A 70,294-nucleotide genomic window follows, 5' to 3' on the forward strand; every position below is an offset into this window, starting at 1 on the left:
AGCTCCTGTCCCTTTCTTTTGTCCAGCTGCTGGGACTGTTCTCTGAGCCTTCAAGTAACCCAGAGCCAGGGGAGGAGCACTGCCCTTCAGCAGCAGCTCTTTGTACTTTTCCTCTCTCTACAAGGGATGCCAAATCTGGAGCCACTGGCCCCAGGCAGCCATGAGTTAGATGGACTGCATTCCTCCTCCCAGATCAAAAGCTCTGCCTGCAAGAGAACCCCCAGATCCACCCAAACAGGCCATTCCCCACTGCCCAGCATCCCCGCCGCAGCCCCACCCCATCCAGAGTCCGGTCAGCCTGGATAAACCAGAGGTGGGTTGTCTCACCTTACTCTGATACGTCCAGTATAAGTAATAGCCCTTGGGATCCACACGGAGGATAACGGGGGAGGCCACTGCAGTTTCCTGCAGAGATAAGAGGTCAGCGGTCTGCTCCGAGACCTCAGGCCAAGCATCCTTGGCCCAGGCCAAGGGCTTCAGCACTCATTCATCCAGGAATCTGAAGCATCCACCTTTGAGCATCCCCGCTCTTCACTCTTTGTCTTCTAGAGTGAAGAGCAGGGAGGGCTGGAGGACGAGAGATGGCATTCCTGAAGGAAATGAGGTCTCTAAGCCTCCAGTCGAGATTTTTTTCTCTAGACCCCAAACAAGGTCTTGCCTCCCATCTCACCATGTTGTCAAGGCTCCTGGCTCCACCAAAGGGGTAGAAGAGAATGCTAGGGTCTGAGTTTCCCTGCTATCCCAACACCTCAGCACAGTGACAGCCCAAGCTCCTGAGCCCAGGGCCAAGGCCCTGCGCCATACAGCTGCTACCTAACTCTTCCCACGCCCCGTCCTCCCTCCACGAAGCCTCCATCTGAAACACCCAGCTACCCCCAATCACCAAGAACCTTCCCACGTCCAAGCCGAAGGACATGAACCTCTTCCACCTAAATACCTTCAACGGCCGGTCCACACCTCACACCTTGGGAAAAGCCTTCCCTGAAGCTACTGTAACAGTCGGAATGTTCACAGACCTAGAAGCACATCTGGGGAACCCTGGGGAGCTCATGGGTTGAGGGCAGTCAGCCTGATCTAGACCGGAAGCTCAGCGCTGAGCGTTCAAGCCTGGGGTTTGCTGGATGATCAAATGGGTGAATGAATGAAGGAGCTCGCCTTCTGAATTCCTGTCCCACACACAGAACACACAGGCTGCTTTTATTTGAGTGGTCTTTGTATGTATATATAAAACACAATATTCAAACTAAAGTTGCCTGAAGCCGGGCATGGTGGCGCACGCGTGTCATCCCAGCATCTGGAAGGCTGAGACAAGAGGATCATGGTTCGCGGACAGCCTCAGCTACTACTTAGCGAGGCCCTTTGCAACTCGGTGAGACCCTGTTTCAAAATAAAGAATAGAAAATAGGGCTGGGGATGTAGCTTGGAGGTAGAATGCTCCTGGGTTCCCATCCCCAGTACTACCAAAAAAGAAAATAAAAATTAAAGTTTCCATCAAGGCATGATAGTTGCTGCAGACCAAATCACACTAAACTCAGAATTTACAGAGGAAATGATCAAAGAAATGTTCTCAGGTCAGAGGCATTTATTGTGTGAAGAAGCCAGTTTTGGAAAGAACAGTGTTGCGAACCCTCTTCCCTTCACTCCACAAGGAGGGTCGCGGTGTCTAGGGAGAGGTTTCAGCAGCTGTGAGCCCTGCACCTGTGGGCATGAGGGACTGGGGCTGGCCTCGCCTGGGAGATCCAGTAGGCATCCCATGTGCTGTCTACACGACAGAGCAGAGATGCGGTGTGCTGCATGAGCCGCGGCCGTGAGTGCACGCCTATCTCTAGTCTAGAGAGTGTCCTTGGGGAGAGGGGAAAAAGGGCCCAAATCACAGCAGCTGAAGCAATAATTGCCAGTGACCACCTGAAATACAGATGTCAAGAGACCTCAAGTGGAAGAGCCCCCGTTCTGGAGGGAGGGTTTCCCAAGAATCATGGAAAATGGTCTGCCAGAGAAAGGATAAACTAAGCCTCTGCCAAACTCAGAAAGTCGGAGCCAGTTTATGACAGTACTTATCCGAGAAAGAACTTTGTGACCCCTTCCCCACCCACCTCCCGCCACCACCCCTGGGGCCTGGGGGAGGGGGAGAGACTCAATACACGCTCTTTCTAGAGGACCTGCCGCGCCCCTCAAAACAGTCCTGGATGGAGGAGGGCAAGATGCCGTGCTAAAGCAAGGTTGATTCTAAGTAATTTCTGAAATAGGACCTGGTTTTGTGATTATCCAGGGTGAAAGAAGTCGCTTGCTGAGTTTGCTCGATAGATAGGAGGAGAGGGCCTCCCTCTGACAAGGCGTCATGGGGGGCTGTGGGATACTAACCAGGTCAGGATCTGATTCCATCTGTGTGCTGTGTTATTCAGTGTGACACAACGTATACACCCCTGTCATCTACACAGGTCTGAAAGCCACCCGAGAGCAGAACCCGTCACACGGGCGTGCGTGCCTCGTGACTAGGCTTAGGGTGGCCGGCTCATGCAAGCCGGGCCCAGGGAATATGTGGCGGCCCACCGTGGGGAGGTGCAGGAGACGCCGAGGCCCACAAGTTGGGGGCCACATAGCATGCCCCCCACCCCCGTCTAGTGTTCCTCGGCCCACGCAGGTGATACGCTGTGCCCAGAGGAACCGAGAGAGGCCACGTCACTTTCCACTGTGAGCCACTTCCCTCGTTCCACAGGTCCCTGGGACATGCCTCGGCCACGCTATCACTGGGCCACAGCGCTCCTGGGGAAACGGAAAGTGTCTCAGCAGAGGGCCCTTCCCCATACTCAGCCAGAGTCCTCAGCCCAGCCCAGCCCTGAGGAGCCTGGCCGCAGACCCTCCCACCCGTGGGAGGGGCCAGCCCTGGGGCCCCATTTCATCTGCAGAGACTCCATTTCTCTTCCTGGGACCAACCTGGCACTCTCAAACTGGCCAGCCCAGCAGCCTCTCCTCCCTGAAGAAGGGTCTCCATATTGTTCTCCCTAACCAAGAGAACCCAGGCCTACAGCAATGTTCCCAGGGTCAGGAGGACCAGAGTCTGGGGAGCAGTTTAGGAAGTGGCACAGTGGAGGGGGGGTACAGCAGGAGGCGCCCTCCCCTCCCCTCCCCTTCCCGGCAGACAGGCTGGCTGGCGGCATGGAGAGAGGCTTGAGACCAGTGAGAGAAAGCAGAAGTCCTGTAGTTCCTTCCCAGGCCCTGGGTTCAGGGGCCTCTCAGGGCTCCCTCCACAGCAGCTCAAGGGATAGCAGAGCTTCCCGGAAACAGGGGTAAAGAGTGGGGCTCTGGACCCCCCGCTGGAGCAGGAGCAGGGTGTCTGCGGGGGGCTGGCTTACTTCTCCTGGCCCTGTGTCAGCTCTGGGCCACACTCTCCTCTCATTAATGCCAAGGTCAGTAGCAACAAGCCCTGATCTTCTAGGGCAGGATTTGGGGAGGATGGACTGACGCAAAGAAACTATCTCCCATGCGCCCCTAGGCAGCCCACCTCCTCCTCTCCCTCCTAGACACTGAGGCTCGGCCCAGCCCCCAGAGGCAGGCACCCTCACCCCAGGCTTGTTTATCCAGGGAATTGTGTCAGCTGCCTGGCCAAGCCACATGGGCGCCTGGGTCCCAGGAGACATAAACCAACACTCTGCCTACAAAGCCCTCTAGCAGCCAGGCCCTGCCGCCCCGCGCCCCAGCAGCCCAGGTCCCTGCCCTACTCACGTCATCCCATTTGATGAACCGCTCCCCTTGGCTCAGATAGGCCTTCACTGTGGGAGACTGCAGGGCAGAGTTGAGCAGGGACATGGTACCAAGAGTCCTCTTTGGAGAGCTGGGCAGAGAGGCTGGCAGGAGGAAGGAAGAAGAGCCGCCCAGAGCCGGTCTGGAAGTCTGGGTGCTCTTATACCCCAGGGGTGGCAGCGGCTGGGTGCAGGGCTCAGAGCTCGGCCAGAGGCCAATCTGTCTTGTAAATCAGCCTCCTCCCGCCCGCCCGCTGCAGCGGGGGACTGCAGTCATGTCTCCTGGCTCCCCTCCTGGAAGCCCCCGCCCTCACCCTGTGCCCCAGCACTTCCTGCTCAGGGCTTCCCTTTCTGTGGGCTCAGAACTGAGGCCGGTCATGGGGTCTGGTCGCCTTGGACCCACGGCCTCGCGGTCCCCACAGCAGTCCTCGGTCAGATTTGGCCCAGGGGATGGGACAAGAGAAACAGGGAGACCTGGAGCGGACACTGTCGGCCGGAGCGGGCCCTGTGAGGTGTTCTAATGGGGGGGGGGCTCTGCAGGGATATGTCCCCAGAAGAGGGGGTGATCACCCTGAAATGGGAGGTGGGGATGGAGACGGGGCCCAGCTGGGATTGAGTGTGCTGAGTATTTTGAATAAGCAAAGTTAGCAGAACACCCAGCTCTGCTTTCTCGATACTTCCGCCCCATGGAAATGAGAGTCAGGTGAGGCAATCGCACCCCCACATGACCGTCTCTCTAGCCCTTGCCCGGCCTGGACTGCCGCTGGCCACACCACCCCTCACAGCCTGAAGCTGCCCTCTGAGCGCTGCCCCCAGGAGCCTCCCTCTGCTCCATACCCAGGGCCCTGGGGTGAGACCAGGCAGGACGGCTCCACCGCAGGCCCACTTGGGGTGCGTGACCCTCACATTGTCCCTGTCCCAGGGAGCCCAGTGCTGGCCCAGCTCAGCCCCAGGCCACTTCCTCTTGCCTAACCCACCCCTCTTATCACCCCCTGGTCGCAGGGAGCTCTACCCAGGACTTCCTTCCCCTCTCGGGGCCTGGCTTTCTGCCCCAGGTCCCACCAGGGCCTCCGTGCCACCCCTGAGAACTGTGAGAGCCTCGGTTCTGGAACTGCCTCTGCAGGTCAGGGACAGCGCAGGAGGGTTGGGCGGAGGGAGGCACTTCAGAGAAAATTAAGAGGTAGTTAACCTTCTTGGGGCGGGTAGTGCAAAGGAGATTCCTACCACAAAAGTGATCCCAGAAAAGCAATTCTAAGACCAGAGAGATGGAGCCTGGAGTAAGGGCTAGCTGAGCCTCTCAGAAATTCCTGCAGATGACAGGGAGTCTCTCTTCTGCTCTCTCTAGCATTGGGCCCTCCTGGGGCCCCTCTGGCAGCCCCCCCCACTTCTCTTTCTCTCCCTGGGATCAGGTTCCCTCTGTTTGAATGAGTTTTGCAAAGGAAATCCCTGCCCCTTCCTAGAGCCCCTGCACCTGTCACCTGCTGCGGATCTGGCCCCAGCATCAAGTCCCTCCCTCTCATCTGCCTGGCAGCCATCAGCCCCTCTCCTCTGTGGGCCTGGAGAGCAGCCCTCCCTCTCCGTCCCCCTGCAGAGGAGGAGGGACAGCTCCTCTCCTCTTTCAAGGATTTCAGGGCTCTTCACTCTGGTCCTTTCAAGCTCAGGCCCTGAGTCCATAGAACAAAGCCTCTGCATCTTTGCCCAGTAATGGCAACTTCACTTCAGTGGGAGCCTGTCCTCTCCTGCCCACATCCTGACCTCCTGCAAAGCTAAAACTAACAATGTGGGAAGTCTGGGCAGTAAGCAGAGCCAGCTGGAAAAACCTTTATCAAAGAGGGTTTTTTTTTTTCCTTTTAAAAATACATCTGAGGCCGGGCGTTGTGGCGCATGCTTGTAATCCCCGCACTTGGGAGGCTGAGACAGGACAGCTGAAGCCAGCCTCAGCTACTTAGTGAGGCTCTCAGCAGCTTAGTGAGACCCTGTTTCCAAATAAAGTATAAAATAGGTCTGGGAGTGTAGCCCAGAGGTAGAAAGCCTCTGGGTTCCACCCCAGTACCAATAAATAAATAAATAAATAAATAAATAAATAAATAAAATAAAAATACATCTGAGTTACTTGGTGAGGTGGCGGGTGTCCCAGCTACTCAGGAGACTGAGGCCAGAGGATCCCTGGAGCTCAGGAGTTTGAGGCCAGCGTGGGCAACACAGCAAGAGCCTTCCTTACAAAGAAGCAAAACCCAAAAACTATTTTTTAAAAATGAGAATTGATAAAACAAATATGCAAATAATAGTAGGTTGATTTGAAGAAAATCCAGGAAGGCACACACGTACCGAGTTTGGGAAAACTCGCCTCCAACTCCTGGGCTGAGCTTGGGTAGAGGACACACCAGACAATGGGCCAGTCTGTTTCCCCCAGGGTGGGCAATGGAAGGGCAAGCATGCCCCCTGCTGGGAGCTTGGGAAAGCGTGGCTCCTGGGGAGGAGGGGCAGCCTCAGGGAACTCTCAGGAAAGTTGCTGGTGGTCTGTATCTCTTGTGATCCATGATTCATGGTGACACCCAGGCTGCAATTTGTTTTGTGGAGCCTGGGACCACAGTAGGTGGTGAGAACTTACATAGGTCTGCTGTCCCCCAGGGACAGGTAGGTCCCAAGGTCCTTTGCTGCACTGTCAGCGCCATGCAGGGATCCCAGGCTTTGTTTGGTTTCTTGGCCTGTTTAGTAATAGAAGTTGAACTCAGGCGTGGTGGCACATGTTTATAATCCCAGTACTTGGAGGCTGAGACAGGAGGATCTCAGGTTCAGGGCCAGCCTCGGCAATTTAGCAAGACCTCCGGTAACTTAGCAAAACCCAGTTTCAAAATAAAAAATAAAGACCAGAAGCTGGGTGTGGTGTCACATTCTTGTAATCCCTGTACTTGGAGGCTGAGACAGGAGGATCACAGGTTCATGGCCAGCCTCAGCTTCTTAGTGAGGCCCTCTGCAACTGAGTGAGACCCTGTTTCAAAATAAAAAATAAAAGATTAGGGTAAGGGTAGCTTGGAGGTAGAATGTCCCTGGGTTCAATCTCCAGTACAATAAATAAATAAATAAATAAATAAATAAATAAATAAATAAAGCCGGTGGTGGTGATACACACTTGTAATCCCAGCATTTGGGAGGCTGAGACAGGAGGACCGCAGTTCAAAGACAGCCTCAGCTACTACTTAATGAGGCCCTTTGCAACTCAGTGAAACCCTGTTTCAAAATAAAGAATAAAAAATAGGGCTGGGAGTGTAGCTTAGAGGTAAAAAGACAAAATAAATAAATAAAAATAAAGGCCAGGCATGGTAGTACATGCCTGTAATTCCAATACTTGGGAGGCTGAGACAGAAGGATCTCATGTTTGAGGACAGTCTCAGCAAGTAGTGAGACTCTCGTCAATCTAGCAAGACCCTGTTTCTAAATAAAGATATAATAGGGCTGAGGATGTAGGTTCAAGGTAGATGCCCTGAGTTCAATTCTCAGTACCAATAAATAAATAAATAAATAAGCCGTTGTGGTGCGCACTTGTAATCCCAGCATTTGGGAGGCTGAGACAGGAGGATAATGGTTTGTAGCCAGCTTCAGCTTACTTAGTGAGGACCTTTGCAACTCAGCGAGACCCTGTTTCAAAATAAAGAATAAGCCGGGCGTGATGGTGCACACTTATAATCCCCACACTTGGGAGGCGGAGACAGGAGGATCGCACAGGTTCAAAGCCAGCCTCAGCTACTTAGTGAGGCTCTCAGAAACTTAGTGAAACCCTGTTTCCAAATAAATTATAAAATAGGTCTGGGAGTATAGCCCAGACGTAGAAAGCCCCTGGGTTCCACCCCCAGTACCACCAAAATAAATAAATAAATAAATAAATTTTTAAAATAAAGAATAAAAATAGGGCCAGGGATGTAGCTCAGATGTAGAATGCCCCTGGGTTCCATCCCCAGTACTGCAAACATAAAAACATAATAAATAAATAAAGGGCTAGAAGTCTAGCTTGGAGGGAGAATGACCCTGGTTTCAATCTGACAAAGAAGGAGGAGGAGGAAGAGGAGGAGGGGGGAGGGGGAGCTGGAGGAGTTGTTGAATTCAGATCTCCAGGTGCCAGTTACCAGCTAAACAAAGGAGTCCAGTTGGGCCAGTTTCTTTCTTCCTGTCATAAGGGCCTAATGATGCGCAGCGGGACTGAGAAGCGTGAAGACTGTCGTGTGCCGTGGGTCAGGGCGGCTCGCTGTTGGGACAGGGATGGCTTACTTTTGTATCCTCTGGGGTCTGTTTCCGGCCTGGCACGCTCACTAGTCACAAGCTGATCTATCTTTTGATACTTAACCTTTCTGTGCCTTATCTTTCTCATCTGCAAAATGAGCATAAAATGCCTCGGCAGGATGTTGTAAGAATTCAGTCCTATAATAAATGCAAACCACTAGCACAGTAGTTGCACATTATTGTTATTATTTTGAGGAATTTGTGTGTGTGTGTGTGTGTGTGTGTGCAGTACTGGGGATGGAACCCAGGGGCATTTTATCTCCAAGCTACACCCCCAGCCATATTTTTTATTCTTTGTTTTTGAAACAGGGTCTCACTGAGTTGCGAAGGGCCTCACTAAGTAGCTGAGGCTGGCCGCGAACCGCGATCCTCCTGTCTTAGTCTCCACACACTGGTATTACAAGCGTGCGCCACCACGCCTGGCTGAGGAATTCTTTATAAGCAGATGCTTGCAGGAGAAATGAAGTTCTTTATTACTTCTTCCTCCGTACAATCAGCCTTCTGAATCTGTGGGTTCTGCATCTGTGGATTCAACCAACCACAGATTAAAAGCTACTGGGCAAAAATTGCATAAGGACCGAATATATGCAGGCTTGTTTTCCTTGTCATTGTTCCCTAAGCAATACCATCTAGCAACTATTTACATAGCGCTTATGTTGTATTAGGTATTATCATTAATCTAGAGATGGTTTAAAGAATACAAGAAGCTGGGTGTTGTGGCACACACTTGTAACCCCAGTATTCGGGAGGCTGAGACAGGAGGATCCAGGTTAGCGGACAGCCTCAGCTACTTAGTGAGGCCCTCTGCAGTTTAGTGAGACCCTGCTTCAAAATATAGAATAAGAAATTGGGCTGGGGATGTAACTCAGAGGTATAATGCCTCTGAGTTCAATCCCCAGCACCACGAAAGAAAGAAAGAAAGAAAGAAAGAAAGAAAGAAAGAAAGAAAGAAAGAAAGAAAGAAGAAAGGAAGGAAGGAAGGAAGGAAGGAAGGAAGGATGAATGAATGAATGAATACGGGGGAGCTGGGTGTGGTGGTGCATGCTTATAATCCCAGGATTTGGGAGCCTGAGATAGGAGAATCGCAGGTTCGCGGCCAGCCTCAGTTGCTTAGCGAGCCCCTCCGCAACTTAGTGAGACCCTGTTTCAAAATAAAAAATAGGCCAGGTGTGGTGGCTCATGCTTGTAACCCCAGCATTCGGGAGGCTGAGACAGGAGGATTGTGGTTTGAGAACAACCTCAACTACTTAGTGAAGTCCTTTGCAACTCAGTGAAACCCTGTTTCGAAATAAAGAATGGAAAATAGGGCTGGGGGTGTAGCTTGGAAGTAGAATGCCTCTGGGTTCCATCCCCAGTACCGCAAAAAAAAAAAAAAAAAAAAAAAAAAAAGGGCTGGAAGTGTAGCTCGAAGGTAGTATGCCCCTAGATTCAATCTCTGGTACTGCAAACAAACAAACAAACAAACAAATAAATAAATAATACAGGAGGATGTACTGGTTTATATGCAAATACTGCATTACTTTATACAAGGGACTTGAGTGTCACCTATGGATTTGGGCACTCATGGGAGGTCCTAGAGTCAACACCCTACAGATACCAAGGGGCAATTTTTGTTTTTTGTCTTTTTGTGGTGCTGGGATTGAACCCAGGGGTGTTCTACCTCTAAGCTACACCCCCAGCCCTTTTTATTTTTTAGTTTGAAACAGGGTCCCACCAAGTTGCTGAAGGCCTTATTAAATTGCTGAGGTTGGCCTCAAACCCTGCCATCTTCCTATCTCAGCCTCCCAAATACTGGGATTACCGGCATGTGCCAGCTAGGCAAGTTTATTTCTGTGGTACTAGAGGACAAACTCAGGGCCTCGTGCGTGCTAGACAAGTGCCCTACCACTGAGCCATGCCCCCAGCCATGGACTTCATATGTGCTGGTTTTTTCTGCAAGTGTCTTCGCTGACTTGCTCTGTGGTTTCTTCCCTCCCAGCACTTTGCATGGGTCAGGGGCTAGACTCACTCTCCAGGGAAGGCTGAGCTAGGGATGCTCCTGACTGGTCCTGAAGCCAGCTGTCCCTAAGTGTCATGAGCTGGGGCTTAGATCACCCATCAGCCAGTGCTGGTCTCCTCAGCTGCTGAAGCAGGGATGGGGTGAGGACCAGGAGCTGCTGAGCCATCATCCGGCTGTGGCTCCACATCCAGCCAACCTCTGCCATGCCGAGAGCTAGTGTGAGTGGAGGCAGGGGCAAGGCTGGGGAGCAGGTGCCGAGGTCCTGAACCCTCAGGTAGGAGAGGAGAGGCCATCGAAGGTTCTCTGAAGAAGCCCAAGAGAAAATCATTGGTTGTTCCCCCATACCAAACCCTCTGGGAACAGAGCAGAAACTACTAGGAATGTTCAAGTGGAAAAGAATCAGATCTGTGTATATTTCCCTTGAAGTAGACTTAGAGGATCAGACTTACCTGGAGGTGTGCTGGAGAGAACACTGAATCTGCCCTCAAGGAATCCAGATTGTCATTCCAGCTGGAGCTACGGTTTGCTAAGTGTTCTTGGCAGGCTGCCTGGACTCTCTGATAAGAAAAATGTTTGACCATTTCCAAGATTCCTTCTAGCTCTAAAAAATTATGTCTTTCCAACCAGAAGGCCAACCTTGTCACCTATATCTCTGGCCTGTCCTGAGCAATGAACAAGCTAGAGACGAGAGCTGTAGATGGCAGGAAAGGCACGGGGCTTAACCCAGTGTGGTACTCTTGGACACAGTCTCTTTTCTTCTCTGCCTCTGTTTATCCCTCTGTGAAATGGACCGGGTTTCATAAGTGTGATGGAAATAAAGTAGATGACGTCTTTCTCCAGGTGGGTACAACTCATTGCACTCAGGAAATGTGCTTGGTAGTGATCAATTGCTTCTGTGCTTACCCCCGTCCACCTTTTTACTTATTTTTTAACTGGGACCTGGGTGGATCTAGCCCCTGATCCACTGTGGTCCTAGAGGGGCTGTGATGGGAGGACAACCAAAGCCACAGAAGACAAGACCCTCAAGTTTGCAAACAGTAGGAAGCCAATGAGGAGCGGACCGTGCTGGGAGACAGACTCAAGACCAAAGCGTGTTAACCTGCTGGAGCAACAGCCCACATCTCACTAGGTAAAATGAAAGGACTTAACTGGGAGATCTGGGCTTGGCTCCAAGGCACCGACTGTACGAGGACAGGGGGGAAGTGGCGGCTTAGCAGAACATGTGTGAATCAAACTGAGGGTTTTCGCTGACAGCCAGCTCCATCTGAGTCAAATGACAGATCTGCCAGCAAAAGCTGACAGACTCCCGGGCTGCTGAACTGAAGTCCACTCCGAGCTCAGTGGCTCTCCGTCTTCATTTCACACCAGAATCACCTGCAAACTTCTAGTAAGGCTGCAGAGTCCTTGCGGGACCCAGACCCCTTGAATCCGGACCTGGGATGAGGGTGGAAAGAGGGGAGAGGAGGCAAGGAGTTGGGGTTTTTACAGACCTACCCCTCCCTCGGTGCCGGGCAGCCAGTGCTCTAGGACCAAGGAGGACCCTGCCCAATGGTCGCGCTCCACCTGTGACACACCTGAAATACCAGGGGATCCTGTGTAGGTCGCTTTATTGCAGAAGCACGTAAGCTGGAGGACATTTGGTGGACGGCGGTCAGTGCAGGATGCACACAGCACTCTCCTGGGCCAGCAGAGGAAATTACCGCATAGAAGATACAGGGGACCAGGAGGCCTGCCTCCAGGGCACTGAGATTTGTTCTCTGGGTCCCAAAGGTTAGAATTCGTAGATGACTGCAGGGTCAGGTTTCTCAAGGAACGTTCTGAGACAGAGGTTTGCTTGCAGGAAGTTGATGGGGGAATGCTTTCAGAGAAATTCCTCTGAGGTAGGAAAGAGTCAGGGTTGAGAACAGGCAGAAGAAGCCCATGCAGTCGCACAGAACCCCTCCACAGGGAGGTCTGGGGTTGGGATGGCCCTTTTTTTGTGTGTGGTACTAGGGGTGGAACTAAGGGTGGTACTAGGGGTGGAACCCAGAGGCTTTCTACCTCCAGGCCTCCCAGACCTATTTTATATTTTACTTGGAAACAGGGTCTCACTAAGTTGCTGAGAGCCTCACTAAGTAGCTGAGGCTGGCTTCGAAACTGTGCGATCCTCCTGTCTCAGCCTCCCAAGCATGGGGATTACAAGCGTGCGCCACCACACCCAGCTTGGGATGACCCTCTAACATTAGTCCTAATTAAGGAGAGAGAGGATATACCTTTGAACCCTGAAGTGGCCAGACAGATACCCCTAGGGAGGATCGTGAAGCTGGGCAAGGCAGCTCCCTTTGGCAGCTGGAGGCGATGCCGTCAACAGCCAGCACGCCTGGCCACGGAAGGGGGTGAGCTCTTCGTCCTAAAGCAGGATCAAGCATCTACCTCCAGTAACCTCTGCACGGTTCGGGCCTACTTGCTTCACAGAGTAAGTTTGCTCTACCTGGGAATCGCGCCTCTAGAAGGCTGGTGATCTTTCTCTGGGAAACTTACAAGAGTGAATGGGATGGACTGTATTCCCCACTACTGCAGCCAGCCTTGGTGTCGATATTCATCTCCCCTTCCCATTACCCATTCTAGATTCTCTTTACTTTCAACTAGCACCGCTGGTGCTCCGTGGCTTACATGGTGGGTCGCCAGTCACCTAATCCAGACCATGCCGCTGTGTGTCCACTCCCATCAGCATCGAGCAAGGGAGCGCCAAGAGATGCCCTGGGCGCTAGACATAGTCTTTCCAGGTCCCATTGTGTAACAGAAATCCCATCTCTTTAAAGAACTGGTGTTATGCGGGCGTGGTGGGCACGCTTGTAATCCCCGCGCTTGGGAGGCGGAGACAGGAGGATCGCGCAGGTTTGAAGCCAGCCGCGCTGGCTTAAGAGACCCTGTTTCCAAAAATAAAATAGGTCTAGGAGTGTAGCCCCGAGGTAGAAGGGCTTCCAGGAACCCCAGTACCACCAAAAGATAAATAAATAAATAACAAAACTTTTTTTTTTTTTTTTTTTTTTTTTTTTTGGTGGTACTGAGGTTCCTGGAAGCCCTTCTATCTCCGGACTACACTCCCAGACCTATTTTTACATTTTTATTTGGAAACAGGGTCTCCTAAGCCAGCGCACGCGGCTGGCTTCGAACCTGCGCGATCCTCCTGTCTCTGCCTCCCAAGCGCGGGGATTACAAGCGTGCGCCACCACGCCCGGCAATAACAAAACTTTTTTCATGCCAGGCATGGTGGTGACCCATACTTGGGAGGCTGAGACAGAAGGCTTACACGATCAAGGCCAGCACACAGTAACTTAGTGAGATCTTGTTTAAAAAAAAAAAAAAAAAAAAAAAAATATATATATATATATATATATATATATACTGCTCCCAAACCCCCCCCCCCTCTCTCTCTCTCTCTCTCTCTCTCTCTATATATATATATATATATATATATATATATATATATTCAGAGGCAGAATACCCCTAGGTTCAATTCTTCAGTAACACAAAAATTATTTTCATAATAATACTAAGGTATTATTTGCCTTTTTAGCTGTATTGACATTTGCTCTGCTGGTGCAAAAGCAAAAGCAGGTGACACTTGCGACATATTAACAAACTGAGTCTTTGGCACCAAACTGAATTAATAGTTAAAAAAAAAAAAAGGAGGAGGAGGAGGAGGAGGAGGAGGGAAAAAGTCAGTTTCATTTAAGAATATCCCAAACAAAGTAATAAACTTTGCTAAATTCTATTAAATTATAGCCCTTAAATACATTTCTTTTTAATATTTTGAGTGATTAAATTGAAAATATTCTACTACACACAGAAGTACAATGTTTCTCCTGGGAAAAACCACTGGTGTGATAGGGTTCTGAGCGGAACCAGCCACTTTTTTCATGGAACCGTTCTTGAAAGAGTAACTAACATAAATCATGGTTAAACAGACTTGATTATTTGGCAGATGTTTTCTCAGATTTGAACCAAGTGTCCCTGCCACTGTAAAAAAAAAACAGATAGTATTTATTGCCAATGATAAAATTTGAGCTTTCAAGTAAAAATCAGAATTTGAGAAAACAACCTGATCGCACTATTAAGAGCCTGAGAAGTTCCTAATACTTAAACTTTTTCTGATATTACCAAATATAATTTTTATGTTATATGATGAAGTATATCAATATTTGGGAGATGTATATAATTCAGTGAGCCAATATTTTCCAGATTACAAAAGCAAGATGTTATAAAATCATGTGTAGATAAAAAAAAATTCAAAGGGCAGACTAGATCAATGACTTTAATGTAACACAATAGAAAATTTTCACAGATATAGTAATATTATTGTTTCACATTCTCCATTTCAACTATTATTTAAGGAAATACAATTTGTTGAGTTTGGGTGAAAAATCCAAAAAGAAAAAAGAAAAAAGCGGCTTGGACTGAGGCTAAAGCGCAATAGTAGAACACTCAGCTAGTATTCATGAGGCCTCAGGCTCAATCCCCAATACTGCAGAAATAAAAATAAAGAAAAATCACCATAATTATCTGAAAAGGATATTAAAATACTCTTTTCTTTTCCAACTACATCTCTATATGAAGCCAGACTTTTTTCATATATTTTAACCAAAAGAACATATTGTCAACAGATTGAATGCAGAAGCAGATATGGTAATCCACCTGTCTTATGTAAAAGCTACATTCAAGATTGCAAAAATGTGAAATTAAACCACTCTTTTTGCTAATTTTTTATTTTTAAAAAATACACTTATTTTTAAGCCAGGCGTGGTGGCACATGCTTGTAATCCCAGTATTTGGGAGGCCAAGACAGGAGGATCACAGGTTCGCAGCCAGCCTCAGCTACTTAGTGAGACTCTCCACAACTTAGTGAGTCCCTGTTTCAAAATAAAAATACAAAATGGGGCTGGGGGTGGATTTTAAAGGTAGAATGTCCCTGGATTCAATTCCCAGTACTGCCAAAAGAAAAAAAGTAATAATAAACTGGGCGTAGTGGCAAACACTTTTAATCCCAGTACTTGGGAGGCTGAGCCAGGAGGATCACCAGTTCGCGGCCAGCCTCAGCTACTTCGTGAGATCTTCTGCAACTTAGTGAGACTCTGTTTTAGAAATAAAGAATAGGGCCGAGCGTGGTGGCGCACGCTTGTAATCCCCGTGCTTGGGAGGCTGAGACAGGAGGATCACACAGGTTCAAAGCCAGCCTCAGCTACTTAGTGAGGCTCTCAGCAATTTACTGAGACCCTGTTTCCAAATAAAAAAAATATAAAATAGGTCTGGGAGTATAGCCCGGAGGTAGAAAGCATCTGGGTTCCACCCCCAGTACCACCACCGAAAAAAAAAAAAAAAAAAAAGGCCGGGTGTGGTGGCACACACTTGTAATCCCTGCGCTTGGGACAGGAGGATCATGCAGGTTCGTAGTCAGCCTCGCTGGCTTAAGAGACCCTGTTTCCAAATAAAAAAAATATATAAAATAGGTCTGGGAGTGTAGCCCGGAGGTAGAAGGGCTTCCAGGAACCCCAGTACCACCAAAAAAAAAAAGAAAGAAAGAAAGAAAGAAAGAAAGAAAGAAAGAAAGAAAGAAAGAAAGAAAGAAAGGAAAAGAAAGAATAAAAGCCGGTGTGGTGGCACACACTTGTAATTCCAGCGCTTGGGAGGCTGAGACAGGAGGATCACACAGGTTCGAAGCCAGCCTCAGCTACTTAGTGAGGCTCTCAGCAACTTACTGAGACCCTGTTTCCAAATAAAGTATAAAACAGGTCTGGGAGTATAGCCTGGAGGTAGAAAGGCCTCTGGGCTCTACCCTCAGTACCACAAATAAATTAATAGATTAATAAAAAAAAGAAATAAAGAATAAAAAAACAGGGCTGGGGGTGTAGCTCAAAGGTAGAATGTCCCCTGGGTTCAATCCCCAGTCCAAAAAGAGAGAGAGAGAGAGAGAGAGAGAGAGAGAGAGAGAGAGAGAGAGAGAGAGACACGAAATCTAGTCTACGAACCACTGGTACAGGTTGAACGGTACCATTACTGGCTGCCCAGCGAGTGGTGGGTGTGTGTGTGTGTGTGTGTGTGTGTGTGTGTGTGTGTGTGTATTTTTGCCATATCTGGGTTTAAACCCAGGGTACTCTACCACTGAACTACATCCCTAGGCCCCTCCCCTTTAGAATTGTGAGGCAGGATCTCACTAAGTTGCCCGGGCTGGCCTGGAACTCATGATCCTCTTGCTCAGCGGCCTCCCAGTAGCTGGGATTGAAAGCATGGGGCATTGGACACTATGTTTTGTTTTGTTTCCTGTGGGGACTGAACTCAGGGCCATTCTACCTCCAAGCTATACCCCCAGACCTTTTTGTGTTTTGTTTGGAAACATGGTCTCCCTAGGTTGCTAAGAGTCTTGCTATATTTCTAAGGCTGTCCTCCAACCTGCAATCCTGTCTCCGCCTCCCATCCCTCATCCAAGCTGGATGCTATGTTTTTAACCATCTCTGTAGCTCTGCTGGTCAAGAGCCCTCACTGCTATTCTAACCTGCTGCTGATTACAATAGTCAACTGACGTCTGTCTTCCACTATTTAATGGTCCTATTATCATCCCGTTGCTATCAGGGAGCCAGTCCTGAAAGAGCCTCTTGCTGACCTCCAGAGGTCATCCAAAGCAGCTGCTCAGTGATGTTGGTACCCAGCTCGCCAGGCATCCCTCGTTGCTGGGCCTGCCTGCAGAACTCAACTGGGTTTCTGGCTGTACATAGGCTTCTTTTGTTTCGTTTTGGTTTTCTCAGTACTGAGGATGGAACCCAGGGGCGTTCTACCTCTGAGTGACATCCTCAGCCCTATTTTTTATTCTTTATTTTGTAACAGGGTCTCACTGTGTTGCAAAAGGCCTCATCAAATAGCTGAGGCTGTCTGCGAACCGCGGTCCTCCTGTCTCAGCCTCCCAGATGCTGGGAGGCGTGTGTGCGCCTCCACGCCCGCCCAGTGCTGCTCTGAGCTTTTTGAGCCTCCTATCTTCTGCCGATGTGGTATGAAATTGCACTTCACTTTGGTGGGCCATTGCCTTTCTCCTGTCTCCCAGGATCCTTAGCAGGATATTAAACCCTATGTGTCCTCTCTTGGCCTCTCCACGCCATGCTGGCTACTTTTGTAGCTCCTGCAGTAGCCTTCTTCCTTCCCAACAGGACCCTGCACTTCCCCAGCTGGGCTTTGCTGCAACTTAGCTCTGTTTATTGGTCTCATAGGTCTTTGGTACATGAGGGAAATGTCTAGAGACACTCTCAACTGCAAACCGTCAGTAGCTGACACTCTTGGTGACTAGAGGAGTGTGTCTCCATCCTGGGGGTGACTTGCGTGGTACCCCACCCACAACATCCAGTACAGAGACAGAGTTCCGCTGTGCCCATGAGGCAGAGTAGAGCAGGGGTCAAGAACCCCCAACATCCCGGAGTCAGAAAGACTTGAATTCTATGTGAACTCACCTAAGTTCCTGAACCTTTTTGAAGTTTCTCTACAAAATGAAGATAAATAGCAACTACCTGATAAGTTTCTCTAAGACCATGAGACAAGAATGCAGGTCTTGGGATAGAGCATCGTACATGCAAGGGGCATGGTTCTTGCTCCTGTTACAAGTGCTCAGAACTTCCCAAAGCCTGAAAGGCAGACAGTAAGGTACACCGTCAGATGTCATTTAGCTGGCGCTGGAGAGCGCTCCATGGGGATGCTGTGGAGGCGGCTCTCGGATCCCTGGGGACATTCACAAAAGATGGCCTTTTGGGCTCACTCTGCCCCAAGCTGCTTGGATTCTCTGATTCCTGCCTACTCTTAGTGGGGGAGAGGCACTTAGAGAGGCACATTCACTTTCAGGCCACTAGGGGGCCATTTAGTTGCCTCCAACAGGAATACGCTAATGGTTTCTTAATGGCTCAGGCACCAGGGAGATCAGGCTCAATTATATCTGAAAGCATTTTTGAGTTCCAGGGGTAAAAGACACTATGTAAATCCAGATAATAAATAGGGCTTATTGATGACAGGTTAAAGAATCTGGCACTGTTTAGTTTGGAAAAGAATAGGGTGAGAGGAACTGGATAAGGGCTTCAAGTATATTATTCTTTAGTATAGAAAAGAGTGCCATGCTGTTTTCCTATTCTGTTGGGAACCAAGAAAGAAAAAAAATTAATTGCAACAGAAATATGGAGAGGGAATACAGAGTGCATTCCAGAAAGGGGATAAAAGGAAGTTTTGTATTGGATTTATCAAGAATCTTGGAATAGTTATACGATCTGTCCTGCCAGGAAGGCCAGCGAGCAGGGGAGAGAAGAGAGGACACTTCCAGGGACAATTCACAGATTTTAACTTGAGGTCTGCAAATCTACAGGACCCCTTCAAGATCAGCTTAGGCTGAGCTGGGAGCAGGTTGGGAATGGAGTAGGTTTTTTTTTTTTTTTTCTTCTTTTTCTTTTTTTCTCATCAGCCTGCAAAAGGCAATAAACACTCCAAACCCCTGTTGTCCTTGAAATTTCTCAGAAAGTAAAAAGGCAGGCTCTTCCTTGAAATAGCATCCAGGGGGGTATTGCTAGTGGCAAACCACACCTAAGCCTCCATCGGGATGGAGACCGAGGGCCTGGAATGGAGCTCAGGTCACCAGTACACCTAGCTCTGGTAGCCCCTTGATTTCTGTGCGAGGAGTTGGCTGCACAGTAGTATGAGGAGGAAATTACAGGGAAGGATCTGGAAGGCAAAGGTTTCTGGAGGAGAAAAGGAAGAGGGAAGGGCAGAGGCGACCTTCCCAGGTCAGGCTCACACTAACCCTAACCCTTCCAGGGCCACATGGAGGTTCTGGTCCTCCCCCCCCCCCACCCGCGCGCACACACACACAAACACACACACACACACACACACACACACACACACACACACACACAATCTCCTCCCCACATCCAGCCAGTTCTGGGAACACAGGAAATAGGATTCAAGGAGGAAGGAATCAGAAGTTTTATTAAGCCTTCTAGAGAATGGGAAGGGAAGGAGAAAAAGAGCTAAGTGGGAGGGGGGGCGGGGAGCACAGGGACAGGAGTTGTCAGCACCCAGCGGGTCCGAAGTGTGTGCACAAAGCCTGTTGTCGGGCCTGGAGGGCAAATCTCATGTGGAAAGGGGATGGGGAAAGGGAAACTGCCCGGGCTCCGAGGCAGAGAGAAGATCAGAGAGTAAGAAGACACTAGGAGCTGCGCTCCACCGGCTCAGCCAGCCCTGGGTCCAAACCAAGGCCAACCCGGGGAACCTGAAGACCCAAAGGCGGGACCTAAGACCTGTTGCGACCCTGGGGGCTAAGTGGGAAGGCCAGCTCGGCCCGCGCCTCTGTCCTGGAGGCCTGGGAGGGCTGGCAAGCCGAGCGGCTGCAAGCGACGGGGAAGCGGGAGGATCCCCGCGGAGTCCGGAAGCCCGGCCCGGGGAGCGGCGCGTGCGGCTGCGGCCTCAGCGGCCCCGGGGTCCTCGGCTGCCTCTCCGGGTCGTGAGCCGGGCTCCTCCGGCGGGCCGGGCCGGGGAGACCACGTGGAGCTGGGGGAGCCGAGCACGAGCGCGGTGTCCCCTCGTGTCGCGAGGGTAAACTGAGGCCTGGGCGCCGGCGCCCGCAGCTGCCCCGCCCGTCACTTCGGAGCCCGGGCGGCGCCCGAGTTTGACAGCTTCCCGCCCCTCCGGAGCCGCGCCCCGTCCCTTTTAAAGCAGCGGCCCGGGCTCGGGGCGCGCCGCGTGGAGACGCGCGGGCGGCGGGACGCGGCCCCTTTAAGGGGCGGGGCCCTCCGCGCGTCTTAAGGCGGCGCTGGGGCGGGCCGGCCTCGGCGCGCCGCGCTTCCGGGCCCCGGCGTCGCCCTTTTAAGAGGCGGCCCGCGCGCCCTCCCGGGGCCGGCGGCCGGGCAGCGGCGGGAGCCGGCGGCGGCCACTGGAGCGCGGCGGGCGGGCGGCGGCCGGCGGCCGGCGGCGGCGGCGGCGGATGGGGCGGCGGGGCCGGGCGGCTGAGGCTGAGGCGGCGGCGGCGGCGGCGGCTGTGGCGGCGGCGGGGAAGCAGCAGGCCGGCCGGCGGCGGCGGCGCTGGCGGCGGTGAGCGCGCGGGCGGCGGAGCGAGGCGCAGGCCGCGGGCCCCCTCCGGCCGGGGCCGTGGAGCACCGGGGCAGAGGCCGGGGCCCCCCGATGAAGGAGCGCGCCGCGGCCCCGGCCGAGCGGGGCAGGCCGGCCACCTACACCGGGGACAAGAAGGCGAAGATGGCGGCCAAGACCAACAAGAAGTGGGTCCGGCTCGCCACCGTGTTCGCCTACGTGCTGTCCGTGTCGCTGGCCGCCATCGTGCTCGCCGTCTACTACAGCCTCATCTGGCAGCCGGTGGGCGCCGGGACCTCGGGGGCGGCGGCCGGCCCGCCCCCCGGCGGCTCCAACGCCACCGGCCCGGCCGGGACCTCGGGGGCGGCGGCCGCGGGGCCCAACGACACCCGGGCGTCCCGCCGCGAGGCGCCGCGCCCCGCGCCCCCGCTGCAGGCGGCGCGGCCGGCCGCCCCCCAGGCCGCCGCGGACGGACCCCCGGCCGGGCCGCTCGAGCGGCCGCGGGGCCCCGACGAGGACGAGGACGACGCGGCGCCGGCGCCCGGGAGCCGCTGAGCCTCCGCGCGCTCCCACGCCCGGAGGCTGGACTCGGCGGCCGGACGGGGCGGGAAGCCCGGGAGTGACCCCTGCGGAGCGGAGCGGAGCGGAGCGGACGCCCGCGCCGGTGATCCAGCCCGCCTCGGACCCGTGGCCCGCAGCGATCTCCAGCCCAGGGACGGCGACCCGCCGGGGACTCGGGGTTCGGGCTCCCCAGGACCGCTGCGCCAGGGCCCCAGCCCTAGGGGGTGGGGGAGGGAGGGAGACCCCAGCCCTGAACCCGTCTGCGCCGCTGGCCCTGGTGTATCCCACGTGCGGGGCGACTCGGGTTCCCCCTCCCAAGACTCAGGGGAAGGAGGGAGCTGTAGGGCCCTTTTTCTTTTTTTTTTTTTCAATACGCTGAAGCTCTCCAAAGGAAGAGGGCACCAAAAGTAGTGGAGCTCAGGTACGTCAACCTAGTTGCGGTGGCCAGACATGCATTTAAGTTATAGATCCTTGTATATATTGTTGACATGCACTAGAAGCTCTCTAATCACATAGATCTCTATGTATCCCCCACACCCTGGGTAGCTACTCACTGATGGGGCCCAGCAAGGGCTATCTGCTGGCCCTCAAAATGCACCTAGCCAGAAGGGCACAAACAGCTTTTTTTTTTTTTTTTAAATCACCCACTCTTAACCCTGTTCCCCTATTTCTGGAAGATAGGTTTATGGCGTTCTTACACAAGAGGATAATCGTTCTTAGACTGTTGACATGCCAGTGGAAAACCTTAGGAGAAGTAGAAGCAGTTTAGGGAGAATGAAGAATGCACTGACCCCTCCTCTTCCCACCCTAGTATCCCCACCAAGTGGCTTCCTGTTGCACCCTGAGTATCTGGATATGGGTCAGGGACAAGGAAAGGGGAAGGGTGCCCTCCGCTTCCACCCTTGGCCTTCCCCTGACAATGCTTTAAGGAAGGGCGCGTTTTTGTAAGTAGAGTGACTGGCAAGTGCTTTTATCTTTTTTTTTTTTCCCCTCTGCTCCTCAAGATCTTGTCTGACTCTGGTTCTTATTTTATTTCTTGCTCCTCAAGATCATGTCTTGCTCACCTTTGCCTTCCCTCTTTTCGGAGCCTGTAGCAACACAGCTGCTCTGCAGTTGGGATGGAATCTGTTGTGAAGCCAGGGCTCTGATCACATCCTCTGGGTTTGAGTTATACTACAGAATCAGAAAGGCCAAAAGGTGGGCTTCGAAACCAGAATTGTGTTTACTCTCTGTGCGTAGGATTGTGCTCTGATGGCCAGTTAAGAGATGGCCAAGGGAAGGTGGAGTGGCTCACCTTCCTGAGAAGCCCCAGGTAAACGCGGCCTCCGAGTTTCTGGAGGAGGTGACACATGGGGCAAGAGTTATCCTTCCTCCATTTGGATTCTGTTTCCTTCTGCCACTTGCTTTTAGACAATTGGGTGCGGGTAGTGACAAGATATCAAACCCTTAGTGTTTCCTTTTTGGGAAATAAGGCACTTTATAAAAGGAAAAAACTTACCCACCTGAGTCCTGAAATAGTTTTGTCTTTGCAGTTTTCTGGCCTACACTCTGATTAGCTCTGATCCAGGTTTACAGGACAACAGCCTTGCTTTAAGCCAGGTCCTGTTGTGGGCAAGAAAATAGCAACTGAGCTGTTGGAGCCTACTGGCAGGCTGGCGACACCCTGAGGTCTCTGAGCTTAGAGATTACTTAGCAGCTGACTAGGACTTCGGATATTAGGAAGCCTATGAGGCCTTTTTAAATTTTTGGTGAGAGACTGGGGGGGGGGGGTAAAATGCCACTTTATAACTTCAATAATAGCCTGTAATTTATATTTACTGTGTGAATTTTTAGTCCTATATTTTAATAATTTGTAAATTGATCTCTTATTCCAAGAATCCTTTGGACTTTCAGGAGAACGTCTGAGAGTCCGGTTCCTTCCCCTCTTCCCTTCCTGACCCCTGCTTTCTGGACTGTTTCAATTCACTTTGGGATGGATCAAAGAGTCCGGCCAGTCCACTCCTGGTCCAGCTGGTCTCCTGTCTCTCTAAAGCCTTCACTGGAATTGGGACGTTCGCTCCAGCCCTAGCTGTGAACATGACCAGGGACATTATTTATAATTCAGCCATTCAAGATATACCTGTACTCAAAAAGTCCTGTATATTTTTTAAAAGTTTTATTTTTCAGGTGAACAAAAATACATTCTAAGAATCTGCCTAAGCCTGTGTAAGCTGGTCGTTTCTCTCACTGAGTTCCCGGGGAAGGAGTAGAGGTGGTTTGAAACGTGGTGGGCGGCTGTGATGAGTAGGGTTAGGAGGGAAAGCAATTGCCTCGCTGTGCTCCGTGCCCGACGGCTTGACGGACTGATCAGCGAAGGGTGGGAGAATCCATCTTAGTCGGAAAGCAACCACGGAGTCAGAAGAACCGTGATATCTAGCTCAGCCACCCTTTGTCAACTTTAAAAGGCTGAAGATAGGTTCTGCTTTACAGGAATTTAGCAGAAGGACCAGTAAGCGTGAATATTAAGATCCAGTGCAAACGTTTAGTGGGCCTAGCCCTGAGGTGAGGATAAGAGCTTGACGGCATCACTCTGCACAGCTAAACCACCGGCCCCTACGTAACTCAGGAAAGGCGAACGCTGGGAAAGACAGACCAGTGCGTCCGCACCATTGGTCGGAGCTTTGTCTGATGGAGCCAGGTGCCTGAGAGGTGTAGGTTGCTTTAAAGGTGAGGTTTTATCCCCTTAAAGCAAACAAAAAAGGCGTGGGTGAAAAGCACAAATCTAAAGGATTAGTTATGCTGCAAAATACATGGTAAGCAATTGAGCTCAGCTCATTATTAGACAATGCTACCCGGTACAAATCCGAGTGAGAAGCCAGTGTTGGTGGGGCCCCCTAAGGCCTGCACTTCACCAGAGCTGTTGGGGGGTAGCCACTGTGCTTTTACATCACCTTGTAGTCCGCAGGGAAGCGTGGAAAAAGTCCGCCCTTCCTTTATCTCCCTCTTCAGCCTACACAATGGCTTTCTGTGAGAGGGCTTGGTAAGGCAGAGCAGAAGGGGAGAGTAAAAGAGTTCCCTGGCTCCTTTGAGTCAGCCCTTCTTTCTGCAGACTGTGACATGTGGCTTCTGCAGCTGCACACAGCTTCGCAAAACATTGGGCACAGACAGCAGGAGGTACAGCAGGAGCCTGCTGGCCCATTGGGACAGGACCTGGTTGGCTGGGAGCAGTGGTCAGAAGAGCTTTCTTTGCAAGGGTTAGAAATGAACTGCAAAATTCTGTCAGATTTTAAGCCAAGAAGGAGAGATCTGTGCAAATGGGGCTATTTCCCCCTACTCCATCGCACTGGGACTGCAAGGGCCATTTCTGGGTGTGGGCTTACATTGAAAGGCACTGTGTGTATGTATTCCCTGGCTGCCTGAATTTGAAGGAAGGGGGTCCTCTTTTCAAAGTGAAGTGTTAGAAGGTCTGGGATAAGCAAACTCTTTGGACTGAGATTGTGAAGTATCTTTTCGTTCCTGAACATTGTGTCAATGTTCAGAGATACAAAACACTTTTTTCTGGAGAGGTAAGCAGAAGACATATTTTTCTAACAGCTATAAATTTGTACCTGGTATGAGACCACAGTTTTAGAAGCTTTTCTGTCTACCTTGTATTTTGGTTTTCACTGGGGACTTCTAAGATAGTATGTTTTTTAGTTGAGTATTTATATCCTGTTTTGAAATGCTGGATACAGAGCATCTACTTGTTTCTACATGTTTCTTTAAGGAGAACTGAAAGGTCAGATCCCAAGCTTTAGGGCTACCACAGTTATTTAAAAGGGTAATAATTGTCCTCCCCTTCCTGTCTGCAGAGAATGGAGAGATTTCTGGAACTGCAATTCAGTAATGAAAGGGCCACAGTTGTACTTTTTTTTTTTTTTTTTTTGCCTTCCTCAGTGAAAGAGGGGAAGGACTATGGTGGTTTTGCTCATTTCTTGGGACTAATCATAGCTCAGTGCCTGACGCAGAGCAGTATGTGCTCAGAGTTTTTTGACTGCCTGTTTGATCACTGTGCGTTGATGAAATGAACCCTAGTGTCACTGTGGCGTCCCTGTCGTAATCCACTGTGTCCGCCTCTGTAGCACATAATCTGGGAATTGTAGCTTCACTGACCTCTGTGGCCTTCGTTTCTTTATCTCCAAGTGGAGGTACTCAGGCATGGTCTTCTTGTTCTTCCTGGGGGTCAGAAATCCACAGTTGTATTCCACATGATGCTCAGAGGACAGAGCCCACCAGGCTATGGGCCCACTCGTCTCCTCTGTCCTAGCCCCAATGTTGAGATAGAAAAATAGCTGCTCTGTTGACAATTTTTTGGTCACGTCTGTTTCGTTTGCTGACATAGCCTGTGGTTTTTTGCTGCCAGAGCCTGTGCTAGGCTTTCTGTTCCCTCCAATAGCTAATTAAACAACAAAAAGCTCCCCTTTGCCACACACCCGGGCTCTACCAGTCTCTCCATCCTGGCCAGAAACAGCACTGGCTCCCAGCGGTCCACTGTGCATGTGAGCTACCTGGTCAGTAAGCGCTCTGGCCAACCCACTTTCCTGTGCCCCCCTCAATTCTAGAAGCATGGTTAAGCTACTGATTAGAAATCAGAAAATTGCCACACAGTCCTTTTTCTTTATAGCCTGCTCACAAGTCTTCCTTTGCTAAACTGCTCTTTTCTTAACTGCAGTAATCTGTTTTTGCAATAGTGTATCAGTTAAATAGCAATAAGATTCTAAATAATATCTTAGGAATATTATCCATAAACCAACTACTATTAAACTATTAATTGAAAAGCTGTTTATTTAATGTCTACAATGTGCCAGGTGAGCCTCAAAGGCCCTCATGTCCAGCAAAAGCAATCACGTTAACACCAAGGATTTTCTTTTAAATATACCTTTCCCTACTCCCTGTTCATAGTCAGTAGTTAAGGTCTCCCCGACTTGTGTCCAGGAGGCCGCCTGCCCCTCAGCTCCTTGCTGGCAGCCCGGGGCCTGGCGGGCAGGGAGGCAGTGTGTTCTGTGGGCGGGACCCCCAGACTGGAAGACAGGAAACCTGTACAGTCAGCGGTGGCACCGGTCAAGGGCCTCAGCCTCTCCTGTCAGCCAAATGGAACCTCATAAGAGCCAATGGAGGTAGTGCATGTAAAGGGACTTTGAGATCTTGGGAACACATGTACAGTGTGTACAGGTGAAGTCATGTATTTTCAAGGGAATGTCTGTCTCGGGAGAAATGATGCACGGAAAGAACGTGGAGGGGCAGGTGGTGCGCACCCCAGGGCCCAGACCCGCAGCAGCGCCGGGGGATTTGGTAGAGCCACGGCCACTTGGCCGTCCCAGACCAACCTCCCCAGCATCTCAGGAAATGGAGCCCAGCCTTCCAGGTGCTCTTGGTGCACACCAAAGGCAGACAGCTGCTGGCCTAGCCTCTCCTCTCCTTCTGTAATTTGGGGTTAGGATATTTCCGTTTTGACAGCTGGTCATCAAGGTGACTTTTGACCCTTTTGCTTCATTAAAGCCAGCTGCCCTGAGGGTGTGGGGGGGAGGAGACACTGTGTCCTCAGAGTTTGTAAGGAAAGGGGGGAAAAAAGCCAACATTGTCCATTATTTTTGACAGCTGCAGGAGAAGTTGCCCTGGAGAGCTCGTTAAGGAGGAGGCAGGCTGAGAGTCCCCCTCCCTCTCCCTCAAAGGTACTGAAGTCTGTGCTTCCCTCCTGCTCTGGGGCCTGCTGTTTCTCAAGCCAGTCCTTAAAAGGAGCCGTGGGTGCCACGTTTGTTCCTTCTGGTGCCAGGTCTGCGCTATCTCACTTCCCTGGCGTCAAGTGGATGCTTAATGAGTGCTGTGACGCGGGCCGGCAGACTTGTAGAGAGAAAGCAGCCTCGCTTCTTGCTTTTGGCTGGCTCCTCTTTTTCTTTCCCAGCCTTGAGTTCTTCCCTGCAGGGAGAATGGCCCTCCGTCAGCCCTTCCTTATGAGCCCTGATAACCCTGGCGCAGGAGATGCTGAGGGGGTCTGTGGATGCTGATAAGAAACAAGAAACAAGTAAAATGGTGTCTAGTTTCTTTTAGTTTTGTGTGTGTGTGAATACTAGAGATTTCTGAGCTCCACCTCCAGTCCTTTTTAATTTTTCATTTTGGGGACTAGGGCCATTTCTCCTGTTATTCCTGTTCCTGAGGCCAGGGTCAGCCTGGAGCGGTCAGAGCTTCCAAACTTGGCAGCACTTCTGCCCCCACTTCCCCAATACCTGCCCTTTGACCGTAAGGAAATACAGCCATGCTGCTTTTTGGGTAGCAGAATTTAACCCTGGGAAGCACAGCGCCAACTCCACAGGGCGCGGCTCCCTGGGGAGAATATTAAAGAAACAATAGCTGTGGTGTGAATGTGTTACAGAGACAGGAGAAAGCAGGAACCAGCCCGAGTCTGAGCCACAGACAGTTAAGGACAAAATGTGATGGCTCCCTGGGAAAGCAGGGACACTGTGTGAAGCTTTTAACTCCACCCGACCACCCACGGGGCCTAAAGAAGCTCACTTGTCTGAGGATGGGTAAATGGTACGTTACAAACCATCCCTCCTTTCCCTGAAAGTGCACTGGCTTCCAGTGAAAAGGAGGGTCCACAGAGAAGGTAAGATGGAAAACAAAAGGCAGAGATGTCGCGAATGCCACTTTGTTTATTCAACATACCCACGAGGGTCTCCTGGTACCAGGCTACTGTTACTACACTATCTATTGCATCCAGTTGTATTTTACTCTTATCTTATTTACGGACTCTTATCTTTTACTGTCTCAATAACATTCAAGGCAGGTCTTCCTAACCTACCTTGCAGATAAGGAGACAGACTCTTAGAGGTTACAATTGGCCAACGTCGCCCAGCTGTCAGGGCAGGTCTGAGGTTCAGTCCCGTGTGTCAGATGCCAAGGCCTGTGCTGGCACCCTCCACGATGCCACCTGTCCGCAAGGACGCTCTTTCCTGACAGTCTGGTCTACTGCGTTTCCCTGCTGCCAAGGTGAGTGGGCCCGGGAAAGAGGCCCCTGGGCCTCCTTTTTGGAGACCTTAGGTAAAACCATCCTCTCCCTGCCAAGTGCTTCCTACCCCTGCATCCCCTCCTTACTCGGCTCTTCCAGACATACGCCTGGACCCCTGATAGCCGTGTTTAATGAAGACCTTCAGCTTTGGAGAGTAGTTTTGTCTGGTGGTTGGAGAGCAGACGGGCATCCAGCAGGAAAGCTCCCAGCCGGGCCTTTAAACAGAGGAGCCAGGAAGAGAGACCCGCTCCCCATGGCCCTCAGCTCTGTGGAAGGTGCCTGGCTACCCTGCCCTCCTGCTCCATACCTGGTTCCATCCTAGAACAGGACGGGTGGCCACCGTAGCTGTTACTTATCAAGGAGAAGAGGCCTCTTTTCTCAGGAAAAGCACAGTGGCTTTTGCCTGCACCCCTGTCTTTCCAGGATTAAGACATCCTGTGCGTTTCCATCCAACGTAGATTCTCAAAGCCAGTGATAATGTCTTCCGGGGGGAGGGCACTGGAAAGGTCCAGGGTGCCACAGTTGTAGCCTTAGGTGCAATTGGGGGTGCTGAATAAAAATAGGGGTTGGTAGAAATGCTCAGAGGCCTCTGAGTAATTTTTCTGAAAAGGGGGCAGTGAGCCATTAAGTTTGGGGACCTATGCCCAGGACATTCTTCCCCCCGACAGCCTTCTGGATGCCACCTTGCAAAGAGGAGCCCCATGTCCTCATGTGCCTTCTGCCCAGCTTTCCCTCTTGCTCAGCTTCTTTCATAATGGCTGTTCTGGAGAGCTCTATGCAGTTTCTACATCCTCATCCCATAGTCGAACGTGCCTTGGTCTATATCCTCTAACGAACGCACAGTTGGCAGCATTGGGGGTTTGGGGAGCAGATTGTGAATCTTAGAATTCAAATTCTTTCTTCCTCTCCCTCCTCTCTCTGGTGGTAGGCTGCAAATCAAATCCAGAGCCCTGCACATACTAAGCATATGTCCCACCACTGAGCTACAGCCTCAGCCCAGAATTCAAGCTCTTGATCACAGTCTTTTGGGGAAACATCTGAATTCAAGGGCTCTGCCTGGACCTGCGCCACTGCAGCCCTGTCCTTGGCAGTCATGGGTTCCAGGGCCCTGCTGTACTCCAAAGCCGTATACTTTTACTAGAAGGCAAAGGAAAAACAAGCTTGGCGCCCTCACCCTGGCTCAGGCATGTCCCATGTGCACAGGAATGTTTCCAAAGCTTTCCAAACTTCCGCTGATAGACACCATACCAACATCTTCCACCTGCCTTACCCCATCTCAGTCCTGTCCGGCTTCCTCTTGGTGCAGTAGGGAACCGGCTCTCACTGCCCTCAAAGCATCTTCCCAGGATCCTCTGCTTCCCACCCTCTCTGAAGGCAGGAAGCCCCTTCCACCTGGCAAAGGCAGAGTTCCCCCAGCCCCTACATGGCCAGCAACCCACCCTTAAGAGTCTGGAGTCTGCCAAGCCCCCAGCCTTCCACATATACTATTCATAAGGCGTGGTCCAGGAGCCACAGCATAGGCCTCACATGGGTCTATTAGAGGTGCAAACGCTCAGGCCCTCCCCGACCTCCAGCATCAGAATCTGCATGACTCTTCACAGGAATATGTGAGGTGAGTTCTCTAAACGGTCTGGTCTGCTGAAGAGATGGCCCGTCCTGAGTAGAGGGGTTGGGGAAGGAGCCGTTGGTAACTGTGGAGAGCTCCTGGCTCTCTCTGGAGCCTCAGAGGGCTCTGTGAGGCGACAACCCTTACAGAGTAGAACAAGCCGGCAGAGCCAGAGAGGAGGGGAGCAGAAAGGACCACGTGGCAAGATCCAGGCGAGGGCTTGGAGCAACGGGCTTGCATCACATAAGAGGGGAGCATCTGCCTCCGCCAGGCAGAGGTGGGATGGTTCCCCCTCAGGCTCCTACCACCATCCTGCTGCCAGTGCCGCCAGGCACCTAGAGCCAAGAACAGCGCCTGCTGTTGAGCCCAGAGCTGCGGATGACTGGGTTTCTTCCCTCCCTCTTGCTGGCAAAGTTGCTGTCGCCCACTGGCTGGATTACTGATGGAGGGTGCTCAGGAAATGTTTGTTGAATTGAAAGGAAGCCACAGCTTGTGCAGAGTTTGGATAATTCACCAGACGTGGGCCTCAGGGGAGGGGCGGGAATGGAAACTAAGTCAGAAAGACAAGTCCTAATGTCATTCTTAGCTGGAGCCGCCTTCCTCGGTCTGTCTTGCTCTGAGTCCTTGCTTCTGCACAGCCTTGGCTGGGGAGGTGGAGGAGAGAGGAAGGAGGGGAGGGCAGGAAATGGCCCTGGCTCCACTGGGGGTCATGTGCTCTCTGGCCTGGGTGTGGGGGCAGGGAGCTCCTGCTAGTGAGCTTCCCCACCTGCTGTGGGCACATAGGCTGTCCCCTCCCCAGCCTCTGCCTTCAGAGAGCAGGCCTTTGCAGACACCCTTCTTTTCCCAGAAAAGACCTGAGACCTCCTTTTGTATTTGCCACCCAGTCCCTGCCAGCCGCAGGACCTCTCTCTTTCTGGTGTTCAGCCTCCTGTTCAGAAGCAAAAGGCTGATTCCCCTGGTTTGGCCACCCTGAGAAGCTGGCACTCGAGTTACCTGGCCCTGACCTGGCCATGCCAGCTTTTGAGGCTACCTGAACCCGAGGAGCCAGAAGCCTGCAGCTGGAGAGGGAGGCCAGGCCTGAGGGGTGATAGGGAGCAGGAACGTCGGAAGCTGTATGCCAGCAAGCCTTGCTCTCGCCATGGTAGAAAAGGCTCATGACTTGTGCAGCAGTAGCCCAGGTCAGTGATACCAGCCCTGGGCACCAGGTGTCAGCTTGGGAGTACGCCAGGGGATATGCCTGCACTTGTGTACAGGGATGTGCGGGCAAGTACAGGGAGGGGGCAGCTCCTTGTCTTCAAAAGGTGGCCTTGCCACACTGCTCAGCCAGACTGGCACAAGCCACCAGATGTCCATCGCACAGAAGATTCCTAACCGAGTTCTTCCCCCCTCCTCATCCCGCCTGGCTCCCCAGCTCTCAAGCGCTCTGCTCAGCATCTTCCTGCAGGGCCAGGTCCCCCTCTCCTGCTCCTCACACCTGTACCTCTCCCTCTTTGGCTGGTTCCTCTGGGGGGCCTACTTCTTGGTGCCAGGCTCTGCGGGGCCCCAGCCTTGCCAGACCTGTCCTCTCTGGGCTCTAAAGCCCCTGCTCCTCTCCATGGCTCTGAGCAAGCCTGCACTTCTGGCTCAGACTGGTGGTCATTCCACCCCAGGGGCCTCTGTCCAGAGCCATCTGGCCAGGACGCAGGGCTCTCCTGTGCCCCAGGCCTTGGACCCAGCACACGTGGGCTCTCTCTGGGGCTAAGGCTTCTGGATCCCCCTAGAGAGAGGTCAAGGGGAGCCAAGTCTGTCTCTTGTGGAGAGCCAGGAGCGGGCTTGGATGGTGAGGCTCCTGACTCCCCTTCCGGCCCCCGTGCGGACAGCAGGGCAGGGCTGGCTGCGGGGGTGCTCTCCAGGCCGCCTGGTTCTGCCGTGCTCCGATCCTGTTCATTCTCCTCCTCTGCACAAGGAGGCCTTCCGGGGCTCTGGCTTCCCTGAGACAAGAAAATAGCCCAGCCGGCTGGTGAATTCAGGGCTCGGGGCCCCAGCCTGCCCATCCTAGCCCCAGGTACCCACCTCAGGACTCTGCGGCTCCTCCCTGTCTTCCTTCACATCCCACCTGCAGAAAGAACACATGCGGGCCTTTTGCCTACCCCCCCCCCCCGGCTCACATCGCTTCCTCCGCAGCCAGGGCCTGTGTCCCCAGGGAGATGCCAAGGTCCAAGGGTGTCTCAGGGCAGGGTCGGAGCCAGAGCCAGGGTTCGAGGACTCTTCCCCTGCAGCCTGACCTCATTCTCCACATCCAATCATTTCTTCTGAATGCCACCCATCTTGGCCCCGTTGTGGGTCCCCAGCTGCTGTTTATGGCCAAGCCTGCCACACCTTGAGTCCTGCACCTTGAGTTCCCACGGGGACCCCAGGCCTGTCCCTGCCTGCGCTGCCTGGGAAAGCACGCCTCACTTCCCAGGGGAAGGGAGCTGCTGTAATTACTTTGGCCTCCCCAGGCACCAGGCTCTGCTGTTACTGCCGCCTCTGCCGATGGCCTCTCCTGGTACCTCATTAACCTACACCAACAGCAGCAGCCAGCCGGGGGGCAGGGACCCCGGGGGCAGCCCAGGCACCTGGACCCAGGCGGGTCCAGTAAATCAGGATGCCCAGATGCCTGCCTTGATTTTGCCCCTGCCACCTGCTACCTTCTGGCCCTGCCAGTCAGCCTCTCCTTCCCCCGGGCTTTGCTACCAGTGGCTGTCACCACCGAGGGTCTGCCAGCTTGTCCACCCCGACCTGCAAAAGACACACAAATCAAGGAGAGGTGAGAGTCAGAGCAGCTAGCGCCATGCCAGTGCGATCCTGATTTCTTTCCTCCCCCAAATCACCTCTTCCATCAGGGAGCGAGGGCTGGGGCTGGAGCTTCCAGTGGGGCCTGGCACCTAAAGCGGAACAAAGGAAATGGGCATGGGTGGGGTGGCAAATGAGTCAAAGCAGAAGCACTGGTTCTCCCAGCACCAGACGGCCACCAGTCTTGATCCAGCTGTGGCTGTTCTGCTTCCCTGAAAGAGCCCAGCCTGAGGCCTGTGCTAGTTTCCCCACTCCTTGGCTGGGTGACTTGACCAGCTTCTTTGCATGTAGAATTAGGGCGCCAGAAATCCACGGGGCCACCCCTGCCGCAGGCCAGGGGAGGGTCAGGAGGACTTCACCCAATGGGACCTCTGAGCCTCCTCCAGGGTCTCCTGGGGTAAAGCCCAGCGAGAGCAGTGGGCTTAGAGAACGGGAGGAGAGGTCTGATAGTGCAGGAGAGAAAGGGAGGAAAGAAGACGTTCTCCTGTGCTTCCTTCATTTCAGAAAAGGAGCAGGAAAACAAGAATGAGAGGTGGGGGCAGGGCACACGGGGACGAGGTGGGTGTTGGCTCACCCCTTCTGCTGCCCGCCCTGGCGGAGCCCTCGTCCCTAGGCTTGCTGCAATCCTGTGACCTGTGTGGACAGACGGAAGCAGGTTGCTGTGTAGACAGAGGCTGTGGCAGCCCCACAGTCACAGCCTCCCCCAGCCCCAGCCCCAGAACTGAGGGCAGCAGGGAGATAGTGGACCCAAGGAAGAGGGGCCCCCATACCCACACAGAGGCCTGGGCCCAGGCCTGACCAGAGGGCCCAGGCAGGTCCTCTCCCTCCGAGCAGCGCCCATGGTTAGCCCAGCCCCTGCCCCCTGGGCACGGCAGCCCTGCCACCCACGTGGGCTTGTCCTTGTCCAGGTCCCACGGGCGGCGCCAGTCACCCTGTGCATCTCTGTGCCGGGCCAGGCAGGCTAGGTCTGTCTGCTCCCGCTCCTGCTTCCGCTGCGCAGAGTCCCAACCCGCCTCTGGGGGCGCCCCCAGCCGCCAGGAAGCTGGGCTCCGGGGTTCCCGAGTACCCTGAAGGGGCAGAAGCAGGGGGAGGACTGGAGCGGAGATCTGGGAGACTCCACACGCCCCTTTCCATCGCAAGGTTTCCATGTCCCATCTAAAAATCAGGTCTGCCGGGCGTGGTGGCGCACGCTTGTAATCCCCGCGCTTGGGAGGCAGAGACAGGAGGATCGCGCAGGTTTGAAGCCAGACCACGCGCTGACTTAGGAGACCCTGTTTCCAAATAAAAAATGTAAAAATAGGTCTGGGAGTGTAGCCCGGAGATAGAAGGGCTTCCAGGAACCCCAGTACCACCAAAAATAAATAAATAAATAAATAAATAAATAAATAAATAAATAAATAAATAAATATCAGGTCTGTTCCCTCTCTGCTGATGTGCTGTGTCTGTGGTGGGCACGGTCCCAGCCACTTGTTAGCTGTGTGTTTGGGGCAAATAACTGAACCCCTCTGTGCATCTGCAAAATGAGGCTAACAATAGCCCGGGGTTGTGGCAGAGATGTATAGACTGGCCCAGGGTGGGAGGGACACCCAGAGGCTGTGAGCAGGGGCAAGGACTGGGGGCTGCTGCCACCTAGAGGTCACAGCTGGCACATGACCAGCTCCCCAACCCTCTCTTGCCATCCCAACCCACTGCACCTGCAGGGCTGGAGGGTAGGGGACTGGTCTCTGGCCCAACCTGCTTCTCACGGCAAAGCCCACCCCAAGTGGCGACTGGCCGGAGGAAGGAAGGAAGGGTGGGACTTTTCACGGGTGCTGCCCAGGCCGTGTACTATGGACGAGGGACGTGGCCAACTCTGCTTCTCTGCCTCCTCTAAGTGGGGCTGCCACCTTGTGCCCCTGTCCCTGTCCCATCTTGAAGATGCACCTTTTGTGCAGAATCCAAGCTGGTGGCTGTCTGCGTGGAGGGGCCCTGGCCGCGGCTCCCTCCGGGTGGCCCATCTGCCTGCTGGTTCCTTGCCCTGGTGGTCTTTTCACTTACGATCCGTTTGGCCTGGGGAAAGTGAGGCTGGAGCGCGTGGCAGAGCAGGGAGAGGAGGCTGCCCCGCCAGGGCGATGCCCGGCTCTACTCACCGTGGCTGTGTTCTCCATGGTCACAGCCAGTTCCACCCGCTCCCCCATGCGGAAAGTACTCGCTAGGGCCTCATCGTCTTCATCCTCCAGCAGCTCCTCGGCTGCTTCTGGCCCGAGAGGGGTCCTCACCCAGGTTCTGCTGACCACCCGCTTCTCCTACAGAATCAGGTGTCCTTGCCCTCAGGCCACAGGGCCAGTGCTGGGCAGGGCCCGGGGGCTTGGTCCTCTGGGTGGTTCCCAGGTCTGGGCCCTCCCTGGAATGCCCACAGAGAAGCCGGCTCTGCCGGAGTTCACATGCCAGAGACATTAGGTTATCCGGGGCCCCAGATGCCACAGGGGCCTGTCATCTCTGAGCTGGGGAATCAACAACCTTTGGACAATGTGGCTCTGTCCCTCAAACTTTTCTCTGCCCCCCTCTTTCTGCAGGGTTTTAGCCCTGGCTCTGGGGCTTAGGCAGCCTGTGCTGGGCCTAGACGCAGGGCTGTGGGCGGGAGAGGCTATGAGGAGATGTGTGTCCAGGGGCTTTCAGCTGTGGCACTCTGGGGACAGTAGTGGCTGGGAGCTACTAGAGTGTACCCCAGAAATGTGAGTGAAGAGGAGGCCAGCTGTCCTCAGTGCCCTGGGCCTCCACCCTTGCCACCCCACCCTATCTCCAGGGTGAGGCTTACGCCAGGAACCTGGCTGATGGTGACGGTGAGGCCATCTGGGTGGAGGAGCCCTGACGAGGTCACAGCCATGCCCCCCTGCTCTGCCTGCCGACGGTCCTCCTGGATCTCCTGTGGGAGGGCCCGGGGTCAGCACAGGCCACGGCCCCCCAGACGCACAGAGACACAGACGCTGACAGGCCTACACGGAAAGACACCAGTGGGACACCAAGGGACAGAGGCACCACGTCACAAGTTCCTGAGACCCTGCCCCAGGCTCTGCGGGCAGCCACGCCCATCCCAACCCTGGCCCTGGCCCAGGCCCAGAGACACATTCCAGAGCCTGCAGAGAGCCTTCTATGCAGAAAGGCATCTCAGGCCAGCCTGGGGCACGTGCCAAGAGGGTCCTCCAGCCCCATCCAGCGCACTCACCTGGTACCTGCGTAGTAGGGCCTGGTTTTTCTTGCGCAGGGCGATTATCCTCCGATCCAGCTCCACATCCTTCTCCTGCCTGCTCATCAGGGACTCGGCGGTGCGAGAGCCCTGCACAGGACGGGGAACCCAGATTTTGACTGCTGGGTCTGCCCATTCCCCACTCCCCAGCTTTCATGTTCACCCATCCAACTTCTTCTCCCCACCCAAGGAACATGCCTTGGACTCAGACCTCAGGTCGATCGGGAGGGAAGGGGTGACTCAGGGAGATGGCCCGTGGAAGTCCCCAGGCCCCAATCCTGGCTAGGCCTCTCTGCCTGTGTCTGCTTCACTGAGGTCAGGTGAGGGCCCAGTACCAAGGGCCACAGCTCCCAGCAGCAGGCTGCCCCTCCCGCGGGCACTCCAGGGCGCTCGGCCGCCAAGCAGAGCCCGGAATGGAGTTATAAATGGCTCTGGCAGCAGAACCTGCCGTCACTGGGAAGCTGCCAGGGCATTCAGGAGGCCCAAGGGGGAGCTGTTTGGCTCCTAATTCCAGGACCACAGAAAAAATAAAAAAGGCTTCACCTGGTCCTGGGCTCTCCGGCTGAACCCCACTCCCCAAGCCTATTCCCAGACTGCAGGAAAGAGCTGCTCCCACGGGCAGGAAGGGAGCCACCCTGAGCAAGGCCGTCTCTGCATCAGGGGACCGGGTCCCCTCTTGCCTGGTCACTGTGCCTCTGTTGTAGCCAGTGCCCCTGCCAAGCCCCCCACCTTCCTATTCACAGCCCTCTCCTCCCAGGCCCGGCTGCCCCTGCTGCCCCTGGAATATGGCTGTCTGGTATCTCAGCCCCCTCCCAGGCCCAAGAAGCTCCCAGTCAAAAGTGAGGTGCCACTCACAGCCGAGTTCATGGTAACGGTGGGCAGCGAGAGAATTCCAGAGCAGCCCCGGGAGCCAGCGCGGAGGCAAGCCGAGCGCAGGAGCCAGAGCAGGAGCCAGGCCTCTGCGGCCTCTCCCTGCCGGCTTCGCTGCTCAGCACACGAGATCATGTTGTGATTACAAGACTCCTCTGGGCTCCCAGCCAGGAACACAGCGGCCGCCACCCCCACCCTTCCTCTCGCACAGGGCCAGGACCAGGCCACCAGCAGCCAGCTGGTCCTGCCCAGCACCTCTCCCAGCCTGCCCCGGCGTCCCCAGACCACCCAGAGGGGACTCCAAGCCCATACAGGAGGCCTGGACACAGGCTCTGCCTTCACCCGGGAGCCTGTGCCCAGCACAACCCCAGCCAGGACCTGCCCAGGGACCAGACTGCAGCCAGCGGAGGCCTGGGTCCCTGATGTCAGTAGGAAAAGGCTGAGGACGCAGCCCGGCCTGGGCTCCAGGTCTGAGGCCCTCGGGCGAGCCCCGGGCTCTCCCTGGCGTTGGTCTGTCATCTGAAGGGGTGGAGGAGCTCGCCCCCCCAGGCCTCCCAGTGTCCACAGACCTGAAATACCACCAGTGGTCATCTGTCCCTGTGGGTCGCACATTGTCTGCTGTTTTCCCAGCACAGCCGCTCCCGAGCCTCAGCCGTCTGGGTTTTAGCCCCTTGGTATGACAAGCAGGGCCTTTGTTCACGGCTCAGCGCAGCCTCTGCCTCCTCCCTCTGCCTCCTCACACCGGGCCCTTCCTGGCCTTGACCTGCAAAGCTGAACGGGGGGGGGGGGGGGGAGTGAGCACAGCCTCCAAATCCTCCTCACACAGCCAAGGATGTCTCCTTGACATGGCCAGCCTGCCAGTGGGTCCACCCTCAGTCCTCAGGACTAAGGCTTGAGGTGCTGGGAGAGGGGCGCTGTCCCTGTATTAGGGGCACCTGAGGCCTGGCTTATTGTCACAAAGCCCTAACTTCTCCCTGAAGTGAGAGTCAGGAACCCCAGCATTCCCCACATCCCTGACTCACCAGGCCCCATTTCCCTAACCCTCTCTGCAACTGGTCCCCTCTATGTCCAGAGCAGGAGGCCCTACTGCCCTCTCTCTCCTCTCAAACCAGCTGAGGTCCATGCCCTGCCCCTGGCCCTGCCCTTCTCTGCCCACCCTCTCCTACACACCACACCCAGCCCCTTTCCTGCCCCTGGCCCCACGACCCATCCTGCTTGCAAATGCCCCTGAACTCTCTCCTTCCCTGACGGATGTTCCCACTGAGTCAGACTCAGCCTCTCTCCCTGCAACAGTGACGCACCCAGGCTCCTCACCCTGGGCCTGCCTCTCCCTCTCTCCTCTCTCTCTCAAACACACACACTCACTCACACTCATACACACACACACACACACACACACACACACACACACACACACGCGCGCGCGCATGCTCTGTCAATCTCTGCATCCCACCTCACACAGGCTGCTGTGTTCCAGCCTCAGAAGCCTCCGCTCCCCGTTCCCTGCCCCTCACTCTTGCAGGAGCTGGGCGGCCCCGGGCCCAGCCTGGGAGGAGACCCAATGCTCTCCACACCCTTTGGCTTCCCAGGCCAGGTCCAAGGAGGACGGATGCCAACAGAGGCCACAGGGACAAGGAAGCTCGTCCCCAGCCTTTGGGGCAGCAGGGTAGCGCACCCAGAAGGAAACCCAGCCATCCTGTGGGCAGGCGACTCGGCTCTTCCGACGGGGCTGCAGGGAGGAGAGCCCCTGACCCAGGGATAAGGCTCCAGCATGTCAGGCTACCAGGCCTGCAGTCGCTGCCTCGGGCGTCTAAGTGTTACTCCTGCACTCTGCAGCGCCCTCAGCATCCCCCACGGTCTCTCACTTTCTCCAGCACCGCGGTTTGCCTGCCCCCCCCCCCCCAGTGGACAGAGGCTGTCTGAGGACAGGAATGGGCGCCGGGCGCCTGAGTCCCAGGGCTGGCACGGCCTCGCATATGCTGCAGAGCTTCCTGAAGGAACGGCCAGGGCGTCGCTGCGGGAACTGTGCACAGGCGGTGGCTGCCTCTCCTACACCAGAGTCCACAGCCCTGAGAGCCGGTGGGGGGTCGAGATCACCGCGAGGGCGCCCACTCTGTCCCGGGGAGAAGGCCAGAGGACACCAGGGAAGGCAGAGCAGCCAGCAGGCGTCAGATCCCAGGAGACCGTGGCGCTGGCACCCAGCCGCCACGAGGGGGCAGCAGCGTCGCAAAGGCCTGGCAGCCCTTCCTCCCTGTCTCCTTTCTCCCCAGCATGTCCCAAGTCTAGGCGCCCCACCCCAGCTCCATCAGAGGAGGCGGGGCATCGAGCCCTGGGAGCCTTATTTCACCCATGAGGAAGCAGGCCAGGAGAGTGGGAAGCACACCTGGTTTGCGCTGCAGGTGGAGCAGGAAGCCGCCCCCTGCCTCCCTGGGGGCTGTCACCGCTGCCCGGCCCGCCATTTAGACTGAGCCCTTACTCCTGTCTCAACTACAGGATCTGGAGGGGAGAAGGGAGTGATCCAACCTATCATCCTGGCCTTTTGGTGATATTAGTCGACGAGTGAGTCAATAACAACTTCCTGCTGTCAGAGGGGAAGTCGTTATAGGGGTCCCTTGACCTGGAGAGGTTGGGTCATTCAGAAGTGGGCAGGCAGGAGTATGGCTGCAGTGGAAGTTGATTGGCGGTTACCCTGGACAGCTCAGTAACACACATTTGAATGAACTTTAGCAGACAAGGGGCTATCAAAAAGAAAGGCAAATCATGATAACGGGTCCCAGGAGGAGAAGACCCAAGCAGCTACTGGCCCTTGGAACCCCTCCAGATATGAGGTAGACTGTTGATATCGTGTTTTTAGATTCTTGCCTAACCTCATCAGAGTTTAGACATTTTCCTCCATTAGACCAGATTCATTAACGTAGTAGCAGCATTTTTCCCTCAGAAAGAGACACACACCGCCCTATTCAGCAGTGAGTCAACATGGGTCAGTCTGGTCAAATGGAAAACATTGGTCAGGAGCATCAGATTTTAGAGAGAGTTTAACACTTATGGTGGTCTGGCATCCAGATAGGAGAGCACTGCGCTGATCCCACCTTGTGGTCGGTCCAACGTTTTGTGGAGGAGGGCAAATAAGTCTTCTGCACAGTGGATTTCTAGACAAACAGATGGGCCTGCTTTCCTGATGACTGTGGTCGATATGGGACGTGGAGCTTCCAAGAAATGCCAAGGGCCTGTGCCACCTGTTGAGTAACCTTAGAAATAAAAGCTGGTCCATTATCAGACGGTAAGGAATTAGGGAGTCGAAACCAAAGGATGATGATGTCTGAGCATAGAGCATCGGCCACTGTGCTGGCTGACTTGTCCTTTGAGGGGAAAGCCTCTACCCAACCTGTTAGGGTGTTGACCATGGTAATGAGATATTTTAGTATTTTGTGAGAGGGTATATGGGTGAAATCAATTTTTCAGTCCTTTCTTGGCAAATGTCCTCTCATTTGATGGGTAGGAAAAGAGAGGCATAGGCCTCCTTGGGGAGAAATGGCACAAGTAGAACAGGAGGCACTGTCTTTACTGATCAGCTATTGCAGCAGGGGAGAATAAAACGGGGTTCAGGAAATGTTTAAATGCCGTAGGCCCAACATGTTGGGTATAATGTGTTAGGTTTATGACTGCTTTTGCCTGAGCCTCAGGCAGGGAAATTTTGTCCTGTATCATGACCCATCCATCCCCTGTGCAGTATGCCCCAAGTTTGGTTAAAAAGTCTCTACCAAAAAGAAGGGAAGGAATAATCAGGAATGGATGGGCAACCATAAAGTTATCCAAATGGCAAAAAAAGGGGCCTGTAGTGTGTGGGCAGGAGGGCTTACTGTCAGTACCCTGTACCGAGATCAGAGAAGGAAAACCCTAAGGGGATGGAAGGACTGAGTATGTGGCCTCCATGTCGACTAAAAAGGAGATTGGCTTACCTGCCACCTTGAGATTTACTCTGGGCTCGGCAAGGGTGATTGGGATGGATGAGTCTGGGAGCCATCATCTTCGGCCAGGCTGAGTAGGGACAGTGGCGAGGCCTGGTCTTGAAGGGTGGTCCCCTTGTGTTGATGAGCCTGGGCCTCACCGCCTTTCCAAGGGCAATCGCTGTCCCAGTGTCCCTCCTGGCCGCATACCAGGCACGGTTTGGTTGGCGGGCGTGGCTAAGGGCAGTGCTTAGCCCCGTGTATGTCCTTGCCACATGTGAAGCAGGCTCCTGGAGGTAGTTTTCGTTGCTGTCCTCCATCCCTAGTGTTACAAAGGTGCCAAAACTGTAACAGTGAGATGTAGCTGTGGGTTCTTGTTCTTAGCTATATGTAGAAAACAATAGCAAGAACTCCTCTTTTTTATTTATTTATTTATTTATTTTTTTGGTGGTACTGGGGTTCCTGGAAGCCCTTCTACCTCCGGGCTACACTCCCAGACCTATTTTTACATTTTTATTTGGAAACAGGGTCTCCTAAGCCAGCGCGTGCGGCTGGCTTCGAACCTGCGCGATCCTCCTGTCTCTGCCTCCCAAGCGCGGGGATGACAAGCGTGCGCCACCACGCCCGGCCAGAACTCCTCTTTTTTGGCTGTAAGCTTAAGGGATTTTATCTTTACAAAGCGGGAAAGATAAAAACAGAACTTAGCACTACATCACAGAGAGTGACAGTGGAGTGAATTGAAAATAAGTCACTGAAGTTTCTGGATATAGAATAGTTTTGTAGATACATGGTCCTTCATCTTGCTCTACCAATAATCTTCTGACCCAACTAGGTCTGCCCCTTCTCCAGGGCAGGTCTTTTGATGTGGGGATTTCTTCCTGTAGGCCTGCCCTGTCTCTGGTACAGACCCCAAGCCTTTTGTTTCACACCAAAATGTGTTGATGATCGGAGTCTGACATCTCTTGAAGGCCTATGGCGTCCCCCCACATCCTTGGGGAATTTTGCTTGTCTTTAAAATATAAAAGACCCCGGGCTCCATCAATTTTCTTGCTAATTACTCTTGGTGCCTGGAGCTCTGCAGGGTCCCTTCCCTGTCTAAGTTCCTGCCCGTACCCAAGCTGTGGCATTCTAATATCAAAGCTATTTTCAAAAACATTTTGAAGCCATTCCCTAATACTGGTACATTAATACCAAGCTATTTTTCAATATATTTTGAAGCCGTTTTCTAATACCAGCACGCCTAGTGATGCTTGTCATTCAGAGGGCTGAGTCTCCACCGCCCACAGCAGGGCTGCTACCAAGGCACAGGCTTGCAAATCTGCCTTTTGGTGGAGTCAGATTGCATGTTCCATTTAAGCCTGTTCCTCTCAGGAATTAAAAACTTTAAATGCCATGTTCACTAAATCTCGAATAGGGGTCTGAGGGTCCCTTAAGGGAGGATGGTGGGAGGGGGAAAGGAGCAGGTCAGGGTGAGAGGCTGTCAGAGGGTGCTCCAATGGTGTGTTGAGATCGGAGAGGGAGGGGTAAAAATGGGGAACCAGGGGTGCAGAGATGGACTCTGGTGGTGAAGGGAGATTAGCTGTAGGGTAGGGTGATGGTCGGGGCAGAGAGGAGATATCCTGGGGGTGAGATCAGAAGGTGGCGCCTGTAACTCAGCAAGGTCACAAGATGGCGACTGTGATTCAGCAGAGTTAGAAAATGGTGGCTGACAAGGGAGAGGGGTTGGAGGGACAGGAGCGCAAGAAGGGACTTCCGACCATTTACCTGACCACTTACAAAAATCCAGAGCTCTGTTTTTGGGCCGGGAGTCATTATCCAATTAATTTTGGTTTCCCATGTCTGATCTGTGGGCAAGAACGAAGAACAGGATACAGGTGTTCCCAGTGTCCTGGTCAATGTCCGGGAACAGGGTCAAGGGGACAGAAGGGACGTCTCCTCTCCCTTCTCAGGGCCAGAGGAACCAAGAGGATGGGAGGGATTTCTCCACTCCCTTCTCAAGGCCGGAGGATGACCTGGTCATCTGGAGGCAAATTTGACACAGCTGCACATTTGGACAGAGAAGCCAGAAGCAAGAAGCCGTCGAGACCCGCTGACCTGAGAAAGGGAAGGGAACTCACCCTGTCCAAAAGCAGTCAGTCCAATTAAGGGTTGGAGAGTCCAGGGCTTAGGGAGGGGTTAAAAAAAGAGATAAGTAAATAAATAAATAAATCCTCTTGGGTTCGATGGGTTTTGGCACCAGATGTAATGTTAAAATCAAGTCAGGGATTGCAAAAGAGGCAAAAACCAGCCAAGTTTTTGTGTGAGACCAGGCCTCTTTAATTAACTGGCACCTTTGGGTGAGGTCTGCTGACTATAGGGGAAGAGACTGATGACCTGTCAGCAGCATCACACTGCAGAGAGGAAGTAAAGGTATTTGGGTAGTCAGGGTCTTGGGAGTGGGGGCTAGCAGCATGGGAATGCCAGTCCTCTTGTGATATCTGGAGTCAGCTCCGAGACATCTGCAGTCTCACATCATCTCCACTTCTGGCTTCTGGGGTTCTACCTCCTGTCCCCAATGCAGAGTCCTGTGAGGGGAGAAGAAGGGACCAAGGAGGAGGGGATGGAGGGGGAAGGAACCCGACCTATCAGTTTTTAGAGAAAAGTGCTGTCTGAACTAGTAGAAATAGCCCAACAGGTCTTCAATAATCGAGACCTCCTAGAGGATAGACCAGCCAAACGCCTGGCTAAGATCCTCCTGGTTGCCTCCCCTAGTGGCAACCCCGAAGCAGAAAATGTCCCTTCGAGGGGGCCATGGCTACAGCAGGATATTGACCCCCATTAGGAAAAAATCAGTGTGCCTATTGTAAGGAAGAAGACCATTAAAAAAATGAGTGCCCCAACAGAAAAGGCCTAGCACCTGTTCTCCAATAGTACAGAACAAGGAAGACCAAGGAAGTCGGGACTCCTTCATACCAAGCCCCCAGGAGCCCAGGGTAACGTGGGACATAGGGGCACACCTGTTAACTTTCTAGTGGACAGAGCCAGAGGAAAAGTCCTTTAACACCCGTGAGAGAGCTCTGACTGACAAACCCTTCCTAAAGGGGGGAGTCGCCAAAGGGGTTCTCACCCAGAGCCTAGGGCCTTGGAAAAGGCCAGTTGCCCACCTCTCTAAATGACTGGACTGTGTGGCTTCTGGATGGCCAAGTTGCCTAAGGGCTGTGACAGCTGTGGTCCTGTTAGCCAAAGTAGCCTCTAAGCTGGCTATGGGCCAAGAACTCCAAATAGTTGCCCTGCACGCAGTAGAGACTGTCATCAAATCTCCCCCAAACCGGTGGATTGCCAATGCCCAGCTAACTCATTATCAGACTTTACTCCATGATGCCTAGAGGGGCAAATTTTCTCCACGTTGGCTCTAAGTCCAGCTACGCCTGCTGCTGGATAGTGACCCATCCACACCCGAGCATGACTGCCTTGAGGTTCTAAGTAAATTCCAGGGAACAAGACCTGACTTAAAGGACTCACCCTGGGAACAGCTGGATGAGGAGCTCTTCACAGATGGTAGCAGTTTAATTCTGGACGGTGTTTAATACGCTGATGCAGCCATGGTGACGGCCGACAAGGTAATATGAGCCCAAGCCTGGGGACACGGGACTTCGGCCCAAAGAGCAGAACTGATTGCCCTGACTTATATAAGCCCTCCGGTGTGGAGAGGGAAAGGTCCTTAATATCTACATGACAGTCGCTGTGCTTTTGCCACCGCCATGTACACGGGGTTATATAAAGAGGGGGGCCTCCTGACCTCAGGAGGACAGAAAATCAAGAATATCCCCGAAATCCTAGCCCTCCCGGAAGCTATCTGGCTCTCTAATAGGTGGCCATTATCCGCTGTCAAGCCACCAAAAGGAGCCTCCACTGAGGCCTGAGGAAACAGCTTGGCCGGCCAGACGGCAAAAGAAGTGGCCCTAAAATCACTGGGGTGTCGATACATTTTGCCCACTATTCCTGACCAGTTCCTCCCTCCTCAGCCAAATTACTCAGACCAAGATGCCAGAAATTTAAAGGAAGCTGGGGCAAAAATGGACTCGAGTGACTGGGCCATACTCCCCAGTGGGAAAATCTTATTCCTGAGGGGACAGAAAAAACCGCTGTTAAACAGGTGCATGATTCCAACCACCTGGAGAAAACAAGATGTATGAGCTCCTTAAACAGGACTACTGCATTAAGGCGCTATGAGAGAGAATCCAGAACACTGTGGCCAGCTGCTCGGTCTGTGCTCAAGTCTATCCCTGTTGGCACACGCCGGCTTCCAAGACCCACCAGCTGAGAGGAACCTCACCTGGTGAACACTGGGAAGTGGACTCCACACAGGTAAGACCTAGGAAGTATCACTGCTGGCATCTCCTCGTCTTCACAGACACTTACTTGGGCAGAGTGGATGCATTTCCTATCTGAATAGAGATGGCACAGGTAACAGTTAAGAAGCTGGTGTTAGAAATCATTCCTTGATTTGGCTTACCCTAACTATGGGAGTCTGATAATGGCCCAGCTTTCACAGAAAAAGCCACTCAAAATCTGTCAAAACTGTTAAGAGGTCAATTGGAAATTACATTGTGCTTATAGACCACAGAGTTCAGGGCAGGTAAAAAGAGTAAATAGAACACTAAAAGAAGTCCTAATTAAATTAGCTGCAGAGACTGGCAAATACTGGACTGAGCGTTCAGCCTTCCTTTTGCCCTTTCCCATGTGAGATGTGCACCCTGTGTGCGGGGTATCACCCCGTTCGAGATCCTCTTTGGGAGGCCCCTTCCCAGCCTCACTAAGCTTTGGCAAGACACTATCTATGGTATTAATCATAATCTAACCAGTTCCTTAGAGGCCCTGCAGCAGATCTGGTCTAAAAGATATCAGTCACCACCAGCCGAGCTCCTACCGGGGTCCAAATGACTTTACACCCGTTCCAACCAGGAGTCAAGGTGCATGTCCAGAAGCTGCCTCCTCCTCCCTGGAGCCTAAGTGGACTGGTCCTTGTATCATGGCACTGGCTGTACAAACCTCAATCAAGGTAGCAGGAAAGTCAACCTGGATCCACTGGACCAGACTCAAAGGACAAGTGGACAGTTCAGCAGACCAACCAGCCAACTAAGACGAGACGTGTAAGAACCGCCCCTGCACCCTATTTTTCTAGTACTTGCTCCTTCTCTCCTACTGAAACTGTCTGGGAAAGAACCTTCACATTCCTTGAAAAACCACAGGTGGCAGTTGAGGCTGACTGGGGGTGGAAGAGCAATTCAAACTGTCTATACAACAAGATAGCCCATCTTTAAAGTGGTCTTATGTGGAGTCGGGGCCAAGATGGCGGCCACAGCGAGGATAGCTGGCAGCAGCCAAATAGGACAGGTATTCCTCTGAGAAACCCCAGACATCAGATTTTGGTTTAATATCTGATTGGGACAACATATAGAGACATTTATAATCATGACTTCCTACCTATATATAAGAGAGAAGAAACGGGCGAATATGGTGGAGACGGTGGTGGTGGTGGTGGTGGCGGCGGCAGCCAGTATTTGGGAGAGGTAGATAAATCCAACCCAACCCGCCTTGAACTGTTGGAGAAGTCTCCCCGGCAAAAAGACGCTCCTGCCCCACATGCTCAGGGATTCTGGACAACATACTATGAGAGAGGGGGAAGTGGCGGAATTAGAGGCAAGACTGCAGCGCGGCGCCTGCCACTGCGAGAAAAGTGAGTTTTGGAGAGAAATCCCAGACAAGATCAGAAAGCAGACTGCTCCTGCCACGCATGCACAGGAATACTTAGCAACAACATACTCTAGGAGAGACCAAGAAGGCGGCGGCGGTGGCCAGTATTCAGGAGAGGCAGACAGATCCCACCAAATCCACCTTGAACTTTTGAAGAAATCTCCCCAAAAGTAGACTGTTCCTGCCCCACATGCTCAGGAAATGTGGACAACATACTATGTAAGAAAAAGGTTTGTGGAGACAGACCAAGATGGCGGCAGCAGCTGGCAACCAGTATTCAGAAGAGGCAGACAGATCCAATCCAATCCACCTTGAATTTTTGAAGAACTCTCCCCAAAAGTAGACTGCTCCTGCCGCACATGTGCAGGAATTCTGGACACATACTATGTAAGAAAAATGTCTGAGGCAGGTTGGAGGGAGCCCCGCCCATGTGGCTGGGCTGACTCGCTACACCAGGTGTCCCAGGAGACCTCAGCTCATGGCTGCCACAATCATCTGCGCTGCAGTGGGAGCCAGAGTGTGCTAGGAGCAGCGGATCCCGCTCTCCATAGTGAGGCTATGAGCCTCCACTTTCAGTGGGGAGATAAAATCCATTGCTGCTAGGGAATTGGGCTCCCAGCTTCTGCAAATGACATATGCTGTTTTCTCCTACATATATATATATAGTGAAAAAATGGGGACTTCTGTAAACGTCCTGCCCACAGTGACAGGGACCGGAGCCTGGCACACAGCGAGGCCAGGACTGGAATCAGCCAGGCCATGCCAGTAGCCCACTGCGGGGCAAAGCCAGGTCTGGAGTCAACGAGGTTGGGCCTGGAGCCTGCACGGGGCGAGACTGGGTTTGGAGCCAGGGAGGCCAGGCCCGGAGCCTGTTGTGCGGCAGACCTAGAACTGGGTCCTGCTCCACAGCAAAGGGCCAGTGGGTTTCTTCAGCTGTGTGGTCAGGAAGCACTAGAAGCTGCCGCTGCCTCACCTAATCTCTCAGCAGATTTCCAGACCCAAGTGACCTCTATTTAAAAACATTGGTTGTTTGTGGATCATCCTGTCAAAGTTACTCACCTTCTGGCTTTCAGGTTTTCAGTAAGTGGGAATAAGTGTGGAGAAATAGAAGCTCTAATACACTGTTGGTGGGATTGCAAGTTGGTGCAACCACTTTGGAGAACAGTACAGAAGATCCTCAGAAGGAGGAAAATGAACTTACCATATGATCCAGCAGTACCACCTCTGGGTGTCTACCAGAAAGAATGAAAACCAAAATACACAATCATGTTCATAGCTGCACAGTTCACCACTGCCAAACTGTGGAACCAGCCGAGATGTCCTTCAACAGATGAGTGGATTCCAAAACTATGGGATATGTACACAATGGATTTGTGCCCAGCCATAACAGAGAACAAAATTATGGCATTTACAGTGAAATGTCAAAAAAATAAGAAATCAGATGCTTTTCTTAATGTGCAAAATATTAGGGAGGAATGGGTAACAGGGGGAACTCTAGATGAAGAAGGGACCCTACGGAGGAACAATGAAGGTGACATATCTGAGGGGATAAGAGGGAGGAGAAGGGAAACTCTTCAAAGCACATGACGTACTCAAACACATCAAAGTCAATCAGGAAGCCAAGCATGGGTAGGAGGGAGGGGGAGAGAAGGGGTTAGAGATTGGGTAGGGGCTGACTGGGTGATGTGTGCGTGTATATCTCCACAAGTTTTTTTTTATCCCGTTGACATGTATGACTACAATGCACCAATAAAAATTTATTTTTAAAAAGTGGACTTATATGACATTTTCTGGGAATTTTCAACTATAGATGTGATAAGAGGGAGCAGCGTTCCCACACTTAGTCCCACCCCCCAAAGTACTGGCTTAAAAGCACTACTTCCCCGCCAGGTGTGGTGGTGCACGCTTGTAATCCCCACACTTGGGAGGCGGAGACAGGAGGATCGCCCAGGTTCGAAGCCAGCGAGAAACCCTGTTTCCAAATAAAAATATAAAATAGGTCTGGGAGTGTAGCCCAGAGGTAGAAGGGTTTCTAGGAACCCCAGCACCACCAAAAAACAAAAACAAAAAAACCCACTTACTTCCACCTAGCCACGTGGGGGCGACTCACCCGGCCAATCGATTATGCGGCCAATTGGTTATGTGGCGCGACTCTCCAGGAGGGTGGCTCATGGGTCCCGTCTCCCAACTGGCTGACCTCACTCCAAACCCTGAAGGTGCTGAGGTTTTAAGTTTTTTGATTCTTTTCATTAAAAGCAGATTTTTCTGATACCTTGCTGGCTGCTCGCCTCCTTTGTCTCCCAAACCTTTAAATCTTTACATCTGGTGTTGAAATCCAGGACGATTATTTTTATTTTTATTTAGTTTTATTTTTTTAAATTTAATTTAATTTAATTTTTTTGGTGGTATTGGGGTTCCTGGAAACCCTTCTACCTCCGGGGTACACTCCCAGACCTATTTTATATTTTTATTTGGAAACAGGGTCTCTTAAGCCAGTGAGGCTGGCTTCGAACCTGCGCAATCCTCCTGTCTCAGCCTCCCAAGCACGGGGATTACAAGCGTGCGCCACCACGCTTTTCATTTTTTTTTCTATTTTTTTCTTCTTTTTTTTTTAAAATTCCCAGACGCTGCTGCTGAGGCGTGTTCTACGCAGGTGTGGCGAAGCCTCTGCCTAGCCAGCAGTCGCCATAGCCGCCCTTGCTGCCCCCAGCCGCAGCGGGCACCACCACCTGCTTAGCCCCCGGCCGCCTGCCCTGCGTCCCCCAGATGAAAAACGCTCTCTGCCGTCCGCCTCCAGCCAGCGCTTAAACCTTCCGTGATTGTCGTTCCTGCCCCAGAAACCTCTGGCCGCTTTGTCCCACCCGCTGAGCCAGGCTCACCAAGTCGCCCTGCTGTGCGCTCAGCACCATTTTAATTCCGCCGTTCACCCGGCAGCTGTGCCTGGAACCCTGGTGGCCATTTTACCCAGCTGCTCGCCCGGCTCCTGCAAGCCCCGGCCCCACCCCGTGCCCGGCTCTCACTGGCTGCCGCCACAGCTCTGGCCTGCCCGCTCTGAACCAGGATCACCAGCCTGGACTTGGTGCCAGACACTGGCCCTTCTGCTGAGCCAGGCTTGCAGGGGCGCACACCACGTAGCCGGCTGCTCAAGAGTGGGCTGACCAGGTTCACCTAACCAACCCACAGCTTCCTACTGGAGTAGCTTTTGTTCTTTCTAAGGACCCTCACTGGAATTATAACGATAGGGTTGAGGGAATAAAAAACAGAAATCACATGATACTATGCCTTCTTGATGGCATGTGAGATGCCTCCTACAAACGGTTAATTATGATAAGCTTAAGGAAATCACCCAGGGTCCAGATGAAAACCCAGCCGTTTTTCTTAATCGGCTGCAGGAGGCTTTTACCCTCTATCCCTGCTTAGATTCATCTGAGGCAGGCTCTGTAGTATTGACAACTCATTTTATTGGGCAATCAGCCCCTGATATTCAGAACAAATTTTAAAAGGCCTAGGATGGTCCTCAAACCCCTATTCGATATTTGGTGGACATGGCATTTAAAGTTTTTAATTCCAGAGATGAACAGGTGGAAGTGGAGTGTATACTCTGACTTTTCCAGAAGGCAGTTTTGCAAGCCCAAGCCCTGGTAGCTGCCCTGTAGCCAGCGGAGGAGGCTCAGCCCTTGGGGTGACGAGCGCCACCTAGGGGTGGAGGACAGCAACGACAACCACCTCCAGGACTTAAATGTGGACTTACTGGAAACTGGGCACGCGGTTGCAACCAGCTGTGTCCACCAACCAGACCATGCCCGGCATGTGGCCAGGAGGGACACTGGAAAAGTGAGTGCCCCTGGAAAAGCGGTGAGCCCCAGGTGCCTCAACACAGGGGGACCACCTCTCCAGACCAGGCCCCATTGCTGGCCCTACTCGGCCTGGCCAAAGACTGACAGCTCCTGGACTTCTCAACCTCCTTCCTCATTGCCAGTCCAGGGTAACTCTCCAGGTAGCAGGTAAGCCAATCTCCTTGTGGTTGCCTGCTCAGTCCTTCCATCCTTTCAGGTCCCAGTTTTCCTTTTCCCATCTAGGTACAGGGGATTAACAGCAAGCTCTCCTGCCCACGCACCACAGGCCCTTTTACAGGACAAAATTGTTCTGCCTGAATCTCAGGCCAAGTCTAATGAGGGCTCCACTGCAACAGCCGCATGACAGATTCTTTGTACAGTGTTGGGGTCCACTAAGCTTCATTTTTCTTGGCATAATTCTCTTTAATGGTTTTATTTTAGCAGGTCCACTTGTTTACATAGTACGGTGCTCTCCCTCTCCAGATGCCAGACAGCCATAAGTATTAAACTCTCTAAAATTCGTTACTGATGCTCCTGACCCAAAAGCATGTTTTCTCAGGAAAAATACCGCTATCATATTAATAAATCTAGTGACAATCTACCTCATATCGGAAAGGGCTCCAAGGGCCAGCAGCTGCTGGGCTCCTTCCCTTCCGGGCGAGAGCCAGTAGCTGGTGGGCTCCTGCACAACCGGGGACCCGCTCTGACGATTTGCCATTTCTCCCCTATTAAAAAATAGCTCCTGGTCTGTTAAAGTCTCCTTGAATGCACATCACCAAGCTGTCCAGCGTAACCTCTGACTCCCACTGCAGCCATACTCCCACCTGCCCACTTCCAGAGGACCTGACCTCTCCCAGCCAAAGGGCCCCCTACGATGCCCCCTGACAGCAGGAAGTAGCTTAAGACTCGGGTCTCCACCCATTATCACCAAAAGGCCGGGATGATAAGTTGGGACTCTCCCCCACGTGATCTCGTGGCAGGCGCAGGAGGTGGAACCCTGGAGGCAGAGAGTCCGCTCTGCAGACTACAGATATTGTGAGAAGAGCAGCATTCCCAAGCTTAGTCCCACCTCCCAGAGTACTGGCTTAAAAGGACAACTTCTGCCCAGCCACGTGGGTGACTCACCCAGCCGGTCAGCCTACGCGGAGCAACTCTCCAGGAGGGTGGCTTGTGGGTCCCTTCTCCCAACCAGCTGACCTCGCTCTAAACCCTGAAGGTGCTGAGGTTTTAACTTTTTTGATTCTTTTCATTAGAAGCGGATTTTCTGATAGCTCGCTGGCTGCTTGCCTCCTTTGTCTCCCAAAGCTTTAAATCTTTACAAGACGGAGGTTATTTTAAAGGGTGTGGAGACTTTTACCCAGGCCAGGAGCAGAATCTTCAGATAGTACAATTCTATTTTTGCTGAGCAATGGGTAACCCTAGCTGTGAGGTAACAGGCCATTAGCGCTGCCTGGAATGGGGATGTGAAACCTAGAAATAACCTGGCAAAAAGCCCCTTTGACCCGTTAGGAGGAAGCCTGCAACCCCCTCAATAATCCAAGTAAAACTGGGATTGGAGACAGGCTCCATGGGGCTCAAGGGTACACCTGGGGAATCCGGCTTTAAATGTTAGTACAGGACCTTGGTGCCAAATTTGCCCCCCAGAGGTCCAATAGGCCCAAAGCGGCAATTATTGTCCCATTTCTCCCCTATCCAGGAGCCCCCAGTACCAGATCCTAGGCCCAAACCTCCAGCCCCAACTTCAGCCACAGTCCCCGTGAGCCAAACGTCGCCCAATCCTGCCCTAGCTCATCCAGAATAAAGACCTCTTTTAAACACCCGAGATGCTGTTTTAAGATTCTTAAACTCCACCGAGCCAACAATACCAAAGAGTGCTGGCTGTGCCTAAATCCAGAACCTCCATACTATGCTGGGGTGGGGGCTAACCTCTCACAGGCGGACATGACAAACACCTCAGCAAGAAGGAGGCCCCATAATAGACGCTGTCACTGGGGATCAGACCCCAAATTAACGCTCAGGGATCTCCAGGGACAAGGGGTTTGTTATAAGACAAAATCTTTTTTTTTTTTTTTTTTTTTTTTTTTTTTTTTTGGTGGTACTGGGGATGGAACCCAGGGGCCTTCTCCCTCCGGGCTACTCTCCCAGACCTATTTTATATTTTCTTTGGAAACAGGGTGTCTTAAGCCAGCTGAGGCTGGCTTTGAACCTGCGTGATCCCCCTGTCTCAGCCTCCCAAGCACGGGGATTACAAGTGTGCACCACCATGCCCGGCAAGACAAATTCTTTTAAATTGCAGGATTCTCCTTATAGCCAGTCCTACCTTGAGATATTTCACCCAAGGGGCCACGACGAGAATTTTCTCATTGCCCCCAAGGGAATGTGATATGCTTGCTTGTCACGTTTGACAGCCTGTCTCTTGCTCCATATATTCAAGGTAAAGAGTTACAATGAATTTTGTATCTGTATAATCCTTCATGTCATTCCTCAAGTGTACTACTTTAGCAGTGAGGCAGGAAGAGAGCACTTGTGATTACTTAAACCTAGATAGAAAACAGGCTGCTCCAATCCTCATCCCTACCCCGGCCAGCCCAGGAATAGCCAGGTCCACTACCATAGGGACTGGGGCGCTCATCAGTGGGGTTATTAATTTCAAAGCCCCAGCAGGCAAGTTGATCAGGACTTAGCAGATATGGAGTCCTCTATTCGCCACCTGGAAGACTCCTTAAATTCCCTAGGTTGGGGAGCGCTCCAAAATAGAAGGGGCTTGACCTTTTGTTCCTAAAACAAGGGGGCATTTGCATGGTCCTAGGAGAAACTGGCCGTTTCTACACAAACCACTCTGGGGTCATAAAAGATAGCCTAGCCATGATCAGAAAGGCTTAAAGAAAGAGAGTCATGAGTGGTCCTGATCGGCCCCCTGAGTCACCCACTTGGCGGGGCAGAAATGATCCCGCTTTTAAGCCAGTATTTTGGGGGGTGGAACTACGCACGGGAACACCGATCCTCTTGTGACATCTGCAGTCTGGAAATCTCAAGTATGTCTCGTGGCACCTGGACTCTCGCGATATCTCTGCTTCCAGGGTTCTACCTTCTGTCCTCGCCATGGTCACTTCCGGAGGACCCGACCAATCATCCCAGGCAGGGCCTCCCGTCCGGGACCTGTTGGAGAAGCCCGGGCAGTTGGCAGTTGGCGGTTGGCAGTTGACAGTTGGCAGTTGGAGCGCGTCATCCTGCAGCTGAGTCCTCTCTGGGCGAAGTCCTGATCCTGGGTGCTGATTCATCTACCTGGTGTCTCTGGAGCAACTCTATTCCTAAAGAGTCAGGAGCACCTCTGCCCCCTCCCTCTGGAGCGACTCTGTTTTTGAGCAGTCTAGGCCGCCTCTGGCCCCCTGTCTCTGGAGCCACCCTGTTGGTTCTGGGGACCAGGACACAGCAGCAGCAGGCTTGAACGGAAGCGCCTCCATCCCTGGGAGTGGGGGACTGTGCTGGGAGCAGGGGCCTCCTGGGCAGACAGCAGAGGGCAATAGCAGGCAGGCTGTGTCTTCTGCGCTCTGGCCTCCACTGTGCGTCCTGGGAGGCCAGCAGCCGGGGTCTGTGAAGTTCAGACTGGCTGGCTGTCCTTTTGAGCAGTAATGGGAAGGCTGAAGGATCTGCTGGGACAGAGGTGGCGCCACACACCGAGCCTTGGGCCCAGCCTGGACAGTGCCCCATGCCCCTTTGGTCCCGTGGTGGATCATAAGTAGGTCCCCATCGCAGAATTAAAAGTTCTGTTCCCCATGGCCAGCCAGGTGTCTTGCGGGTCATTGCCAAGGCGGCGCGTGAGTCCAAGGACTGCCAATTTGGAGCGTTTGGGGAGCAGGTCCCTCGGGGGAGATGAGTACTCCTTATCCGATTGGAGCCATGGATGTTTCAGGACTTCATCCGTGGTGGCCCTCAAACTGGGGTTTTCGTCCAGCAGATGGACAATGAGGTTTCAAGACCAGCCGGGCACGTGAGCAGGCAGGTGGTACTCACTTCTCATCGTCAGGTTCCACAGGTCCTCCTGGACATTGCACCATTCAAATGGGCCAGAGCCTGTAAGCATGAAGAAGAGGACTGCCCTCAGGCACCAGAGGTCTGCCCCCGGGCCGTAGGCTTCCTGTCCACAGACCTCTGGGGCACAGTGGCCCTCAGTGCCGCAGACGTTGATCAGCTCTTGCCCGGGCCTGCAATGGCAGCCCAAAGTCTGTGACCTTGGCTTTTGTGTGCCAGTCCAGGAGGATGTTGTTTGGCTGCAGGTGCCTGTGCAGGATGTACCTCTGGTGCAGGTAGCTCACCGCACCCACAACCTGCCGGAACAACCTCCTGGCCTCCTCCTGCAGCCTACCTGACGCCCGCATGTAGTGCGTCAGCTGCACCCCACTCACGTGCTCCATCACCAGGTAGACAAAGTCACCGATGACCAGGACCTTGAATAGCTGGACGATCCAGGACCTTGAACAGCTGGACGATGTGCGGATGCTCCATAGCCTTCAGGATAGCGATCTCGCTTCAAAGGAGCTGCATGTGCCTACGTGCAGGCAAGGCCTTCACAGCCACCTGGATGCCCGTGAGGATGTGGCGGGCCAGTCTGACCTGGCCAAAAGCACCCTTGCCAGTGTCCCTCAGGACCATATGGTTGTCCTTGAGGCCATCCTCAGGGGGAGAGCTGGCTGAGAGGCCTGACCAGGCCTCTCTACACTGTCTCCTACCACACTCCATCGAAAACCGTAATAACAGCTAACAATGCTATCTACAAAAACAACCAACCAACCAAACCAACAAACAAACGTACAGCAAAATAACAAACCCAGGCCAACACATGCACACATGAAACAACAAAGCCCAAAGCCGAAACCAACAAATCAGATTCAAAGCCACCAACCGTCAAATCACTATCTGGGAGTCCCGCAGGACAAAAGCCGGCAGCGCGAGGGCCATAGCCGATCCTGGAGACTCCATCACAATGGCTCATGTGAGCTCACGTGGCCGGTCACGGCTGGACGTGGCCTTTAGTAATAACGAGGAGGACTTTTTCGCTTTGGTGGGTTATGGAGGCTGAGGTTTGCTTGTTTAGAAACTAAAACTTGTAAGATGCCTTAATGCTTTCTTCATTTTGAGTCCAAAAAAACTAATAATTTTTGGCTTTTAAGGCTCTCATCGGATCTACACTACAGGTATCCAGTGTCTTTACCTTTCAACTTGAAATGGTTGGGGTCAAAGGAATGGTAGCTCACCGCTGACATCATGATAACAAAACGCTGTTCTCTAAGACACCTTAGGGCACATTATTAACATCTTTGTGTCTGAGAAAAAGGGAGCTCCCATCTTAATACCCCATGAGGTCTTCACCACATTATTTATTTTGCAGTACTGGGGATGAAACCCAGGGGCATTCTACCTCTGAGCCACACCCTCAGCCCTAGTTTTTCCTTCTTTACTTTGAAACAGGGTCTCACTGAGTTGCAGAGGGCCTCACTAAGTAGCTGAGGCTGTTTGCAAACTGTGATCCTCCTCTCTCAGCCTCCCAAATGCTGGGAATATGAGCGTGGGACCATGCCTGGCCCTTTAATTTTTAAACTTTCGCTGGTGCATTATAATTGTACATCGCAGTGAGGTTCAAAGTGCTACACAAAATACTTGGTGTGTTTCCTTGGGCATCCCTCCCGCTCCCTCTCCTCCTCCCTATACGTGTTAGGTGGGCAGTGATACCTCCGTGTGTGGACATGGCACTATTTGAGCGGTCTCCTTCCTCACGCCGCCTCCTGCCCTCCCCACCTCCCTCCCACAGTCCGCCCACCGTCCACTGATCTAGAGTCCCCCGTGTTTCCTGTTTTCTCTCTAGCTTCCACATATGAGGGAAAACAGAGGACTCTTGACTTTCTGAGACCGGCTGACCTCACTTAACACTCTCAAATTCTGTCCATTTCCCTCAAAGTGATACATTTTTGTTCTTTATGTTGGAGTAAAACTCCACTGTGTGTATACACTACAATTTCTTTATCCACACATCTGTTGACAGACACCTAGATTGTTTCCACAGTTTTGCTATTGTGACTTGTGCTGTTATAAGCACAGATCTGCGTGTATCAGTGTGGGATCCATCTTTAATTCTTTTGGAAAGATACTGAGGAGTGGGATAGCTGGGTTATATGGTAGTTTAATGCCTAGTCTTTTTTTTTTTTTTTTTTTAAGGCGCTGGAGATTGAACCCAGGGGCATGCTATCTCTGAGCTACACCCAGAGCCCTATTTTATTTTTTACTTTTAAAAGTCTCCCTGCACTGTGGAGGGCCTAAGTTGCTGAGGCTGGCCATGACTCTCTTCCTCTACTGCACATGAGCTTTCCAATCGGATGCCATCCTGCTCATGGCTCTTAGTTTTATTTCCTGAGCTCTGGGGTCTGGCTGAGGAAGTCTTTACCAGGGCCTGTATGCTGAAGACCTGCTTCCGTTCTCCTCCTAGTAACTGCCCTACGGCGAAGGGCCTCTCAGCCACAGTTTCCCCTAAAGAACACTGTGCGAGTCTGGCCTGTTAGCCTTCAGCCTCTGTTTCTTCCTTAGGCTCCAAATGAATCTCAGGATTCACCAAGGTGGTTTTTTTTTTTTTTGTATTTTTTGTATTTTTTATGGTGCTGGGGATTGAATCCAGGGAGCCTCAATCTCTGATGTACACCCCAGCTCTATTTTTTTACATTTTTATTTTGAAACAGGGTCTCACTATGCTCCTGAGACTGGCCTGGACCTTGTGATCCTCTAGTTTCAGCCTCCCAAGTAATGAGATCACAGGTGTGAGCCACCGAACCGGGCCCACTGGGGTCACCTTTGTGAGCCGTTTTTAATCCTCATTTCCCCTCACCACCAGATATATAATATGTGTTCCCCAGGCCCAGAAACAAGATCCTAGGATGTTTCTGGCCAATGGGAAATGTTGCAATGACCTCTTTTCTGAGGCCCCAGAGGGAGCAGCCTAGCAGCCAAGCGGCTGTTGGGGACTGGGGGGTACAGTCGCTTTCACCACCACGTGGCCTCACCCAGCCCATGGGGGCTCTGCAATTGCTGGCTGCTGCAAGACAGAGGAGCCAGAGGCCAGCAGGGCAGGTGAGACCAACAGGAAAGACCAGCAGGGGAGGCCGGCAGGGGAGCGCATTTGTGCTCTGAAACCCCCAAACCCGCAAGCCTGAGCAATCCTACTGCGTGAAGACGGGCTGGCAGGTGGGGGAGCACAGGTGGGCCCGGAACCCTGGAATTGTATCTAAGTCTCTCTCTGCGTGTCCTCTCCCCATTCCGCTCCTCCAGGTCCCAGCCTCAGCCCCTGGCTGGCCTGGCTCATCTGTGACCTTGCTCATTAAGCGCTCTGGTCTCCACCTCGGCTGCCATTTCTACAGGACGCTCACCAGGTAAGCCCCGGCCAGAAATGAATAGCGCTCCCCTAGGGCCCCGAATTATTTTTCTGCCAGGCTTTGAGGCTCTCCAGTATCCGAACCCGGCTGACCTTTCCCACTTATGGTGAGATTCACAGTGGCTGACTTATAGAAGTATGCTATCACTCCAAAAAACTCTCACGGATGTGGAGAGCACTGGGAAACCACCCGTCCACTGCTCGCTCTCCTCGGCGATCTAGAGTCCCCCGTGTCCCCTACTTTCTCTCCGGCTTCCACATATGAGAGTAAACGCAGGACCCCTGGCTTTCTGAGACCGGCGCTCTCACTTAGTATAATATTCTCTGATTCCATCTGTTTTCCTGATAATGGCACATTTTTGTTCTTCTTTATGACTGACTAAAACTTCATGTCTGAATAGAACACGTTTTCTTTATCCATCTGATGACGGACACCTAGGTTGTTTTCAAAATTTGGTTATTCTGAATTGTGTTGTTATAAACATGGGTAGAAGACAGGCATGTTGGCCCATGCCTGCAATACCAGCATTTGGGAGGCTGAGACAGAAAGATCATAGATTTGAGAATAGCCTCAGTAAATAGTGAGAGACTGTCATTAGCCACTGAGACCTTGTTTCAAAATAATAATAAAATAGGGCTAGGGATGTAGCTCAGAGATAGAATGCCCCTGTTCAATATTCAGTAGCGCGCACACACACACACACACACACACACACACACACACGTATGAGTGAGGTGTGCTGGTGCATGCTTATAATCTCAGTACTTCGGAGGCTGAGCCAGGAGGATCATGGGTTTGAGACCAGCCTTTGCCACTAGCCGGAGCCTGTTTCAATATAACAAAATCATCCTGGGGGTGTAGCTTGGGGCACAATGCCCTTGAATTCAATCCCTACCTACCACAAAAAAATGAAAATCCTGGGCATGTGTACATCACTGTATTATTCTGACTAATCCTTTTGGAAGGATACTGAGGGTGGTATCGCTGTTCGTGTGACGTTCCCCTGCCTTGTCTTTCAGGAACCTCCACACTGACTGTGGCTGACTAATCTACAACCCATCGACAGTGTACACGACTTCCCATTTCCCCCATCCTTGTGAGCATTTATTATTTTTTGTATTGGTGATTTTTACTTTGAAGTAGGATCTCCGTAGGTTGACGAGAGTCTCACTACTTGCCGAAGCTGTCGAGTCTGTGATTCCTGACTCAGCCTTCCAGTCCCAGCCCGGGATCAACTGGCTCTAAGTCTCCATTTCTTCTATTCTATGTCATGTGTCTACTTGTCCGTCTGGGGCCCGTTTCATACTGTTTTAGTTACCGTAGCTCTGTGGTGGAGTTTGAAATAAGCAATGTGATGCCTCTTATATTGCTCAGAGTTGCTTTGGTATTCTGAGTGTGTCTCCCTTCATGTGAATTTTATGACTGTTTTCAGCTCTGTGAAGAATGACCTTGGTATTTTGTTAGGAACTGCATTGGCTGCGTAGCTTGCTGTTGGTAGGACGGTCATTTTAACAAGATTCTTCCTGTATCCAAGAACATGGAAATGTTTTCTGTCTTCTAAGGTCTTCAATTTCTTTCTTTAATTTTCTAAAAAGATTCACTGTAGAGGCCTTTTGATTCCTTGGTTATACTTACTACTAGGTCTTTTTCTTTTCCTTTTCTTTCTTTCTTTCTTTCTTTCTTTCTTTTTTTTTTTTTTTTTTTTTTTTTTTTTTTTTTTTTGGTGGTACTGGGGTTCCTGGAAACCCTTTTACCTCCGGGCTACACTCCCAGACACCTATTTTTTATATTTTTATTTGGAAACAGGGTCTCTTAAACCAGCAAGGCTGGCTTCGAACCTGCGCGATCCTCCTGTCTCCGCCTCCCAAGCGCGGGGATTACAAGCGTGCCCACCACGCCCGGTGGTCTTTTTCTTTTTGAGGCTGTTGTGAATAGAACTGTTCTCTGGATATCCTTTCCAGTGCAATGTCAGTTTTCTCTAATAGGTGGAAGCGAGGAAGTACTTGGCATATCAGAGGGGCTCCAGGTAACGGAGGGAAACCTCAGTGAAGCCAGGGAGGTGGTCTAGGGGAGGGGAGGGAAGAGTGAGGGTCCGTGGAGGAATGATTACCATCGGCTTTGTGCACATGTGTACGCCAGTCTCAGTCCTCTGTATGGGGAAGGGAATCGGTGGAAAGGGAGCGGGGCAAGCCCCGAGCGCTGGGTGCAGGCCTGCACTGTCAACACTCTACGTTACCCGTGAGACTATAATGCACCATTAAGATATATTATAAAAAGGAAAGCTATTGGTATTAGGAGGGGTGGGCATATGGGTAAAATATGGGAAGTGCGTACACCAAGCACCAGGTACATGCATACATAACTTTGAATCTCATTATAATTATAATGACATTGCACCTATAAAAGCATTAAAAGTTAAAAAAATAGAGACGCTATGGATTTTATAAGTTGATTTTGCACCTAGCTACGTTGCTGAATTTGGTCCTCAGTTCTTGAAGTCTTGTGTGTTTGTGTTATCAGGGCGTGGGCACGGCCAGTTCCGCAGGGCAGGTCCCGGAGGTGGGCGAGTCCGCCGTGAGCAGCCCCTGGCCCGGCCATCCCCCCAGGGTGACTTCTCGTCACCAGGAGCTGTGCTGTGGCCTGGCCGGAGCCGCGGTCCACTCCCCGGGCTCGGTGTCTTCGTGAGCCCAGGGTGTGGGTGAAGAGCTTCCCTTCCTTTTCTTGCAGTGGGAAAAGCCTCCCCACCTCCCTCTCACAGCAGACTGCAGTGTCTGTAAGAAGGCACGGCGGTCCTCAGGTGGTTGTTGGGGTCCTCAGCAGCAGCTCCGCGTTGCTGGGAGTTCAGCCGTCTTCATTGGTAAGCAGTATGATTCCATCCTTCCCTTCCTGCGGGAACTAGGCCATGGCTGCCGCCCATCGCTCAGTCCCGGCAGAAGCAGCCAGGGCGGTGGTAGAGGCTACACCTTCCCACCGTGACATCCTGTCCTTAGTATTAAACTTATTTGGGGGGTTTGGGGGTACTGGACATAGAACCCAGGGGCATTCCATCGCCAAGCTCCATGCTAAGCCCTTTTTATTCTAAATGTTTTAAATTTTGAAACAGCATCTTACTAAGGTGCTGAGTCCTCACTAAGCTGCTGAAACTGGCCTGGGACTTGTGGTCTCGTCTCTCCAGTGCTGGGATTACAGGTGTGTGCCGCTATGCCTTACTAGTATTAAGCTTATTTTTAAATATTTCATATTCTTGACCCTGGTTGATTCTCTTCGTTCTTTGATCATATCTACAATAGTTGAACAGTTTTGTGCTTCACAAGAAGGGTACCTTCCAAGAATGAGGCAAAGGCCCGCTGGACACTGTTTCTCTACAGACCCTGATCTAGGCTGGCTACTAATCTAAATTGCTGAGGCTGGTCTTGAACCTGCAATCCTCCCGTCTCAACTTCCTAATACGGGGATTACAAGCATGTGCCACCATGCCTGGGTGTGTGTGTATGTATGTATGTATGTATGTATGTATGTATGTATTATTTTACTGGGGATTGAACCCATGAGCTACACCCTCTGAGCTACACCCCAGCCCTATTTTATACATTTTTATTTTGAAACAGGATCTCATTAAGTTGCTGAGACTGGCCTGGACCCTGTGATTCCCAAGTAATGAAATAACAGGTGTGCTCCATTGCACCCTGCTCACTGGGGCCATTTTTGGCAACAGTTTTGCTCCTCATTGGCCATCACCACCACCTTTATAGTATGTTTCCCCCCTTGCCCAGACACCAGGACCCTAGGATGTTTCTGGCAGATGGTCCCACTGCAGGGCCCTCTCTTCTGAGGCCCAGAGGGAGCAGCCCTGAGGCCACTGAGAGAGGTTTTTCAGAGTCGCTACCTCCACCTCGCCTGCCTCACCCAGCCCTGTGGAAGCTCCACTGTCTCTGGCTGCTGAGACATTGAACCCAGGAGGCCAGCAGGGGAGGCAGCAGGGGAGGCTGGCAGGGGAGGGGCATTTGTGCTCTGAAACCTTCCCTGCTAAAGGCCCGGGCCAATCCTGTAGGGGATAGTGGCTGCAGGGGGTGGAGCCTGGGGCGGGAGCCCAGCATTGTGACTAAGTCTTCCTCTGCGTGTCCTCTCCCCATTCTGCTCCTCCAGGTCCCAGCCACAGCCCCTGGATGGCCATGCTCATCTGTGACCTTGTCATTAACCGCCTGGTCTGGCCAAGTCTGCTCCCGCTCAGCTGCCATTTCTAATCTTTCAACACGACACTGACCAGGTCCTAGTCAAGAATGAATAGTGCTCCTCTAGGGCCAGGAATCGTCCTTCCTCCTGGCTTTGAGGTCCTCTACTATCTGGACCCCACGGACCTTTTCCTCTTATGATGGGATTTACTGTGGCTGATTTATAAAATCCTTCCCAAATCCTCTCACGGATTGGGAGGATTCTAGGAAACAACCCATTATTTTTATAAGTGTAAATAAGGCAAAGAATTGAACATTTAAGTCTTGATTAAACATATTGTCCTCAGGGTAACCTATAGGGGATGCCGCCTAATGCAGGAAGCAGAGAGGGCAAAACGAAACATGACCACTTTGTGATCCCCGAAGAATTTGCAGATCTGGGTGGTAAGGAGGAACGCTGTCAACAGGTAACCAGGATCGCGGACTTTAGTTTTGGTACTGGAGATGAACACAGGGGGATTCAACCTCCGATCTATACCCTTATTTTTTTTGTTTTTTAATTTTTACTGGTGTACTGTCATCATACATCTTAGTGGAGTATGGGATGGGGGAGGCATATGCGCACACATGACCCAGTTAGCCCTTCCCCAATTCCTGCCCTGTTCCCTCCCCGTCCCTCCTCTTCATGTTTGACTTAGTGACTGACTGCTATGTTTTTTTAATGTACATCATGGACATTAGAGAATTTTCCTTTTACTTTGAAACATGGTCTCTCTAAATTGCAGAGGTCCTGGCGCCCCATAGTCCTCATTGTATCAATTTTGGATTGAATGAAGGGCAACTTATCCCCATCTCTAGGCAGGATTTTCACGGCCACCTCTGTCCAGGTGAGGATATGGAGGCCCCTTTGAGCTGCCCTGGCCGATGTCCCTCAGGACCACACCAGGATCCAGGAGCGCATCCTCACAGGAGAGCTGCCGAGGGGCCCGGCCTCTCCTCACTACTCTCTCTCCTGGCGCTGTCCACCTAGAGCAGCAACAGCAACTAACAATGCTAGCTACAAAAACAAAAAACCAGCAAACAAAATAACTACACACACACACACACACACACACACACACACACACACAGTATAGCTCTTTTTTTTTTTTTTTTTTTTGCGGTACTAGGGATGGAACCCAGGGGCATTCTATGTCCAAGGTACACCCCCTGTCCTATATTTTATTCTTTATTTTGAAACAGGGTCTCACTGAGTTGCAGAGGGCATAAGTAGCTGAGGCTGGCCACGAACCGCGATCCTCCTGTCTCAGCCTCCCGAATGCTGGGATTACAAGTGTGCGCCACCACACCCAGATCCCTGTTTTTAAATTTTTATTTTGAAACAGGGTTTTGCTAGGTTGATAAGCTTACTACTTGTTAAGGCTGTCCTTATATCTGCCATCCTCCTGTCTCAGCCTCCCAATTACTGGGATTCCAAGCGTGCGCCACCACGCCTAGCTAAAAGTTTTTATACAGCCAGTACCATGGTACAGGCCTACGTGGCTGTGGGTACAAAATGAGTTACTCTTGTTTTTACCTTCCCAACTGGTGTTAGTTATTTATAAACAAATCTTTAGTTTATACGGTATCTTTATCTCTTTTATCCTCTAAAAGAGCCAGATTTGTAAATTGGGTCCGTACTGTCATTAACTTGACAGCCTGTACACACTGTTGTACATATTTGCCAACACAGTTGATCAGGCATGGGGCAGCGAGCAGGGCTGAAAACAGCAGGAGGAATGGCCGGCTATGGTGCTGACTAAGGGGTAGGAATCTTTGCATTTTGTCCCACAAGTTATCAGTAGCTTTACTCTGTTATAAAGTCTAAGGGCAGAGAATTTTTTTGGTGTATGTGTGGACTGCCCCTGGGGGTGGAATCTAGGGGCAGTCTACCTCTGGGTTATACCCCCACCTCTATTATTTAGTCTTTATTTTGAAATAGGTTCTCACTGAGTTGCAAGGAGGCACATGCCCTGGACTCCGGAGTCTCTCGTTCCTTACTGTACCCGCATACAACAAGCCCTCTGTGACTGCGCAGGGCAGGAGCTGTCGGCGTCTCCGGAGGCCGGGGGCAGCCTCCTGCCCAGGGTTCTCTGGGCGCCCCCTGCGCTGAGTCACCGAGCTGATGGCCCATCCTGCAGCGCTGTCTGCAGCCCACGCCCAGCATGGGCCACCTCATGCCAATAAACCCCGCAGTGGCACCTGGCTGTCTGGCCTCCGCACCACCCTGCCGAGCCATGCCGGAGGTAAGCGGCCTCGCTGTTTCTGTTGACTGGCACTGGGGCGTCACAGGGAGGCCAGTGTCCTGCCACAGGCCTTCAAGGCGCGCCTTCTCCCTCCTAACTCCCAACCGTGGCCCCCACTGCCCGGAGGCCTTCGCCCTGCGGAAGCTCCCCTGGAGCACTGCCTCTCCAACCAGGAGGCTGACCTCAGCCTCCTTAGAACGACAACGCATGCACCATCTGCAGAACAGAGCGATAAAGCCCCACCTGGATATAAACCAGTGTCATAAACCAAAGTTTACCAAACAGGCCGAGTGCTTCTGAAGAGAATTCCTAAAAGAACAGAGAATCTTATGTGAAGAAGTGCCCAGGCCCCAGACTCCAACACTCCCCCGTTAGAACTAACCACACGCTCGCTGGGTGTCCTCAGGCAAGTTCCTTGATGTCTCTGAGCCCTGGTGTGTGTGTGTGTGTGTGTGTGTGTGTGTGTGTGTGTGTGTGTGTGTGTGTGTGTATGTGTGTGTGGTGTGTAAGCAGCAAAGAGGGGAAAGTCATACGGTCTCCAGAGCCAGCCTGAGGTCACTGTCACCGCAGAAGCCCCCACTCGCTGACGCTCTTCTCCCCCAAGGAGGAAGAAGAGCCGCTCTGCTCCTCTTCACTTTGCAAGAAGCTTGCTTGCTTTTCCTTTTCGTTATTTTCTAATTTGTATTTATTTATTATTTATTTTTACTGGTACTGGGGAATGAACCCAAAGATAGTCTACCCCTGAACTACATGCCCCATCCCTTTTTATTTATCTATTATTATTTTTTATTTTTGGTTCTGGAGATGGAACCCAGGGGCATTTGACCTCTGAGCTACACCCCCTGCCCTATTTTTTTTATTCTTTATTTTGAAACCGGGTCTCACTGAGTTGCAGAGGGCCTCACTAAGTAGCTGAGGCTGTCCGTGAACCGCGATCTTCCTGTCTCAGCCTCCTGAATGCTGGGATTACAAGCGTGTGCCACCATACCCGGATTCACTGCCACTATTAATTAGCTTACATTTTCTAGACTTTTATAGACATAAGTAGCCTTTATATAGTCTTTATGTCCGGCTTCTTTTAACATGATTATTTGTGATTCCATCCCATTTTAGCTCATTTTAATCACTTTCCCTTCTTACTGAATGCATGTGCCACAATAATGTCTATTATTATAAAATGTGTCCACCACAATTGTTTATTCATTTGATTCATGATGAACATTTAGAAGTCTCAGACTTTAACTGTTCCAAGACTACTATAAACAGTACCATTATTTGCGAGGAACTATGTTTTTTTTTCTCTTGGAGTTTCTGTTACTTTATTTATTTTTTTTCAGTACTGGGGATTGAACCCAGGGGAATTTTACCTCCAAACTACACCCCAATCCCTAATTTTTATTCTTTATTTTGAAACAGGGTCTCACTAAGTTGCAGAGGGCCTCACAAGTTGCTGATGTTGGTAGCGAATCTCCTGTCTCAGCCTCCCAAGTACAGTAATTATAAACGTGTACCACCACGCCCAGCTTGTTAATTTTTTTTTCTTGTGGTGCTAGATATTGAACCCAGATCCTTGTGCAATGTGCAGGACTCAACTGCATGTTGGGTGAATGCCCCAGCCCCACAATATTTTTACAAAACGAACCTTGCGCAGTCCTAATACAGCTACTTGCTGCAGGTTCTTTACAAGAGAACCTGGAATCAATGGCCGTTGTAACTTTCCAGCTTCTGATTTCCCTGGGCACCTGTTTTTGCTTGAAACAGGGGCAGCTGAGCCCTTTGCCTCACGGGGATGGCCTCCTGGAAGACCTCTGCTTGGCACAACATTGTGAGATCTTTCTTTTTTTCTAGAAGAAAATGTTTTTTAAAAATATGTAAGCAAGAAAAAAAAATCCCACAAATACAAAGCACAGAAAAGGGAGCCAGATCACCGAACAATAACAAACACTGGCCGTCCATTTAGTCAAATGTGAGAACCTGCTAATGCCAGGAGAACTGCTCCTGGGGTTTACGGCCCTGGGATACACAGGTCACTAAGAACCACAGACCCTGATTTGAGCAGCACAGACGCCACTGGAGCAGGAGACACAGAAGCACGCAGCCAGGCAGACAGGAGAGCTGGGGCAGGGCTCCTGGTCCATGCGGGGCACACTGAGCAGGGTGACAGCGCACAGTCCACAAGGGGCTCGCGCAGAAACAGGCGAGCCGGCAGCCAGGTTCCCACCTCCTGCATCTCTTCCCCTTGTCTACACCCTCCTTTTCTGTGTGACTCCCATTCCAGGAGAACTTTCTGAGCTGAGCATCTCTGGCCTGGTCTTGGCGCCAGGACAAGGATCCTACCTGGTCCTTCACGAGGGTCACTATTTCCGCCTCCACTTGTGGAAGGTGACCACCCTGCCTAGTCTGTAGGGGCGGTGGGTTAACTACGGTATGTGAAGCCTCCTGCACGGCCTGGCACTGAGGGGAAGCTGCAGAGTTTACAGCTGGGCCCTGGTGCTGAGCAGCTTTGCCATGGCGGGGGTCTCTGCTGTGACTTCAGGGCATCTCACTAACAGAGCAATCCGGTCGTGACTGGTCCCCGACTCTCCCCACTCCTCCCTCCAACCTGCCCACACACATCCTGCTTCTAGCTGCCCTTTGCCCAGAATAGCCCGTCCCTCCTCATTTCCTGGTGCCCCTGGACGACACTCCCCGTGCACCTGACCCACCCCGGCCACTCCCTGTCCTGTACAAATACACCCGGGCAGCAGAGCCTGGGAATCCCGCTCCTGCGCTGCGCTCTCAGGTGAGAAGGATGGGACAGAGACCAAGTCTTGTGTGGGCTCCCTCCCTGGAGGGCCAGCTCCACACTGGGTGCCACAGCAGGGCCTGGGGGAAAGGTTCATCTTGACTGTTGTGTGCGTCCGTGGAGGGAGGGAGGGAAGAAGGAGATGAGGTCACCGCAAACTAAGCGTTATCTGCTGAACCACAGGTGTTTCTCGTGACACTAGCTGCTCTTGCCTCGTCCACATGGATCCAGGTGAGCAGCCTGGCTGGGAGGCTGGGAGGCTGGGAGGCTGGGAGGCTGCGAGGCTGGGAGGCTGCGAGGCTGGGAGGCTGGGAGGCTGCGAGGCTGGGAGGCTGGGAGGCTGGGAGGCTGGGAGGCTGGGAGGCTGCGAGGCTGGGAGGCTGGGAGGCTGGGAGGCTGGGAGGCTGCGAGGCTGGGAGGCTGCGAGGCTGCAAGGCTGGGAGGCTGCGAGGCTGGGAGGCAGAGGGAGGAGGAGGAAAGTGGAGAAGACAGGGCCAGGAAGACTGATCTACTGCCCCCCAACACTGCGTACGTGTGTGAGTGTGTACTGCATGTCAAAATTGTGTGTGTTGCACACCAAGACTGCATGTGTAAGTACTGCACACCCAAAATCTGCAGTGTATTTACTGCACACTAAAACTATCTGTGTGAACGTACCACACAGAAGAACCGTGTGTGTACTGCACACCAAAAGTGTGCATGAGTGTATGTGTCCCGCACACAAAAACTCGATGTTTGCAGTGTGTGTTTGTGTGTGTGTGTGTGTATGTGTGCGTTTGTGTGTGTAGGTGGATGTAGGGCTCTAAAATGCAGGTGAGCCTTCATATCCTATGGCACACGGTCACAGCTTAAGACACACGTGAGCACGTCCTCCATCTCCCTGGACCCTCAGCCTCAGGAAAGAAGGAGGCAGGTGCCTCTTCTCTTATTTGCGAGGCCAGGGGAGCGAGGCCAGGGGAGCGAGGCCAGGCTGCGCCCAGAGCCGGCCTCAGCAGAGATGCCATTGGCATCCTCAAAGGCACAGGAGCGAGCAGGTGAGCCCCGGCAGAGGAGCTTGGCCAGCACCAAGCCAGGCTGCAGCTGGCCAGCACTGCAGACAGGAGCTCCTCCTCGCTGGCCCAGGCCACCCAGCGCAGCTGGCCTTGACGTGCAGGGACAGACAGCCGCCAAAGCTGTGCATTGACCTTCAAGTCCAAGCTGTTGGAGTGGATGAATCAGGGATGGTGTCTGCAGAGTCTGAAGAGCCTTAGGGGGCGGGAGTGTGTGGTCGCCATCAGCGCAGCTTGAGCACAGGGTTGGCGCTGCACAACCAAGCCACTGAAGCTGCTGTCTTTTCTCTCTTCCTCTCCCACAGGTCACAAGGTACGAACCTCCCAGCCCTCTCCCCTCCCGCCCCTGCGCCTCGCCCTCCACACCCGGGCTCCTACCTAGACCCCAGGACCACAGAGAAGTCAGGAGCAGGCTGAGGGCAGCCCAGGACACAGGCTCTGGCAGTCCCCGCCCCTGCCGCCCCACCTCCCTGAGCCCTCTCCTTCTCTCCAGCTGCCTCTCTCTGCTCAGTGCCCTGCCCTGCAGCCTTCCTCCCCTGCTGCCTGGAGCCTCTTCCATGCTTCCTGCTGCCTGCTACTCCGCAGCCTGGCTGGACAGCTGGCTGGCTCCCGAGCCCCACACTGCAGGCAGAGGACTGGCTGCCTCCCACCTCCCCCACCAGCCACAGGGCACAGGCTCCTGCCTGGGTCTGTGGCCAGCTGAGAAAGGGCCACAGAGAAAGCCGCTGGGGCGGGTCCTAGAGCCTGGGTGGGGAGGGGCTGTGCTCACAGGGTCCAGCACAGACCCAGCCCTGGAACCTTCTCCACTGCACCCAGCCCTCATCAGAAGCAGGGCTGGGAGTGAGCCCATCCCTGGAGTGTGGATGGAGACATAGCCTGCCCGGGTGTCCTAGGACAGCAGCAAGGAGGGCTCTCCCTCCCCTCTGCTGGGCCTGGGGAAGCAAGGAGCCATTGCCCTGGCCCAGGGGCCTCAGGAGCGGCTCCAGCCAGAGCATAAGGCACAGCGGCTCCTTATTCCAGGCCCTTTTGTGGGGTACAATGCGACTGTGTTTTCTAACTTGATTTGTTCAGTCTCTCCCTTCCTTCAGGATGGCACTGGAAGGCATACATGGACACGTGCAAACATGCTCATTCACGCATACCCCCACACACATTCTCATGTACAAATAACCATGGGCTGCATGCATGTATTTATGTGCTCAGCAGGCACATATATGTATCTAACCTTGCACACGTACCCACACATAGCTATTCGCATGTGCCCAGCACACAGCCAGTTCATGCACACAGACCTCCTACCTATGCAGAGGACACACACCTTCTCCCCCCAGCTCCTGCCCTCGGCTCCCACCCGCCTCCTGCCCCTCCTTCCCCTCACTGACCTCCCTGCGCTGGCCTCTGTCTCCCCTGCCCTGGCCCTCTCTGAGCTGCTCTGCGACTCCCCCGCCTTCCTCTGGCTCCTAAGCACAGTGAGCCTGCAGCTCTGGCATGGCAAAGCTTAAAATCTCCCTGCAGGGTCCTGGGTGGGGGAAGGGGAAGATGAAATCACTTTGCTTCCTAGCTACAGATAAAATGAACGCAGGGCAGAGAGTGGGAGCCGGAGCCAGCTCAAGGAGGGGAGCGCGGCTCAAGGAGGTCCCTCCCTCTTGTCTGCTCAGAGTCAGCGGCTTCACGGGGCTGCAGGTGTAGGGGCCTCCTCTGCTCCCTGCCAGCCCCCCGCCAGCCCTGTGGTGCCTGGGTCCTGAGTCCCTGGGTGGTGGGCAAGGGGGAGGACTGCACCTGACAGGCACTGACTGGGACTCATTGGCTCCTCACAGGGACACTGCCATGGTGGCCACCCCCCAGGACCCGGTGGGCACCCTCCTGGCCCTGGTCCCTGCCACTGTCCTGGAAATAGCCACCCCCCAGGACCTGGTGGGCACCCACCCGGCCCAGGGCACCCACCTTGCCCAGGGCATCCACCAGCTCCAGGGCACCCACCTGCCCCAGGGCACCCCCCTGGTCCTCCACATCACTAAAGAAGAAGCACCCCAGTGGCAAGATGAGGAGCTGATCGGGGCCGCCCTGCCCACCCGGCCCAGGCCCTGGACCAGAATCTTCTCTCCCTAATAAACAGCCCCTGGCGGCGGTGTTCTGTTCTCAGGAGAGCCTGTTTCTTTCACGTCCAACCTGCATCAGCGGGCGCTGCCTCCCAGTTCCTCCGATGCGGACACGGGTTTCAAGCCCAGTGATGCCCACGGCCTGGGGCTGCCTTGGTCCCTCCTCCTCTTCCCCTCTGTCCCTCCCGTTAGGGCCCCTCACCTACCCCACCCTGCACACCCAGACTGGGGCCTCCCAAGGTGCAGCTCGCGGGCCTCAGTCTATACATCCAAGGCCTTCACAGGCTCCTATAACCAGATGGATTCCCCACCAGTCCCTCAAAATACACGGAACCCTCCAACCTCCAACTCTGTTGAGACCCCGTCTCCACCCCAGGTCAGGAATGCCCTCCCCTCTCCTACCTCCACAATGTCAGAGCCTTCCCAGTCAGCTGAAGGCCACCACGTGCAGGAGGCCGTCCCTAAGGCCCATGAGGAAGAGAGAGGACTCCCTCCGCACACTGCCTCTTCTCTGCCACAAGCTGCAAGAAGGGATGGTAGCAGCCATCTCCTGGCCTGACCACACCCTGCCCAGCTGCCACCAACTACGGCTGGCCCTTGACCTCTCCAGCCATGCTGCAAGCTGTGGGGGTCTACACCTCCACATTCCCACCTACCCCCATGTCCTGTGCCTGCATAGACCAGCACGGCTGTGCATTTAGGGGATATCTTTAGTCCAAGGCCTCCTGGGTTCCAGACTCCCCAGCCCCAAGGCTCTGCA

The 70,294-nt window shown here is 52.8% G+C and overlaps 3 protein-coding genes across 5 annotated transcripts in view; 1 reads left to right on the top strand and 2 right to left on the bottom strand.

Annotated features, from left to right (window-relative positions):
* Nucleotides 1–3,807, bottom strand: part of PLCB2 (phospholipase C beta 2) — a gene marked incomplete at both ends in the record, with an annotated part of 19,173 nt that extends 15,366 nt beyond the window's left edge. For all 3 annotated transcript variants that reach the window (XM_080707857.1, XM_080707855.1, XM_080707856.1), the window contains 2 exons: nt 328–405; nt 3,724–3,807. In XM_080707857.1, the coding sequence (XP_080563983.1) occupies nt 328–405; nt 3,724–3,807 (162 nt within the window). The remainder of the gene's footprint in view (nt 1–327; nt 406–3,723) is intronic.
* A 16,392-nt stretch (nt 3,808–20,199) lies between these two features.
* INAFM2 (InaF motif containing 2) lies at nt 20,200–20,661 on the top strand (the record flags this gene model as incomplete). Its single annotated transcript, XM_080708049.1, has 1 exon — nt 20,200–20,661. The coding sequence occupies one exon, from the start codon at nt 20,200–20,202 to the stop codon at nt 20,659–20,661; it is 462 nt and encodes a 153-aa protein (XP_080564175.1).
* A 10,063-nt stretch (nt 20,662–30,724) lies between these two features.
* Nucleotides 30,725–36,517, bottom strand: CCDC9B (coiled-coil domain containing 9B; the record flags this gene model as incomplete). Its single annotated transcript, XM_080707947.1, is given in 12 exon segments — nt 30,725–31,267; nt 31,350–31,392; nt 31,967–32,057; nt 32,150–32,203; nt 32,686–32,744; nt 33,000–33,178; nt 34,035–34,160; nt 34,241–34,396; nt 34,909–35,016; nt 35,317–35,427; nt 36,193–36,355; nt 36,357–36,517. Coding segments are annotated over 12 exon segments (1,794 nt in total).
* Nucleotides 36,518–70,294: the final 33,777 nt, after the last annotated feature.

Source organism: Muscardinus avellanarius, assembly GCF_963383645.1.
Source record: "Muscardinus avellanarius genome assembly, chromosome: 12".
Classification (NCBI taxonomy): domain Eukaryota; kingdom Metazoa; phylum Chordata; class Mammalia; order Rodentia; family Gliridae; genus Muscardinus; species Muscardinus avellanarius.